Raw genomic sequence first — 72,089 nt, forward strand, 5'->3', positions numbered from 1 at the left:
TCTCATATAATATCATAAACCCTGTAAGAACATCATAAATGTGCAGGTAATAAAAGCATTTTAGTTCGGTATAGGAGGCTCAAGATAAGGAACATTTTAAATTAATAGATAGGAGTCAGTCGCTGCATATGCTCTGTATGCAAGAAATTTATACACACAATATACCTAACCTAAACAGAACTGTGCTGACCGTGGGACTTATCTACATTGTGGTGTCTAATTAAAACTCAAAGACAGACTCCTAGACAAGATTTTTAACTATTGGTACTATACAGATCTATTAACCCCTAGTCCTTGGGTCCAGGCACTGGGTTGCTCTATATTGGGTAGGACAGATTATCAGCCAAGATAGCACAGTATATACACTTATTCCCAATTGGTATGGCATTTCTAGTTTAGTTAGTTAAACTGACATTTATGGCCTTCAACTAGCGCATGCATACTCACTATAATAAACAATTTGTAGGGAAATTAGGGGATTCAGGGCAATATAGTCATATATGATCAGTCACACATATATATCTACTATAGAAAACTAACAGAGAGGAATACAAATTAACAGTGTGGAGTTTAAGTGCCTCCCTAAATCTATTTGAAAAAAAAAAACAGTAGAACAAGGATGGATTAGTAATTCTATGCTTCTGGTGTCAGCAAAAGTCTCTTGTCGTGTAGCCCCATGGATACAGTCATATGGTGATAGCAAAACTAAATCCTTCCAGGTCATCAAATGGGCGTCCTTGTGCATACACAAAAGAGCAGTATAGTCCCTTTTGAAAGGTATCATGGAAAGTCTTATCGAGCATAATGCAATAGCTTTACCCCACTCCAGCTCTCAGGCTCTTGCATAGGTTTAGGAGGTGTGATGTTTGCTTAGATGTTCCATGCTCGGCTGGATTATAGTATGGAGGATAGAGTTCTCTTTTGTTCCAGCGATTCAGGATTGCTAGCGTTAGCTGAGAGACCAGCTGTGGTTGCGCTCGATATTGTTTGGGCACTAGCGTAGTGTGATTAAATTGTTGCGGCTTGAACAGAGACGGCTGGCGTTGAGGTTCTTTGCTATACCTCTGCATTCTCTGGAGATCTCCTACAACGCGGTGACCCTGTTCCACTCCGTGAGTAATAGCAGCGGCGTCCTCATACACAAACCGGGTGGAGGTCTCCTGCAAATCTTTGCTACTGGGTATCTGTAGTATATCGTCTTGTGGTTTTTCTGAACTTCTGGTCACCGCGCTTATCAAGGGAAAGGTAGGATCTTGCGTATCTCCGTCCGATGAGCAATAAGGATTCCCACGTGTGCCGAAACATTCCACAATGTCTCTAGAGAGCTGGGCAAAATTCTTATATAGTAAAACGCTCAGTTCTGAGAGCCATGCGAGCAGGGTGGCTTCCGGGACTTGCATGATGAGATTTTTGCAGGGTTAATTTGACCAATAGAATATATCAGCGCGATGGCCTGTAGTGCTATAAGGAGAGGAAAGATGGTGGATATGCTAGTTAAGCCTCTGCACCATAGTTGGTCCGGTAGAAAGGAAGATATATCACCAGTTTTCTCATGACTCAGTGCCTTTTCCATTAATCTTATTCAGCCAATAGTTCAATTTGCTCCAAAAAAGTTTAATCTTTGGACAAGACCATAGACAATGAGTTAGATCTGCTATTGGGAGACTACATTTAAAACATTTATTTACTGCATTTTTGTCCCATTTTGCCTTTACGGCTGGAGTAATGTATGCCTTATTTATTACTTTCGTATGGGACTCTCTTCATCCCATAGATAGAGTTGCTATGTCTACTAAAGTAAAACTCTTCTGTAATCTCACTATTGGCTGCTGCCAGCTTGCTGCCAGAGCCCCTATTCTTGTTATTTCCTGGAACTTTTTAATTATTTTGTACGAGAAAGAAATAGAGTAATCTCCTTGGCTGTACACATTTATTATCATATTCATTCTTTCACCTAAGTTATCTTGTATAGCTTCTTTATTAAAAGTTTCTAAAAAGTGTCATACTTGTAAGTACGCAAAAAATTCTTTATTTGATATTTCAAATTCTCTTCTTAGGTCTTGAAACGTTCTACAGCCCTTAGTTTCCTTATCCCATAATTGTTGTACAAAAATTAAACCCCTACTTTTCCATCTATGGAATATTTTCGACTCTATTGCTGGAGTAAAATTGGGATTCCCCATAATTGTCAAATATTTAGAATAATCGGGACTGACTCGTAATAATTTCAGGAGTTTATGCCATGCAGTGATTATATTCTTAATGGAGGATAGATATTTGACTTTATCTGGTAATTTCCCTCTACAATGTAATAATGCTTTCAGTCCATATGGAGTCACTAAATGTTTTTCTGTTTCCTTTGTAGTAAAATAATTTGCCTCTGTTAGCCATTCTAGTGCAAATTTACTCATACATATTAGATTATATAGTTCTATATCTGGTAAGGCCATGCCTCCACCTGTTTTAAATAGTGTCAAGTTATGTAGTGCAATTGCCTTGCGTTTCTTACCCCATAAAAACTTTAAACAATCTTGTTTAAATGAAGTCAAATCCTTAGGATTGATGAATATAGGCAAATTTTGAAATAGATGTAAAATTTTGGGAAGTTAAGTTAATTTTACCTGACAAAGTCAATGGAAAATTAGACCAACTGGCCAGCTCATTAGACATTTTTGTCCATATTTGGGGATAATTTAGTGAATAACATTTCTCAGGATCTCTAGCCAATACAATACCTAGATACTTTAACTTTCAGTTAGCATTTTTAAATGGAGAATTTTTATAGCTATCTTTTTTTTCCTTTAGCCACAAGATCTCCGATTTAGTGATATTAACTTTATATCCTGCAAACGTTCCAAACTTTTCCAAAATTTGAATTAATAAAGGAATATTTCTTTGCGTGTCTTTTAAGAAGACCAATAAGTTGTCTGCATATAGTAAAAGTGTCATACTTCTTTTCCCTATCCAAATACCTTCTAGTTCTTTCCTTAGATAGACAGCTAATGGTTCAATAGCTAGATTAAACAGGTAGGGGGAGAGTGGGCACCCTTGTCTGGTTCCCTTCTGGAGAGTAAAATTTTGTGAAATATAACCATTTGTCAGAATATTGGCTTGTGGTTCTTTGTAAATCATTTGGACCAATCTGAGGAAAGAGCCTGTGATTCCAAATTTTATAATTGTTGTGAATAAATGATCCCATGTAATCATATCAAAAGCTTTTTCAGCATCAATAGATTTAACGGCCATATCTGCTTGTTTTCAAAATTCCCTTTTTTTAGCCTGGTTACCATAATATTCTATTATCAATTGCAATTTCCTCAGATTAGTCGTAGAACTTCTATTTGGCATAAAACCAACTTGATGTTTATGTATTAGGGGGGCTATCACTTTCTTTAATCTTTGAGAAATCACGTACATTAATAATTTATAGTCGTTATTTAGTAGTGAGATGGGTCTATATGAACCCATCTCTTCTGGATTCTTATCCTTTTTCAAAACTAACGAAATTGTTGATGTTGTAAAATATTTAGATTGCATTTTATTCTTTATGTATAATGTGTTAAAAAGAGCTTCCAGTGTAGGCGTTAATTCCTCCTTTAGTATTTTATATAATTCTATCGGGATCTGGTCAGGCCCGGGGGCTTTGTTAGCAGCCGTTTTATCGATTGCTTTCTTTATTTCTTCCTGTGTTATGGATTTGTTCAACTCATCCAGATCTTCTCTATCTATCTTTGGTACTCTAATCTTATCCCAAAAATCTGCTTTTGTTTCCCCGTTAATCTTATCTTTTGTATAGAGTTTTTGAAAATATTCATATAGACACTCATTTATTTCTTTAGTATTTGTTAACCTCTCTGTGCCTTTTCTGATAGCCTCTATAGCATGCTTCTTCTTTTTAATCTTAACTAGATTAGCTAAAAATTTACCGGCTCTTCCACTATGCCTATAACAAAAAGCCCTTGTTCTCAGATCTTCCTGTCTTAATTTTTGCATTAGGAAAGTTTCTCTCCCTTGTTTAGCCCTTATGTACTTATCCCAGTGTATCCCTGATCTGTCGCTTAAAAAAGCATTATAACAATTGCGTACTTGCCCCGCTAGTTGCATATCTTTCTGGAGGGGTAATCGTTTATTCCTGACTAAGTAAGCTTTGATTTCCCCTCGAATAAATGCTTTAAAAGCCTCCCAAAAGACTTCATGTTTGTTTTCATATTCCTTATTAAAAAAAGCATAGTCATGCCATTTGTTGTTTAACCCCTCCTTAAATTGCACATTGGAGCAAAGATAAGTAGGGAAAAAGAACTTTGATGGGTCTCTTTTGACCCTTCTAAACTTAAAATTTATAGCGTGATAATTGCATGGTCGGATATAACCACCTCTTTAATATCTGCACCTATTTCTATGCCTAGCAAGTTTTCTGAGATCAGAAAAGCATCTATCCTAGACATTGTTTTATGTCTATGGGATATGCATGAAAAATGCCTTGCATCTGGATTCTGCATTCTCCAGATGTCTTTAAGCCTTAAGTTATTGCAAAAATTCTTAAGTAACTTTGTTTCTGCTTGGCTGTTTCTATTCAAAGAAGGTTTTAGCCTATCCAGTGTAGGATACCTCACCATATTTAGATCGCCTCCCAAAATTATATTTTCCACACCGTAGTTCCATAACCTGACTTGCATATTGTTCCAGAAAACTTTATCTAGGTTATTAGGACCATATATGTTACATAAAATCAAGGGTCTTTCCTGTACTTCTATATGTAAAATTATAAATCTTCCTTCTATATCTAACTCTTTTGCCATAATTCTATAGTCTAGTTTTTTATTAAGCAATATTGCCACCCCTCTTTTCCTTGTTGTGCATGATGTTGCTACCACCTCTCCTACCCACCCTACTTTAAGTTTATCTATCTCCTGCCTTTTCAGATGGGTTTCTTGTAACATTATTATATCTGCGGTATGTTGTTTACACTGCTTCAGTATGTTCTTCCTTTTCCATATAGAGGAAATCCCTCCCACATTCCATGATATAACTTTTAGTCATTCAACCATTGGTCATTATACAATAGCTTATATCGCATTTGTAGAGCCGCCGGGGGGGGGGGGTGAGGGGCAGAAAACAAGGGGAAAAGAGAAGAAAGAGAGAAAAAAGAAGAAAAAGAAAAAAAAAGAAAAAGGGGGGAAAAGAAAGGGAAGGAAAATTAAACAACGTCATTGTGAACAACATAAACAAAATAATATAAAACCCGATACAGAGGAAACATCCTCTGTATCGCCCCAAAATACTGAGTAAGTTGTACTCAGTTAGATCTATACTAACCACACCTCTTGGGGGAGCTAACCTCCTCCCACTAACATATGGCTTATTGGTACTCCATTGAGCCTCTTTATAGCTTGCCATCTTTAAAGTTAACAGTTCTCATCTGTTATTTCTTCATTATTAACCCTAAGTATTCTGTCTTGCTTGCAGAAACTCTTTAGCTTCTTCAAAATTATTCAACAAGATATTTCCTTGGTCATTAAAGATCTTAATTTTAGCTGGGTATATAATTGAGGCTTTCAAACCTGTTTTAATTAGATTTGTACAGATAGGTACCATTTCTTTTCTTTTCTTAGATGTTTCTACTGAAAAGTCTTGAAAAAGTAAAATATTATGTTCCCCAATCTTTACTGGCAATTTTCTCTTATAATAGCTCATAATATTGGCTTTATCCTGGAAATTTAGATACTTAACAATAATTGGCCTAGTCTTAATCTTGCCGTCTGCATAAGTTCTAGTACTGCCTACTCTATGTGCTCTCTCTACCTGTAACCCTTGTGGGGGGATGTGCATACCTAGTCCTAAGGGCAATTGTGATGCCGTAAAATGTATTAAATCCTGGAATTACTCCGTCTCTGGGAGTCCTATGATTCTGACATTATTTCGTCTAGCTCGATCTTCTAATTCTTCCACTTTGTTCTGTAATAACAGTATTTGGCTAGTTTGCTCTTCTATCTTAGTCTCATGTCTAATAGTCATATCCTCCATATCTGATATTCTGTTCTCCGCTTCTAGCAGTCTGTCTGAAAATTGTTTTACTTCAGACCTAAGCTCTGAAATATCTCTCTTAACCTGATCAAATTGTGGCAGCATAATGTCTGATAATTGTTTTACTAGGTCCTGAGGCTCCATTGTATTTAGGTTTATATTTGATGTTTCTACTAGACTTCTGTTCTCTATGTCTAAGCTGTTTCTTTTTGGATTTTTTTTGTCCTTTCCTTTTGGAGGCATTGCCAGTGATTTATTTTCAATAGTGACAAACTTTTCCATGAGTGTATGTATAAGATATGTATAAGATATGTATAAAATAAGGGCCTGCAATGGCCTAGTGCGCAACAGTGAGGCAATGCCCCGAAAAAGGCCCTTTTAAGGGCTATTTGTAATTTAGTTTAGGATAGGGAATTTTATTATTTTGGGGGGCTTTTTTATTTTATTAGGGGGATTAGATTAGGTGTTATTAGATTAAACTTCTTGTAATTTTTTTTTATTTTTTGTAATTTAGTGTTTGTTTGTTTTTTTGTAATATAGTTTAGTTTATTTAATTGTATTTTAGTTTAGATAATCGTAGTTAATTAATGTATTAATGTATTGATAGTGTAGTGTTAGGTGTATTTGTAACTTAGGTTAGGATTTATTTTACAGGTAATTTTGTAATTATTTTAACTAGGTAGCTATTAAATAGTCATTAACTATTTAATAACTATTGTACCTAGTTAAAATAAATACAAAGTTGCCTGTAAAATAAATATAAATCCTAAAATAGCTACAATGTAACTATTAGTTATATTGTAGCTATCTTATGGTTTATTTTATAGGTATTTAGTTTTAAATAGGAATAATTTATTTAAATATAGTAATTTTATTTAGATTTATTAAAAATAGATTTAACTTAGGGGGTGTTAGGGTTAGACGACATTGGGGGCGGCAGATTTTAGGGACGGCAGATTAGGGGTTGATAAAATTTATTATAGAGTTTGCGAGGCGGGAGTGCGGCGGTTTAGGGGTTAATACATTATAGTGGCAGCGATGTCCGGTCGGCAGATTAGGGGTTACTAAATGTAGGTAGGTTGCAGCGACGTTGGGGGCGGCAGATTAGGGTTAATAAATATAATATAGGTGTCGGCGATGTTAGGGGCAGCAGATTAGGGGTTCATAGGGATAATGTAGGTGGCGGCGGTGTCCGGAGCGGCAGATTAGGGGTTAATAGTATAATGCAGGTGGCGACGATGTCGGGGGTGGCAGATTAGGGGTTAATAAGTGTAAGGTTAGGGGTGTTAAGGCTCGGGGTTCATGTTAGGGTGTTAGGTGTAGACTTAGAAAGTATTTTCCCATAGGAAACAATGGGGCTGCGTTAGGAGCTGAACGCTGCTTTTTTGCAGGTGTTAGGTTTTTTTTCAGCCGTCTCAGCCCCATTGTTTCCTATGGGAAATCGTGCACAAGCACGTTTAGCCAGCTTACCGCTACCATAAGCAACGCTGGTATTACAGTGAGAAGTGGAGCTAAATTTTGCTCAACGCTCACTTTTTTGAGGCTAACGCAGCCATTCAGAAAACTTGTAATACCAGCGTTGTTTAAAGGGAGCGCTGGAAAAAAAAGGAGCGTTAGCACCGCAAGTCTTTACCGTCAAAACTCGTAATCTAGCCGAATATTTGTGAAACTTTTAAAGTGACAATATATTAATTATTTAACACACAAAACCTTTTTACAAGCTTTTCTGTTGAAAAGGCATTTGCAGCTGCAGGCTTTTAACAAACAAATCCATTTTGCATTGTGATCACCCGAGAATCTTGACGACCAATTTGGGTGGAAAGCAAAATGCTATTTACGGGGAAAAAATGCTGATAGGTTGTAATTGACCCCATGTCTTTTAATTTCCCTAGATCCCCCAGTTCAGATACATAGGAATATTTCATCACTTCATTCCATGTATCATTTCCCCACCAACCTATCCTTCCTGTGTTTCTGCAGTTTTCAACCCAGTCCAGAGACTGACAGCTCTGTCAGCCAATAGTAAGTTGCCACTGAGCTTGTTCGTTCCTGGCAGACTGCTTCTCTTTCTGTTTATATTTGTAAGATAACTAAAGTGCCAGAGGTGGCTACTTCCAAATGGTTAATTAGTGTAAAATATCATAGTAACATAGTGAATAAGGTTGAAAAAAGACTGAAGTCTATCGATTTCAACCTATACAATCTAATATACTTACAAAAAAGCTCCAGTTGAGCTTAAATTAATCCCATTTTTTTTAAAAAAAAAAGGATTTTTTAGATTGGTCCCCAGAACTGCACTCTATACTCAAGGTGAGGTCTTGCCAGTGATTTATATAGTGACAGAATTATGCTTTCGTCCCTTGTATCAATGCCTCTCTTAAAGGGACAGTAAACCTTAAAAATAATGTTATATAATTCTGCACATAGTGCAGAATTATATAACATTATTTAGGTGCTATAGCCATAAACGCATTTTTTACCTTTTAATTTGCTAAAAATATGGCGCTTTTACAGACCCGCTCTCTGCTCTCTGCTGAGCGGGTCTGTTATTTTTAGTCAGCGCATCGGGCCAGCTGTATAGTCACAGCCCGGCCCGACCGCGCCATAAGACTAAGTGCAGCTCGCTCCTGTGACAGGAGCGAGCTGCACTTAGTGCTATGGCGCGGTCGGGCCGGGCTGTGACTATACAGCTGGCCCGATGCGCTGACTAAAAATAACAGACCTGCTCAGCAGAGAGCAGAGAGCGGGTCTGTAAAAGCGCCATATTTTTAGCAAATTAAAAGGTAAAAAATGCGTTTATGGCTATAGCACCTAAATAATGTTATATAATTCTGCACTATGTGCAGAATTATATAACATTATTTTTAAGGTTTACTGTCCCTTTAATACATGCTAGTATCTTATTAGCCTTAGCAGCCGCTTCCCTGCATTCTGCACCCATCTTTAGCTTGTCATCTATTATTACTCCGAAATCACTTTCCTCCACTGTTTGGCTAATTCTAGTCCCATTTAAATAATAGATAGCCTGCTTATTTTTACTTCCAAAATGTAGAACCTTGCATTTTCCAGTACTAAATCTCATTTTCCATTTACCTGCCCATTTTTCTAATTTTTGCAGACCCCCTTGTAAAGCAAGTTTATCCTGATTATGGTGTTTGTTGTGATATTATAATATATAATGCTTTCTTCCTAGTTTGTGCTCTGACTTGTAAATGTATATAATTGTTGCAAAGATCAGGGGCGGGGACAGTGTTGTTGGAGTGAGGAACCAGGAAATAAAGTGTGTAGTTAGTTGCTGTATAAATTGACTCTGTGTCAGATATATTTCTAAACCACCTGGATTTACAAACACTACATTTTGGCGACGAGGATTATGTTTGAACCCTATTGCTTTGTCTCAGCAAACAGTGAGTAACCTGCTGCAATACACACAAGAATGGCTGCATGTAATGAATACAACTTCCCTGCGTTTGATTCTGATGCAGAACTAAGCTCAGTAGGCCCAAGATGGCTAAAATGGATTCAGAGATTTGAAAATTATCTTATTGCTTTGGATGTTACTGATGCAAACAGAAAAAAGGCTTTACTGCTTCATTTAGCTGGAGAAAAAGTGTATGACATTTATGATAGCTTGTCTGCAACCACTGACTCATACAATGATGTTAAAGATAAACTGACAACATATTTTCTCCCTAAAAAGAACACTCAGTATGAAATATACACATTCAGACAGGCAACACAACAGGGTGATGAACCTTTAGATGCATTTCAAACCAGGTTACGTTTACTAGCAAAGAATTGTGAGTTTTCTAATGTTGAAAATGAGATTAAAGCACAGATAATACAAAGCTGCACTTCTTCAAAACTTAGGAAATATGCACTGAGACAATCTGAACTATCTTTAAAAGATTTGCTTGATTATGGCAGAACATTAGAAATTGCTGACAGGCAAGCTGCAAGCATAGAAAATAGATCTACTGAAGATCAGTTTATTACAAATAGAGTTCAAAAAGACAGTTCAACAGTACAGCCCACAAGAAAGAAAGAGACCTCATGTGTGTTATGCAGGAACTGTGGGGGTTTATATCCACATAATGGGACTTGCCCTGCAAGGAATAAGCAATGCAGGGCATGTGGGAAATTGAATCACTTTGCAAAGCAACGTAGAACAAAACTGTATCAAATACCTCAATCACATACTGAGCCACATACATCAGAACAGTGGAAAGTAAATCTAATCAGATCTCCTGATCAAAAAGGACAATATTCAAACAATGATGACAAATATGTATTTGTAGTAAACAACATGTGTAACCTAACTCAGCCACAAGTTGATGTACTCATTAATGACACTAAAATCACTGCATTGATTGATTCAGGATCTGCTGTCAATTTAGTGGGTGAACAAACATTTCACATGTTAAAACCACAACCACAGTTATTACAGAGTAAAATAAATATATATGCATATGGATCAACTAAACCCCTTAATGTCATTGGTAAATTTACAGCCACATGTGCATTTAAACACAACAAAACAGCAACTATGTTTTATGTTGTAAAGGGTCAAAATTCTTCTCTTCTGAGTTTTGAAACTTCATCCAGTTTGGGACTTATAAAGCTTATGAATGCAATTTCACCTAGAAAGGACACAGGATCTGTAGCAGATCGGTTAGTACAGCAGTATTCCCATTTGTTTAATGGCATTGGTAAATTGAAAGATTTTCAAGTACAGCTGCATATTAATCCACATATAAAACCTGTAATACAACCACATAGAAGAATTCCATTTCATCTAAGGCACAAGGTTGATGCTGAACTCAGGAACCTTGAAACACAAGGAATCATCGAAAGAGTGCAGGGGCCAACTCCATGGGTCTCCCCAATAGTATCAATGCCAAAACCAAAAGACCCAAATAGTGTAAGAATTTGCATAGACATGAGGCAAGCCAACACCGCCATTATCAGGGAGCGCCACGTTACTCCAACATTAGATGATATAATTCATGATCTCAACCAGGCAAAAGTTTTCTCCAAACTTGATTTAAAATCAGGCTATCATCAACTGGAATTGGATCCAACAAGTAGATATATAACTACATTCTCAACACACACAGGATTGTGGAGATACAAGCACCTAAGTTTTGGTGTTTCTTCTGCTGCTGAAGTATTTCAAAATGCAATACAGCAAACATTATCTGGAATTCCAGGAGTTAAAAACTTCAGCGATGATATCATTGTGTTTGGAGCTACTCAAGAGGACCATGATAAAAATCTCACAGCAGTTTTTGAGCGACTTCATGAGAAAGGACTTACCTTAAATTGTAGTAAGTGTGAATTTAACAAAACTAAACTAGAATTTTATGGATTTGTTTTTTCAGCTGAAAGCATATCAGCAGACCCAAAGAAAGTGGAAGCAATTCAGAATGCAAATCTGCAAATCCTCCAATAGACGCCAGTGAAGTCAGAAGTTTCCTAGGGATGGTAAACTACTGTTCTCGATTTATCCCTAATTTCTCTACTATTGCCACACCTTTAAGAGAGTTAACAAAGAAAAGTGTGCCATGGCGTTGGACTGAAACTGAACAACAAGCTTTTCAACAACTGAAACAGAGTTTGACCAGTGACAAGACAATGTCCTATTTTAACCCTCAAAGGCAAACTATTCTTTTAGTAGATGCTAGCCCTGTTGGTTTAGGTGCTATTCTGGCGCAGAGAGACAAAGGCAAATATTATATAATTGCTTATGGTAGCCGTTCTTTAAATGATGTGGAAAAACGTTATTCTCAAACAGAACGTGAAGCTCTGGCAATAGTTTGGAGTTGTGAATACATTCATTTATATTTATATGGTTGTCCATTCACACTGATCACAGATCATAAGCCTTTACAGTTGATCTGGAATAATCCAAAATCCAAACCGCCCGCTAGAATAGAAAGATGGGGTTTAAGACTACAACCATCTAATTTTACTGTGGTTTACAAATCTGGAAAAGAGAACCCAGCAGACTATATGTCTCGACATCCTATATCAACAGATTCATTCACAAGTTCACCAAGTTCCATGGATGCAGAGGAATATATCAATTTTGTTACTAATCATGCTATACCTAAAGCATTGAGTTTAGAAGAAATACAACAAGCAACATTAGCTGATCCTATACTGCAAAAACTCGCTGTATTAGTTCGGAATGGAAAATGGTACACAGCTGATTCTGACAAAATACATGGAAAAGAGTTAAAGTCATTTGCAAGATTTAGCAAAGAACTATCAGTGAATAATAACAACAGTATTATCTTGCGAGGTAATCGACTAGTCATTCCGACATGTTTACAACAGCAAGTATTATCCTTAGCACATGAAGGTCACCAAGGAATAGTTAAAATGAAAAGTTTATTGCGAGAAAAAGTGTGGTTTCCATCAATAGATCAACAAGCAGAAAAGTTGGTGAGAAATTGTATTGTGTGTCAAGCCACAACTCCAGGAGCTCACAAAGAACCTTTAAAAATGTCTGCATTGCCTGAAGCACCATGGTGTAATGTGAGTATAGATTTTTATGGTCCATTACCTACTAGAGATTATTTGATGGTGGTTATAGACGAATATTCAAGATACCCGGTAGTAGAAGTTATCAGCTCAACATCTTCAGTCACTGTTATTCCGGTTTTAGACAAAGTTTTCTCTTTATTGGGAATTCCTAAAATTGTTAAAACAGATAACGGTCCCCCATTTAACAGTACTCAGTTTAATAAATTTGCTTCATATCTTGGATTTAAACATAGGCGCATTACCCCTTTGTGGCCACAAGCTAATGCAGAAGCTGAAAGATTCATGCGTTCTATGGGGAAATTTCTAAGGGCAACTACAGCGCAAGGTAGACCATGGAAACAAAATTTATACTTTATTCTGAGAGACTATCGATCAACTCCCCATTGTACTACTGGCAGATCACCTGCAGAGCTGTTATTCAATCGCAAACTTCGGATCAAAATTCCGGATATAAATGATTCGCTAACAGAGACACTCAACAAGGACTTAATACAAAAAGACAGTCATGCCAAAGCCAAGATGAAAGCTTATGCGGATAAATATTATCATACCAAATCTGCTCCTTTTGCTGTTGGAGACAGAGTCCTGTGTAGGCAAGATAGACGACACAAGTTGGATACTTTATATGATGTCATCCCATATACAGTTACAAGAATTCAAGGATCAATGATCACTGCAGTGAGGGGGAAGAAAACATAGCATATGGTCAGTCCTTAGATACTAATCGAAAATACCCTCTCAGAGAAAACAGAAGACCTCCTGAATACCTTAAAAACTATGAAAAATAATGTGTTTTCATGTAATGTATTATCTCATCATGCAACTCTTTTATGTGAAATATAGTTGGTCTTATTTCTAGATATTAAGCATAGTATATATATAGTTATATTTATGTTTAGTTTAATTGTTATGTTTCTAATCTAAAGTAAGGGAGAGATATGGTGTTTGTTGTGATATTATAATATATAATGCTTTCTTCCTAGTTTGTGCTCTGACTTGTAAATGTATATAATTGTTGCAAAGAAGCAGGGGCGGGGACAGTGTTGTTGGAGTGAGGAACCAGGAAATAAAGTGTGTAGTTAGTTGCTGTATAAATGGACTCTGTGTCAGATATATTTCTAAACCACCTGGATTTACAAACACTACACTGATCTGGCCTAATGATCTTACACAGCTTTGTATCATTTGCAAAAATAGATTTAATCCTTGTTCCAAGTCATGCTCTAAGGAAATACAGCATCTCATTTCTATCAAGACTGTCCCTTTAAATAAGAATGAACAAACAGAATGCAATGAATCTGGACACATAGTACCACCTTTCACTTTGATAGGTTTGTGGCACATTTTGTTAGGATTATTATTATTATTATCATTTATTTGTATAGCGCCGCCAAATTCCGTAGCGCTGGGTACAATGATGGGGGTATACAATGACAAAGATCTGTGATACAATACAAAACATAACAAGACTAAACAAATCTAGCACAGGATGAAGAGGGCCCTGCTCCGGAGAGCTCACAGTCTATAGGATCACAAATATTTATGATAATCACCACTGTGACAAAAAATGCCCTCTGAATACAAAGTGTTATATCCTTTTCTCATGCAACAGTAGAACTAATAAAAGTGTAAAATGTATTTACTAGTTATTTTAAACCTTAAAGGGACAGTCTAGTCCAAAAAAAACTTTCATGATTCAGATAGGACATGTAATTTTAAACAATTTTCCAATTTACTTGTATCACCAATTTTTCTTTGTTCTCTTGGTATTTTTAGTTGAAAGCTTAACCTAGGAGGTTCATATGTTAATTTCTTAGACCTTGAAGGCCGCCTCTTAAGAATGCATTTTAACAGTTTTTCACCACTAGAGGGTGTTAGTTCATGTATTTCATATAGATAACACTGTGCTCGTGCACGTGAAGTTACCTGGGAGCCATCACTGATTGGCTAAACTGCAAGTCTGTCAAAGAACTGAAATAAAGGGGCAGTCTGCAGAGGCTTAGATACAAGATAATCACAGAGGTAAAAAATATATAAATATAACTGTGTTGGTTATGCAAAACTAGGGAATGGGTAAACAAGGGATGATCTATCTTTTAAAACAATAACAATTCTGGTGTAGACTGTCCCTTTAAGATGTTTGAGGTATTTTATATTCCATAAGATTCAAGTTGTGCCTATAGTATCAGAGCGAGACAAGTCTTTTTAGCAGCAGATCTTTCACTCATATACATTTTACTTCATATTATACTTTACCAATGGAATTCTTAAAATATAAAAAGAAATCATAAATAAGTAAGGGATATCATAAAATAGGTTGCAGCCATTGGTACTGCCAAACAACTAGCAATTTATTTCGATATTTAGAAAACCTTGTTTCGTTTGTATGGTGAACATGGTTAATATGAGATTTATATGTGCTCATGCTGTTCAGCTTTTTCTTGCAAATAATTTATACCAACGCAAAAATTCAAAGCGCAATTGAAAACAAACTCTCGACAATAAAACAAAGGCGCTTCAAATGGTTCAGAAATATTTTCAGAGCATGCGCACTACTGTTCGCTACCAGCGGTCCCTACACAGTACATTCTACAGCGATCGGGTCGCACGCATGCTCAGTGTAAATTGTGTACACGCTATGCATTGTGGGAGGAGGAAGTTGCTAGTACCTAGTATTTGGGCTTCAAACGCTGATAGAAAGGTAAACAGAATGGTAGTAGATTAATTGTTTCCTTTTGATATTTAACCCATTAACTGCCAAAAAGGCAGATGACGGTCACTCTGACAGTGCTGTACTTTTAAACAGCTTGGGAGTTTAACTTCAAGGTAAAACATAATCTAGCTCTCACCCCTGATATTAGATGATCCTGCTAGATTTATCTGGGAATATTCCGTATGAGAAAACATACTAGTTTAAAATGTGACTGCAGTTAATAATAAGATAGTTCAGATATTTCCTGTTATAATTCCAACACTATTCTGTGTTTTAACCCCCTTGAATAAAATATATTAAATTATATTCTATTAATATTCTCTGCTTTTGCCTTGAGGTCAGGTCTTCACATTCTCACTCTTTGATAATTATATATTCATTCAGTGGAAACACTATAACTAATTATTCCCAATATTAAATAAAGGTTTTCAGGAATAGTAAAAAATAAAATATAACAGACTATAGAACACACAATAATACATTACAGGGTGGATTTGATTTCCACAATTTAAAGGGACAGTCTAGTTATGATTCAGACAGGGCATGCCATAGTCTTACAGACCTTTGGGAGAGCATGACATTGTGAAAGAATTAATGAAACTAATTTATTGAGAAAAAAAAAACCCATTACAGCCATAAATATATAACCTCAAGCTACATAATTAAAAACTAAACCTTATTTCAGGATGAATAATCTCTGGATTACAATGTATTTTAAAGGGACATTCCAGTCAAAATATAAATGCACATGGATGAATTACATCTTTGAATATAAACATATTTGCAATATACATGTATTGGCAAAAATGCTTCTAGTAAAAGTTATTGCTGTTTTAGTGTTAGCATTTTTCTCTGTAGGTGCATGTGAAGTATAGCTAGATATTCTCATTTTAAAATATTGCAGCTGCTCAGATTGTCTGTAAGGCTTGTAATCATGTCAGCAATTCACAAATTGACTCATTAACAGATGGTACAAGCACCTTAAAGGGACACTGTACCCCAAATTTTTCTTTCGCGATTCAGAATGATCATGAAATTTTAAGCAACTTTCTAATTTACTCCTATTATCAAATTTTCTTCATTCTCTTGGTATCTTTATTTGAAATGCAAGAATGTAATTTTAGATGCTGGCCCATTTTTGGTGAACAACCTGGGTTGTCCTTGCTGATTGGTGGATAAATTCATCCACCAATAAAAAAAGTGCTGTCCAGAGTATTGAAACCAAAAAAAAAGCTTAGATGCCTTCTTTTTCAAATAATGATAGCAAGAGAACGAAGAAAAATTGATAATAGGAGTAAATTAGAAAGTTGCTTAAAATTGCATGCTCTTTCTGAATTACAAAGGAAAAAAATTGGGTTCAGTGTCCCTTTAAGCTCTCTGAGCAAATGCTGTGTTTAAAATGCTGGTGCACGGGGGCATACTTAAATACACTTTTGAAACAGCTATAGTTTTAATAAGAAGCATTTTTGCTAATACATGTATATTACAAAAATGCTTTTATTCAAAACTGAAATGCATCCATGTAGATTTCAATTTTGGCTGGAATGTCCCTATAAATAGAAAACTATCTTTTATATAGATTTTTTCCTCAAAAAGCATTTTATTTAAGAAACAAATCTTATTTAAATAAAAAAAAAAATCTGATTTAAGTTAAAAATAATGCAGATAAATAATGTATATTTACCATCTTTATATTAATATTTAATGCAAAAAAAAAGCTGTCCTTAAAAAAATTTTTCTTAAAGGAACATAATACTCACATGCTAAATCGCTTAAAAATGATGCAGTATAACTGTAAAAAGCTGAGAGGAAAATATCACCTGAGCATCTCTATGTAAAAAAGGAAGATATTTTACCTCACAATTTCCTCAGCTCAGCAGAGTAAGTTCTGTGTTAAAAGTTATACTCAGCTGCTGCCCAGCTGCAGGTAAAAAAAAAGAAATGAACAGCAGCCAATCAGCATCAACAGTGCTGAGGTCATGAACTCTTTTACTGTGATCTCATGAGATTTCACTTAACTCTCATGAGATTTCATTGTAAACTTCCTTACACTGAATAGGGAAATAAGATGAGTGTGCACATAAGCTCACTTCCTTAGCTGTCCCGGGACAGACATACTGATTTGTTGCTAAGAAGTCCTTTACAATGGGATGTGGCTACTGAGGAACTTTTGAGGTAAAATATCTTTCTTTTTAACATAGAGATGTTCAGGTGATATTTTCTAGTCAGCTTTTTACAGCTATGCTGCATCACTTTCAAGTGTTTAAACATTTGGGTATTATGACCCTTTAAGGGACATTTTTCTTAAAGGAGGAGATAAGGAGTCAGATGAGGGGTTTAATGGACAGAAGAGTCAAAATTTGTATTACTGTTTAAAAATTATTACTGTTTATCAGCGGCATACACACATATGTTGTGAGTGCCCCATGCTCCATCAATCAAACACCACACCACATCAGATAGTCTGCAGTGGCTTGTATGATACAAATTAAGTCTTTACCAACAAAGTATGCCTCATGGTCAGCTCTCTAAGCAGGCATGGTGTTTGAATTTTGATGCTCTAGTCACATGTAGCATTTGTGTGTATATGTAATTGAAACAGAAAAAAACCTTTACTAGAAGCATTTTTTTTAATGGAAGTATATTGCAAACATACTTGTATTTAAAATTGAAATGCATTCATAGAAGAGAGAATGAATAGGAAAGTAGTACAAAATTATGTTATCAAGTAAAGGTATAAATAAAGTGTAGCGAATATTGAGGGCTTGAAGTAAAGAGGCAACCTTTAATAAAGGGATAGAAAAGTCAAAATTAACTTGCAAGAATCAGATAGAGCATGTAATCTTAAGATACTTTTAAAATCACTTGTATTTTCAAATGTGCTTTGTTCTCATAGTATCCCTTGTTGAAAATGAATATGCACAGATCCTACACTAGTGGGAGCTAACTACTGATTGGTGCTTGCACACATTTGTCTCTTGCGATTGGCTTCCTAGATGTGTTAAAGGGACAGTCAACACCCATGAAAACTTTATCCCATACCTTAGATCAACAAAAAAAAGTGAGCCTGCACCGCATCCCATCTTCAATAACACTAACGTTAGGTGGCTAATCTTCAATGAACATTTAGTTAACAGCGGCAGATATCGCCGCCAAAATCCTCCCCCTGTTACGTAGGACGCTTCTTCTCTAAGTCTTCAGCCAATGAGAATCAAATCCTTGGCTAGATTCTTTAGCCACGTTCACGGAGACACTGTTCTATTTCTAATAGCGAGCGCACTACAATTATATAGCGCATGCGCATTAGAAATAGAACAGTGTCCCTGTGAACGAGTATTTATTTAAAACAAGAAGGGTACGGAGGAGGAGGGGGCGGAGTTTGGCGGCCATATCTACTGCTGAAAACGAAATGTTCATTGAAGATTAGCCACCTAACGTTAGTGTTATTGAAGATGGGATGCGGTGCAGGTTCATTTTTTTTGTTGATCTAAGGTATGGGATAAAGTTTTCATGGGTGTTGACTGTCCCTTTAAGCTAGCTGCCAGTAGTGCAATGCTGTTCCTTCAGCAAATGATAACAAGAGAATGAAGCATATTTGATAATAAAAGTACATTTGAAAGTTGTTTAAAATTGTATGTTCTATCTGAATCATAAATTACATTTTTTAGGTTTCCTTGTCATGACAAAAAGCGCTTTCGACTGATGTATTGCATGCATATGCACCTTTATAAATAATTGAAATGAATTGCAAAACGGTGTTTAAAACGTTTTTCACAATTATTGTCTAATTTTAGTTATTAGATAAAAAAAATTACTAAATATGTTAGTTATATGTAGTTAAACACAAACACACATTGAAATAACATGAAAAAAATTGCATATGTAATCAGTGCGTGTGTAGACTATATAATATATATATTCTTTTAAAAATGACTTTTTGTCCCACTGTTAATGTTTAGGGGTTCTCCAAACCTACCTCCTTATCACCATAGCTGCATAATAAAAAAAATATATTGTATCAATAAAATTCAGATTTGTTGCTATAGAAGTACCTTATAATTTCCTACCTGGTGTGTTCAGATGACTTTAGAAGGCAGTTTATTAAAATTTCATACAAAGCAGCCATCAAGGTAAAATATTTTGTCCCCTTTATGAATTATCATTTGTAATAGGGTTTTTTTTTGTTTGTTTTTGTTAAAAGTTGTTTGTGTATGAGTTGACAAGTATTTGTTTTCTTTGAAAGCTTGTGCTGGTGAAAAGAGCATGGACGAGCTTGGCTTGGGACAAGAGTTTCTCACGTGGCAACAGTTTAGTACCTTTTTTGATGACTGGTCAGAAAGGCACAAAGTGCTCTTTATTATTGCTAGTCTAAAGCCATTGCTCTCCTTCAGAAAGAATCCTCTCCCTCATGCCAAAAATCTCGCTAAGACGCTGCGGTTCCGTTTTGTGAGACTGATTTGCAAACACAGTGGGACTTACGCCGGACAAAGCATTGTACGTCGGAACCAAAAGTAAGTAAAGGCAAAACCTACAAATATAATAATAAATCAATTATGATATTACTAGTTGCAGAGCAGTCTCTTCAGTATAAATTTTGGAGAAATTCTAGATATTAAAAGGGTATGAAACACAAAAAAATATTTTGTAATTCAGACAGAGCGTACAATTTTAGAAAAGTTTCCAATTGACGTCTATTATCAAATTTGCTTTGTTCCCATGTTATTTTTTGTTATTTTTTCTAGTGAGATTATCAATTAAATTCAGTCAGTATAGCAAGATACTTAAAATTATTTTAAAACGGCACATTTTAGCTTTAGAGCTGTTTATCTCATTATGCATAGTGCTGGGTGTGAAGGAGAGAGACACCTACATTACAATATAATGTTCAAAATAAACGCCAACGTTTTGTGTGATGTCTCTCTATGCTGGTGAATTTTTATTAATCAGGCCCTATGTGTAAAAAAGGTAAATTCCCACTCAGAGCCGCAAGTGTTTGTTTCATGAAGTCATTTTACTTCCTCATTAATCAAAAACTTAATTCCAGAAACGTCCCTGCTACTATGCACTTATTTTATGTGTCCATGTAAGAACTTTAACTGTGGCATTACCATCCTATATTATAAAAGGCCAAGTATGTTTGTTTAATGCAGTCATGCACAGTAGAGACTGCAGCGTGAGACAAACGTACTTGGCTTTAACCCCTTAACGACCAGCGCCGATGCACGAGAACAGCGCTGGTCGTTAAGCCCTGGGTATCTCTCTGCAGCGATCTCGCTAAAAGTAGCGATATTGCGCTATTTCTAAATGCCCTACGAGTAGGGCAGTGCAGAAATAGATGGGCAGAGGTACCGATGCAGAGAGGGACACTGTGTCCCTCTCTGCATCAGGCAGCGGTGGTGCCGATCGTTGGTGGCGTGGGAGCGTTAGGAGGGAGGCGGGTGGGCGACCCATCATCGCTGGAGGGGACAGTATCGCTACGCTACAGAATGTTTAGAGCAGTATTAAGTGGGAAGGAGGGAGGAGGTTCTCTTTTTAGCCCATGTAAACAGGCTTTAAGACTAGTAAGCATAATAAATAAATATAAAATATTAATTTAAAAAAACAAATACCAGCATTTAAATTCTCAAACTAAGGCGCAGAGTAAAAAAATTGGTAACTGGAATTGAGTGTGGTCTGCTCATGTGAGGTTTGGTGTGAGGATTTCTCTCCATCCCTGCACATTTAAAGAGTATCCAGACTTTACTCTCACACAATTTCTGTCAACCTCTTAAAAAAACATGAGGGTCACTTATGTCTTTGCACTTTTCTAATAATTTAAGTACCAATATATAAGTAAACGTTTTATGAAGGCTGTTTTCTTTCTAAGTTAAAGGGCCACTAAACCCAAAATCTTTCTTTCATGATTCAGATAGAACATACAAATTTAAACAACATTACAATTTACTTCTAATATTTATTTTGCTTCATTTTTTAGATATCCTTATTTGAAGAAAAAGCAATGCACATAGGTGAGCCAATCACATGAGGCTTCTACGTGCAGCAACCAATCAGCAGCTACTGAGCATATCTAGATATGCTTTTCAGCAAAGAATATCAAGAGAATAACACAAATTAGATAATAGAAGTAAATTAGAAAGATGTTTAAAAATGCATTCTCTTTTTAAATCATGAAAGAAAAAATGTGGGTGTCATGTCCCTTTAATTGTCTGTTGAGCTTTCAGGGGTTACCTAGGAGTCAGCACTGGTTTAGTAAAATGCAAGTCTGTCAAAAGAACTGAAATAAGGGGGCAGTCTGCAGAAGATTAGATACAAGGTAATAATCACAGAGGTACAAAGTATATATTAATATAATCGTGTTGGTTATGTACAACTGGGGAATGGGTAATTAAGTAGTTATTTATCTTTTAAACAATAAAAAATCTGTAGCAGACTGTCCCTTTAAGCTACAAGTGCAATGGAAGCATCTACTGATCTGCCGCTTATTGCCAAGTATTAGCAAAGATTTAAGTTAGAACTCTCTAAGAGTGGTTATTATTTAATTTTTTCATCTATTGTGAATGGAACTCTTGTTTGTTCCATCCTTTTATTGCCCTCTACAAAACATTAATATGCGTTTTCCTTAGGGCTTTAAAAAGAAAAAATAGTTTCACCCCAAATCTACATGTCCTGGCAACACCCCTGAATGTTGATTATATTTTTTATTTTCAATATGAATACTTAATTTTCAATACATGATATATTCATGTGACCTAAAGTCATAGATTGAAGTGTGTTCCAAATATATAATTGTTTGACTTTTTATTTTATTTTCCATGTTTTTTTCATGTACAGTCAAGAAAAAATTGATTGTCCAGCTTCAATCACATTGCGCCTTCACCCAAAAAGGGATCGTCTTGTTGTCATTGAGGCAAATATTTTTCACAACCATAATTTGTCAGCAGTGGAATTTTCTCATTATTTCAAACGACACCAACTGGAGGCCAGTATGGGATTGCCAATTCGTATAACAAACAATGTCTCAAAGCGTTTCTTGGCACCTGATATTGTGTGGAACCTAGAAGAATACAGCAAGGCTAAAGATCAGGGTATGTGTGATCTACTCAAGGAATTTGACATTCTCTTCAAAAATGATCCTATGGCAAAGGTCAAATTAGTTTTTCAGGAAGATGCTGCAGTTATCAACAGTATTTTTATTTCTACATCCCATATGGGAAATCTAGTGCAATCTTTTCCTAGGATCCTTTATATGGGTAACGTGCTCCATGTAAATGAAGAATTTGAACTGTATACTGTACTGTGTCAAGATGCCAATGGCAGAGGACGAGAGTGTGCCTACTGCATTGCAAGGAAGGGTACACCAGATCTTCTTGTGTTTATAGTTGCTTCTTTGGTTCAGAGTGTTCCCACCATCAAGTTCAAAGTCAAGTGCATCACAGTCGGCGCTAACATACCTGATGGTGTCTCTCTAAATGATGTTTTGCCTTGTACCAAAATACAGATATGTCGATCCCAAGTTCTAGAAAACTTACACAGCAAAGCAAGAGAGTTAGGAACCCCCAAGACAGAAAAAATCCAGACTTTGCTTTATAACATGGCTTATTCTGACTCAGCCAAGACATATGCCCAGTGCTTAAATGAGCTTGAAAACGTTTGTTCTGTGAACTTTTTCCAGTATTATCTGGAGAAGTGGCATCAGAACAAGAGCATGTGGGTGGCGTGTTGGGCTTTTGACAGAAAAAGGAAATGTTGCTTCATGGATCACATGAATTTTCACATCCAGAAACTTAATTCTATATTGCTCCCACCAGTCACGTTATCTGTTTGTATGCGAGAACTTTTACATTTGGAGGTTTTAAAGACTGGAATTACGGACGTGAACCAGGAAAATATTGCAGTGCTTTATCATTCAGTGTGCTCAGCTGAGTCGGCTTCTCAAATAGAAGAGGAGCTTTCACTTGCTAGGCAGAGTACTCTGGACATTAAAGAGACTGACAATGGATTTTTGGTGGGTGGTGGAAGCTGCTCTTTTACAGTTAACAAGGAGATAACATCATGTAGCTGCTGCATTTATACTACAACAGTGTTGCCTTGTCGTCATCTTTTCGCTGTTCGACTTTGGAGTGGAAAATCTTTATTTGATGCTGGTCTCATACAACACCAACCTATAAAAACTCTTGATTGAATCTTCTGTGTTAAACAGAGGATAATTACATAAACTCACTTGTATTTATCGTTAACTTCCATAGGGTTAAACAACTTGGGAGTGTTAGATGGAAATATGTCTTAAACATTCATTTATGAAACATTTCAAGGCAGTTTTTTAATAAATATTTTATAATTGTATTCTCTATAAATGTATTGACTTTTTATTTTATTTATGTCTCTGTTTATGTACAAAATGCAAATATCACTAATACTGTGGGAACAAAGTGGTATTCAACAGTTATTAAAGGCCATTATAGTGGAAAAATTACATGTTTTAAGAGCGGATCATTTTAGTACTAGCAACTTTGCAGTTCCTTGTGTATAACCCCTTCAAAGAAGCAGCTATATGTGCTTAGGACCAGTAGTTCTCTACGACTCTTGAGCAGTACATTAACTATGTGTTTAACCTATATTCAGTGTTAAAACAGCATTTCAAGGTTGCATATACTAAAATGACATGCTATAAACAAATATCTTCCAAGATAACAAGTGAAAACCCCACAATTAAATATTGAATGAATTTTGAAGCTTATTTGTAATCGTGAAACAAAGATAATTTATCCACAGTCTAAATGATGTATAGTACCTTATGCAAAAATCTGTGTAAATGTAATGCAAGCAGCATATTAAAAATCCAAATATGAACAGGACACAGCCCTGGATGAAAATAAAGACAAATATTTATTATGCAGACCCTCCACCGAAGTATAATTTGTTATTGGATTTAATATTTTATTCTTTTCAAAAGACAATATAAGCCTTCTGGCCGTGCAGAAGTAAATCAGTTCGGCAGTTTTATTGGTTGATAGGACAAACATATTTCTATATTGGAGAAAAACATTGCAGTTTTTTAGTTTAAAGGGACAGTCTAGTCAAAATTAAACTTACATGATTCAGATAGGGTATGCAATGTAAAACAACTTTCCAATTTACTTTTATAATCAAATTTGCTTTGTTCCCTTGGCTGTCTTTTTGAAAAGCTAAACCTAGCTAGGCTCAAACTGATTTCTAAACCGTTCAAACCCGCCTCTTAGCTCAGAGCATTTTGAAAGTTTTTCACAGTTAGACAGTACTAGTTCATGTGTGTCATATAAATAACATTGTGCTCACTCCCGTGGAGTTATTTAGGAGTCTGCACTGATTGGCTAAACTGCATGTCTGTCAAAAACACTGAGATAAGGGGGCAGCCTGCAGAGGTTTAGATACAAGGTAATCACATAACAATAACAATTTAAGACAATAGCCACTGGACATGACTTTTATGTGGTTTGTAGTAACTGACAATCGCAATCCATTTCCCTTAATTTGGTTACTAAAATAAGCCTTTGCAGAAATGAAAAAAGATGCTTAGGATTTTTCTCTCATAATTGAGAGAGCATACAATTTTAAACAACTTGCCAATTTCTATTATCAAATTTGCTTCATTCTCACGGTATCCTTTGCTGAAGGAGAAGCAATGTACTACTGGGAGCTAACTGATCACATTAGGTGAGCCAATAACGAGGCATATATGTGCAGCTAGCTCCCAGAAATGCATTGTTGCACTTGGGCCTATTTAGGTATGTTTTTCAACCAAGGATACCAAGAGAATTAAGCTAATTGGTTAACAGAAGTAATTTGGAAAGTTGTTTAAAATTACATGTTCTGATCTGAGTCATGAAATTAAAAAATATTTTTTTATCTCTCTTTAAATTTAAATGGTTACTCTACAATGAAGCTATAATATATAAAGTTGCTATACTGTTTCTGAAGGTTAGAATGTACTGCCATAATTTAGGATTCTTTGCTTATTATGCGGGAATACCACCTATAAAAGGAAAACAAATAGCCAAAAGCTGTGCTAGCATACGGCTAGCACAGCTATTGGCTAAGAGGTGGAAACATCACCTTATTGAAAAATGACTTTTGGCTTGGATGGCGGAGCAAATTTATGTTAGCAGTGAAGCCGCAGCCAAATAAAGGTACCTTCTACACAGTTTTTTTAAAGTCATGAATGAAGGTCACCTTTATTTTTAGTGCTGGTAAATCACTTTAAAAACAAACAATTTGGGGTTTTAAATTGTTGTAATGGCAACATCTGTGACTTACTAAAGCAAATTTTGCAATATGTGAAAGGGACAGCAAATGCCTTTGGATTGCAATATGTTTGCTTATGCTTAGCTTAACAGATTTGCAATGTACTTTTATATACCCCCCTCCCATTTTTTCTGTAATTTGTCTATAAAATCGTAGGATTCCCAGTTCTAAGAACTCAAAAAAGTGCACATGGCAGGTTTCTCATATCTGTCTATAGATGGTTTTAGCAGAAACGTTGTATAAATTTCACATATCTGTAGAAAACAACAAACTGCGTTCAAACTATGTCATAATAATAAAATAGTTATAATACCTCAGGTGTAATTTATGAGGGGTTAAAAGAGTTTATTAAGACTATAAAAAGATTTACAGAGGTTCTTAAAATAAAACAAAAATAAATGATGCACGTAAAATCATTTGCCATAGTTCATCAACATCTAAACATTTGTAAACAGTTTTAAAATGTTAACACTGCTAAATTTTGCCTATTTATGTTGAAATCTCTGTGATGGAATACTCCAAAATACCTTATATAACAAATAACTATTCCATAAAGGGATACTACATTTTTCTTTAATGATTCAGATAGAGCATGCAATTTTAAGCAACTTTCTAATTTACTCTGGTTATCAAGTTTTCTTTGTTCTCTTACTATCTTTATTTGAAAAACAGGGATTTAAAGCTTAGGAGCCGGACCATTTTTGGTTAAGAACCTGGGTTACGCTTGCTTATTGGTAGCCAAATGTAAGCCACCAATAAGCAAGTGCTATCCTGGGTGCTGAACCTAAAATGGGCCGGCTCCTAACCTTTATATTCCTGCTTTTTAAATAAAGATAGCAAGAGAACGAAGAAACATTGATAATAGGAGTAAATTAGAAACTTCCTTAAAATTGCATGCTCTATCTGAATCATGAAAAAAAAAATTGGGTTTAGTGTCCCTTTTAACCCCTTAACGACCACAGCACTTTTCCATTTTCTGTCCGTTTGGGACCAAGGCTATTTTTACATTTCTGCAGTGTTTGCGTTTAGCTGTAATTTTCCTTGTACTCATTTACTGTACCCACACATATTATATACCGTTTTTCTCGCCATTAAATGGACTTTCGAAAGATACCATTATTTTCATCATATCTTATAATTTACTATAAAAAAATGTATAAAATATGAGGAAAAAAACACACTTTTTCTAACTTTGACCCCCAAAATCTGTTACATATCTACAACCACCCAAAACACCCATGCTAAATAGTTTCTAAATTTTGTCCTGAGTTTAGAAATACCCAATGTTTACATGTTCTTTGCTTTTTTTGCAAGTTATAGGGCCATAAATACAAGTAGCACTTTGCTATTTCCAAACCATTTTTTTTTTCAAAATTAGCGCTAGTTACATTAGAACACTAATATCTTTCAGGAATCCCTGAATATCCCTTGACATGTATATATATTTTTTTAGTAGACATCCCAAAGTATTGATCTAGGCCAATTTTGGTATATTTCATACCACCATTTCACCGCCAAATGCGATCAAATACAAAAAATCGTTCACTTTTTCACAAATTTTTTCACAAACTTTCGGTTTCTCACTAAAATTATTTACAAACAACTTGTGCAATTATGGCATAAATGGTTGTAAATTCTTCTCTGGGATCCCCTTTGTTCAGAAATAGCAGACATATATGGCTTTGGCGTTGCTTTTTGGTAATTAGAAGGCCGCTAAATGCCACTGCGCACCACAAGTGTATTATGCCCAGCAGTTAAGGGGTTAATTAGGGAGCTTTTAGGGAGCTTGTAGGGTTAATTTTAGCTTTAGTGTAGTGTAGTAGACAACCCCAAGTATTGATCTAGGCCCATTTTGGTATATTTCATGCCACCATTTCACCGCCAAATGCGATCATATTAAAAAAAAACGTTACATTTTTCACAATTTTAGGTTTCTCACTGAAATCATTTACAAACAGCTTGTGCAATTATGGCACAAATGGTTGTAAATGCTTCTCTGGGATCCCCTTTGTTCAGAAATAGCAGCCATATATGGCTTTGGCATTGCTTTTTGGTAATTAGAAGGCCGCTAAATGTTGCTGCGCACCACACGTGTATTATGCCCAGCAGTGCAGGGGTTAATTAGGTAGCTTGTATGGTTAATTTTAGCTTTAGTGTAGTGTAGTAGACAACCCAAAGTATTGATCTAGGCCCATTTTGGTATATTTCATGCCACCATTTTACCGCCAAATGCGATCAAATAAAAAAAAAAAAAGTTAAATTTTTCACAATTTTAGGTTTCTCACTGAAATCATTTACAAACAGCTTGTGCAATTATGGCACAAATGGTTGTAAATGCTTCTCTGGGATCCCCTTTGTTCAGAAATAGCAGACATATATGACTTTGGCGTTGCTTTCTGGTAATTAGAAGGCCGCTAAATGCTGCTGCGCCTCACACGTGTATTATGGCTAGCAGTGAAGGGGTTAATTAGGGAGTTTGTAGGGAGCTTGCAGGGTTAATTTTAGCTTTAGTGTAGAGATCAGCCTCCCACCTGACACATCCCACCCCCTGATCCCTCCCAAACAGCTCCCTTCCCTCCCCCAACCCACAATTGTCCCCGCCATCTTAAGTACTGGCAGAAAGTCTGCCAGTACTAAAATAAGTTTTTTTTTTAAAAAAAAATAATATTTTTTAGCATATTTACATATGCTACTGTGTAGGATCCCCCCCTTAGCCCCAAATCTCCCTGATCCCCCCCCCCCAAACCGCTCTCTAACCCTCCCCTCTGCCTTATTGGGGGCCATCTTGGGTACTGTCTGCCAGTACCCAGTTTGCAAAAAAATATGTTTTTTTTTATTTTTTGCCCAGTTTTTCTGTAGTGTAGCTTCCCCCTCCCCACAGACCAACCCCCACCACCTAACTGATGTGTTTTGTATCCGATTTGTTTATTTTTTTACTTTTTTTTTTCATTTTCCTACACTTTTTTTTTCTCTAGTGTAGCGGTTCCCATCTGCTCCCTCCCCATGCACGCGCCCGCCCCGCCCTCCTGTGCACGTGCACGCGTCAGTGCGTGCCCCCTGGCATCCCCGCCCACGATCCCGCCCCCCTCCACATCACGAGAGGCCATCGATGGCCGCCACCCGCCTCCCAGTCCGGCTCCCACCCACCAACGCAGTAAGCCACCGATCTCCGGTGCAGAGAGGGCCACAGAGTGGCTCTCTCTGCACCGGATGGCTTAAAAAGGTTATTGCAGGATGCCTCCATATCGAGGCATCACTGCAATAACCGGAAAGCATCTGGAAGCGAGCAGGATCGCTTCCAGCTGCTTTCCACACTGAGGACGTGCAGGGTACGTCCTCAGGCGTTAACTGCCTTTTTTTTGAGGACGTACCCTGCACGTCCTCGGTCGTTAAGGGGTTAAGGACCACAGCACTTTTCCATTTTCTGACTGTTTGGGACCAAGGCTATTTTTACATTTCTGCAGTGTTTGTGCTTAGCTGTAATTTTCCTCTTACTCATTTACTGTACCCACACATATTATTTACAGTTTTTCTTGCCATTAAATGGACTTTCTAAAGATACCATTATTATCATCATATCTTATAATTTTCGATAAAAAATGATAAAATATGAGGAAACAATTGAAAAAAACACACTTTTTCTAACTTTAACCCCCAAAATCTGTTGCACATCTACAACCACCAAAAATCACCCATGCTAAATAGTTTCTAAATTTTGCCCTGAGTTTAGAAATATCCAATGTTTACATGTTCTTTGCTTTTTTTGCAAGTTATAGTGCAATAAATTCAAGTAGCACTTTGCTATTTCCAAACCACTTTTTCCCCAATTAGCGCTAGTTACATTGGAACACTGATATCTGGCAGGAATCCCTAAATATCCCTTGACATGTATATATTTTTTTAGAAGATAACCCAAAGTATTGATCTAGGCCCATTTTGGTATATTTCATGCCACCATTTCACTGCAAAATGCGATCAAATAAAAAAAATCGTTCACTTTTTCACAAACTTTTTCACAATCTTTAGGTTTCTCACTGAAATTATTTACAAACACTTGTGCAATTATGGCACAAATGGTTTCTAAATGCTTCTCTGGGATCCCCTTTGTTCAGAAATAGCAGACTTGTATGGCTTTGGCGTTGCTTTTTGGTAATTAGAAGGCTGCTAAACGCCGCTGCTCACCACACGTGTATTATGCCCAGCAGTGAAGGGGTTAATTAGGGAGCTTGTAGGGTTAATTTTAGCTTTAGTGTAGTGTAGTAGACAACCCAAAGTATTGATATATGCCCATTTTGGTATATTTCATGCCACCATTTCACCGCCAAATGCGATCAGAAAGTCTGCCAGTACTAAAATAAGTTTTTTTTTTTCTAAAAAAAATATCTATTCTGCTGTGTAGGACCCCCCCCCCCCCCAAACAGCTCTCTAACCCTCCCCATCTACCTTATAGTGCGCCATCTTTTTTTTTCTGTAATGTAGCTGCCCCCCTCAATAGCCAACTCCCCACCCCCTCCCCGATCACTTAGATAACCCCCTCCCTCCTCTATCCCACCTTACCCTTAGCTACAAACACATTGTCCCATAGTGTAGCTTCCCATCCGCCCCTGTGCACGTGCGCGTCCCCCATGCATGCATGCGCCCCCGTGAGTCCCTCCGTGCGCGCGCACCCTGCATGTGATCCTGCCCCCCTGCGATGACCTCCGTGCATCGATGGCCGCCCACATCGGCTCCCACCCATCTGCTTTGCAAATCTGATCAATAGAAGCCTCATTTTAAACACCCAGGAAGTGGAAACTGATCTAGTAGTATGAGCTGTAATGTATTTTGGGGCCCTGAATGTAACTATTTCCGGGCGAGCCTTTAGGCTCGCTGGAAACGAGTTAAGAAGCAGCAGTCTTAAGACCGCTGCTCCTTAACTCGTCCGCCTCCTCTAAGGCTGCTTACATCAATCCGTCCGATCGCATATGATCAGGTTGATTGACACCCCCTGCTAGCGGCCGATTGCCCGCAAATCTGCACGGACGGCATTGCACAAGCAATTCACCAGAACTGCTTGTGAAATGATAAATGCTGTCTGCATTTATCGATGTGCGGCGGACTTGATCAGCCCCATTTGCTTAACTAATGTTCCTGTTCTGACTAGAGCTTGAACAAAAGTCTGACTGTCAGGAAATGTAGAAATCTTTTTATGATGTAAAATCAAAAGAGCTGAAATATGACATTTCAAAGACTTTGCTGATAAGCTCTTAACTAAACCATCTTGTAAGAATTTGAAAATTATTGGATTTCTGAAGAAATGCCAGCGAAAACCATGTCTGTCACGCCAAAAAAAAAAAAAAAAAGGAATACTTTTCAAATGTTGTGGTAAATCTTTCTTGTTACAGGCCGAGATACCAGAAAGGTGGGAGGCATTGAAAGCTCTTGAAATGTTGGGTATCTTTGCCTTCTTCTAGTGGCAAGGCTTGAATCCCAGGAGTAAGGGCTTGCTCCTTCGCGGGAGTTTTACCCCCCCCACATTAAAACCCACCACCCACACACCCAACCCTACTCTAAAACCCACCCAATACCCCCTTAATAAAAACCTAACACTACCCCCTTGAAAATCACCCTACCTTGAGACGTCTTCACCCAGGCCCATTCTTGTGATCTAATTTGACAAGGGATCAGGATTTGTAATGCTGGACATGCAGGGGAGAATATTTGAAAGTTAGTTATTATCACCATTGCTAAAAATTAGAAGAAAATGTCAGCTAAGCTTGGAGCAGTTCATACTGAATACTATGTTGAAGGCCAGAGTAAGAAGAAGAATGCTAAATTTGAACAGTCCAATTGCACATGGTAAAGTAAGCTCTTTGGATTAAATGTTACCATGATAGATTCTCCTTTGAATCTAAGAAAGAACCACAAGAAGAAGGTTGAGACATAGCTTGAAAGCTTTTCTATCCCCACCATGTATGTTGTAGTGAAGTTAAATATATCAGGCCGTTCTACTAATTTAGTCCTGGAAATTGGAGATGGAGTTACTTGCCTATATATTTAGCTTACTGCCTACTATATGCAGTGTATAGAACTGAAGTTGCAGTCAAATGCACAACAGAATAGTTAATGATTCATCTTTTTGAATGTGGATTCATTGCCGCAGCTGTTGAGAGACATATAACAGGACACAATGGAGAAGCTATGCTATGTAGTCCTTGATGCCTACCTGGAATCCTGAAAACTTCCTTATGGAACAATCATCACAATAGGCAACATTCAGTTGTGTGCTATAAAGAAAATGTTTGACTCTGCTCATTAACAGCATTATTAAATGTAGCATGAAATAAGTGTAGGATATCTGCCTTAATATATATTTTAAGGGGTTATACTATTTTTAAGGATATTTTCGAGAGACTACTACAGAAGATGCAAATAATGGTATCAAATGACATAAGATAATTAACAAAAAAATACAAACGATAACTACAGAATTAATGTAAATCAACTTTCGTGTATAAGGGTTCAGCTGAGCAGGAGCCTCTCCCAGGATTCGCCACACAACATAGTAGAAAGGATAGGGTGATCAATACCAATGTTTTGTAGTTCACTGTTTTAGGTTGGGGTCAGCTTAAATCCTAGCATTTCTTAGAACATAAGTTAGCATCCCTCATTTATATTCCCATTGGCACCATTTTTATACAGCAAGTCCCACAGTACAGCTTGGGTAATAGGTTTTGTCTAGTGATGTACCGAAATGGACATTCTGTACTGAACATGAAAATACAGGATTCACTTGGCCGAAAACCGAAAATGTCTTTTTTTTTTTTCTTCAAATTATTTTAAAATATTTTTTTTGTTTGTTTATTTATGCATGATTAGACTATTTACTGAATGAATCTGAATTGAAAACCTGCAAGTCAGTAAAATAAAATAACCACACTTTTATTGAAAGTAACACACTAAAATTAAACAAAAATATCTTAAAACAATAATATGCTACGCAATAATTTGACCAAGAAAAAAAAAAACAGACAAAAAAACGATAATGCCATTTTCGGCAAAAATGTTTCTGCCAGCAAAATTTTGGTGCATCCCTTCTTTTACTGAAAATAACAGGCAAAAAAAAACAAAAACGGAAATAACCAAAAATGCCATTTTAGGCTGAAACGTTTCTGCGGCCGAAATTTCAGTGCATCCCTAGTTTTGTCTATTCCTACGTCTGACTTGGTTATTCAAAATTTTAAAGGGACAGTCTACAATAGAATTGTTATTGTTTTAAAAGATAGATAATCCCTTTATTACCCATTCCCCAGTTTTTCATAACCAACACTGTTATATTAAAGGGACAGTCTAGTCCAAAAAAACCTTTCATGATTCAAATAGGGCATGTAATTTTAAACAACTTTCCAATTTACTTTTATCACCAATTTTGCTTTGTTCCTTTAGTATTCTTAGTTGAAAGCTAAACCTAGGAGGTTCATATGAAAATTTCTTAGAACTTGAAGGCCACCTCTAATCTAAATGCATTTTGACAGTTTTTCACCACTAGAGGGTGTTAGTTCATGAGTTTCATATAGATAACATTGAACTCATGCACATGAATTTACCGAGGAGTGAGAACTGATTGGCTAAAGTGCAAGTCTGTCAAAAGAACTGAAATAAGGGGGCAGTCTGCAGAGGCTTAGATACAAGGTAATTACAGAGGTAAAACGTGTATTATTAATTTTAACTGTGTTGGTTATGCAAAACTGGGGAATGGGTAATTAAGGGATTATCTTTTAAAACAACAAAAATTCTGGTATTGACTGTCCCTTTAATATACGTTTTAACATCTGTGATTGCCTTGTATCTCAGCATCTTCTGACAGCTCCTGATCACATTACTTTTTATTTATTATCTATTGACTTGCATTTAGTACTGTGTTGTGCTAAATCTTAAATTGATTTCTATATGGCTCACATGAACTAACAGTCTCCTGTTGTGAAAAGCAAACTAAAAAAAAGCATGTGATAAGAGGCTGTGTATAGTGGCTTAGAAACAGGCAGAAATTTAGAGGTTTAAATGTTATAAAGAATATTAAAATATCAATGTTGGTTGGCAAAGCTGGGGAATGGGTAGTAAAGGCATTATCTATGTTTTTAAAGACTGTCCCTTTAATTAAATAGTTTTCATGACTTATTTGCATTTGTGGAACCAATGGTGTGGGGGTTTTTTGTTGTGTTTTTTTCTTGCACACCATAAGAAACTAGAACTATCAGAGTGAGCTGCAATTATATGAACAACCACAAGATGGCAGCTTTGGTCAGGAAATCAGAATGTTGTCGGTTTTCATTTTTACTGAGGTCCTTTCTAGTTTACATGGACATTAAAGGGACAGTACACTGTAAAATTGTATTTATATGAATGTATTTTTAATGACTTGTTATACCAGCTGCAGTATATAAAATGTATGAGAAATTGCATTTTCAGGTTTATTTGTGTATATGAAGTAGCTGGGTTTGTGCTTTTAAATAACAGTCTATTACAATAGGTTGAACTTCGAGTAATATCATATCTCATTATGTTATCACTTTGTGTACACACACTTGCTTCATTATCTTATATTTATCTGGAAAACTAAAGCTCAATACATAGAGAGAACAATGGAAATTTATCATTTTTTTTTTTTTTTAACTTTTATTACAAACCAATGGGTTTGGTCAGAAAAAAATAGCATTTTATCTGATTACAGTACATTGTAATGTTTTTATTTACTTTTACAAGTATCCGTCAGTTTAAATATACAACTCTTGTACAATTTTGATTATTTACAAATTTACACAAAAATGGTCAGGAATGTCAAAAAATATAAATAAACAAAAAACTACTAAACCAAGTATTAACAGCTTTCAGCAACTAAATTTGGGGCATTTTGGTCCATAAACCATTTCTAAAAATAGAAATCTGTATAGCAGCAATGCTTTTCAAGCATTATAAAACAAACAAATAAAAAGGGTTGTTGCAAGCCTGTGTCATACTTTGTTAGTACTAATTAAACAGATTTTGCATCTACAATAAAAATTTAGCTTCCACATATGGAAGAAAGATGTACAATGCCCCAGTATTAGTAATCACTAAGTGTCACATTTCATGTGTGAAAAACACATTTTTCTTTTTTACTATGAGAACGGTCACACTTCTAACGACTGTTCGCTTGTGCAACCACAAAACAGAACTCCCAAACATATGGAAGCCTCTGTAGACAAGATCTCTCAATAGAGAAAGGCACAATTCCAAGAACCCATACTAAAACTCAGATGCTGTTTCCGGAGATTCACCTCTTCACGTATCCCTATTAGTAGGGCTGTATGCTTGAAAAACAAGCAGGCAGTTCATATTCTAGAAACAACCATCTCTAAATTGTCAGACGTCCAGTCACTTCTCCCTTCAGCTTAGCTACACCAACGTGCTCTTCCACCCAAACAGGCGATGTTGAAATTAAGGCTGTGATGCTATCATGAAGGATGTGCAATTTTGATAACAGATAATAAAGTGACTATCAACTTGAAATAACCACAAGGCAAATAAAATGTATGGTCACTCAAAGGAAGGACTCCATAGGTGGAGCGTATGAAAATCCTAAAAATGCTTCTGCCGCTTCTTTAATGCTGGAAGTTATGAGGATGCTTTCTGGAGATTGTCCTATAGAACTGGGAACAGGTTCTTCTGTGAATTCAGGATCAAAGTGCTGTAGATCACTTGGACCACTCACATTTGGGTTGAAAGGAGGAGTAATCTTCTTATTGATGAGATCATCCCAGTTAATTGGAGTGAAAAAGATGTGGTTCTTAATCTCCGTAAAGTCATTCTTGGCACCAAGTCGTTTTGTCCGGTCCTTCTGTAGTAGACCCTCCAAAAGATTCCTGGAAGAGTTGGTTATATTTGGTTTTAGCTGCAGGGGCTTGTTCAGAATATTATCGTACATTTCAGCTGTGTTTCTGCTGTAGAATGGAGGCAGGCCATATAGCATCTCGTACAACACAGCACCTAGGCACCACCAGTCAACTGTTCTATCATAAGGTTGTTTGTGAAGAACCTCTGGTGCAAGATACTCAGGAGTGCCACAGAAGGTAGATGTTGTGCCATTGGGTTCAATGTTCTCTTTGCAAAGTCCAAAGTCAGTCAAAACAATGTGACCCTGTGAGTCTAATAAAATATTTTCCGGCTTCAAGTCTCTGTAAACAATGTTCAGAGAATGCAAGTATCCCAGGGCACTGGCAATTTCAGCAGCATAAAAACGAGCTCTTGGTTCCAGGAAGCATCGTTCTCTCTGGAGATGGTAAAATAACTCTCCACCGTTGATGTAGTCCAGGATAAAGTATAATCTGCTTGTAGTCTGGAAAGAGAAGTGGAGCCCAACCAGGAAAGGGTGTTTCACATTTTTCAGCAGTACATTGCGTTCTGACATGTGTTTCTCCTCTTTTTTCTTCAGAATTGCTTTCTTCTGCAGGACTTTAACTGCATAGAATTCTTCATCTGCTTTGTGTCTTGCAAGGAGCACTTTTCCAAAACTGCCCTTTCCAATGATCTTCAGAAATTGGAAGTCGGATGGTTTAGCATGTGGGTTGGATGAAGGACCAAGATTGATCTGTTGTGATGGGCTAGGTGGGGGTGAGGAATTGCCATTCAATAGCTCAGGTTCTTGGGGCTGTGAAATATTTAGGATGGACTGGACTTCGGGGTGTTTGCATGCATAGGAGTTAGTGGCAATTTTCTGAATGAAGTCATTCAATCCCATCCTCCGCTGTTTCATGAAATCGATGAGTATGGCTACCATTCCCCTCATTTTGGAGTAAGTTAGTGGAGCAGGAGGTGAAGCGGTATCTTTCACTGTCATGGCTGTGCTTATAGACAGCTTTGTGTGTTGTATTGTATAATCCAATAAAAAGTGCTGTTGCCTGGCAGGTACACACTCGTTCTCAAAATTTATCATTTTATTACGTAACTATCCTGCACCCCACTGTGAGTTTAATTTCTTCTGCTGGCTGTGTTTACTTAGGCTATTCAATAGCTGAGACTCCAGTATCAAAACTTTCAGTATTGGTTGGGAAACCACAACCTAAATAAACTATTTCAAATGCCAAAATAGGGGTAAAAGAGCTACTTGTAAACAATTTAATACACTCCAGCAGGTAAAATGGAACATTGGGAACTATTTAAATTTGAGAAAATGTTGGGGTGAACTGTCCCTTTAAACACTTTGAGATTGTAATATCACATGCCTAATTATGTTACCTTGCAATATACTTTAATTATTTATTTTGTCCCCTTTTACTAAAAGTTTAGTTTGAAATAGTTGGTTTCCCAGTTCTGAAAATTAGAAATGCGCACTACAGACTTCACAAGCCTGACCCTGCTTGAACCCTGCCCTAGATGGTTGCAGTGATAAACAATCTGGGTTAGAATAGGTGAAATGTCTTGGTTAGTTTAGTGTTGTATAATAACCTGTAGGGGGATAGGGATAAGTTAGCTAGAAGCTTGAGATCATTTAACCAACATTTTTCCTATTGTACATCAGGTACCCTATATGAGATTGTTTTCTAAAAGAACCATCCTCTTTCATCAGTTAAAGGGACACTGAACCCAAATTTCTTTCATGTAATTGGCAAGAGTCCATGAGCTAGTGACGTATGGGATATACAATCCTACCAGGAGGGGCAAAGTTTCCCAAACCTCAAATGCCTATAAATACACCCCTCACCACACCCAGAATTCAGTTTTGCAAACTTTGCCTGCTATGGAGGTGGTGAAGTAAGTTTGTGCTAAGATTTCTACGTTGACATGCGCTTCTCAGCATTTTGAAGCCCGATTCCTCTCAGAGTACAGCGAATGTCAGAGGGATGTGAAGAGAGTATCACCTATTGAATGCAATGGTCTTCCTAACGGGGATCTGTTTCATAGGTTCTCTGTTATCGGTCGTAGAGATTCATCTCCTACCTCCCTTTTCAGATCGATGATATACTCTCATATACCATTACCTCTACTGACAACTGTTTCAGTACTGGTTTGGCTATCTGCTTTATGTGGATGGGTGTCTTTTCGGTAAGTATGTTTTTTATTACTTAAGACACCCCAGCTATGGTTTGGCACTTTATGCATTTATATAAAGTTCTAAATATATGTATTGTACTTATATTTGCCATGAGTCAGGTTCATGTATTTCCTTGTGCAGACTGTCAGTTTCTTATTTGGGGAAAATAAACATTTTAAGAAATATTTTTCTTACCTGGGGTTTAGTCTTTTTTTCAAATTGACTACATTTTTCTTGCAGATTGCGGGCAGTATTAGGCCCGCGGGTGCGCCAAATGCTAGACTTTATTGCGTCATTCTTGGCGCAATAATTTTTTGGGCGCGAAAGTACGTCCATTGACGCAAGTTTGTAATTTCCGACGTCGTAGTTGAAGCCAAGTTCCTTACACAGGGTTGCGTCGTTAGTGAAGCAAGTGTGTCATTTCATTAATTTAATACCCCGTTGCTATTTGCCTCTTGCCTTTTTCTATGTCAGAGGGCTATGCTATTTGCATTTTTTTCCCATTCCTGAAACTGTCATATAAGGAAATTGACAAATTTTGCTTTATGTGTTGTTTTTTATTTTACATTTTGCAAGATGTCTCAATCTTATCCTGCCTCAGAAGTATCTGTTGGAACTTTGATGCCTGATGTTGGTTCTACTAAAGCTAAGTGCATTATATTTCCGAATGTCATTTGTACTGGTTATCATGATAAAGTTTTACATGCATATATTGTGTCCATCAGTAAATAGTACATTGCCTGTTGTTGTTGCTTCAACTTTTAATGTACATGTTATACCTATGAAATTTAAAGAATTTGTTACTGATTCTGTTCAGAAGGCTTTGTCTGCTATTCTGCCTTCTAATTTATATAAAGGTCTTTTAAAACTTCTCATAAGGTTGATGAAATTTCAAATGACCGACAACATAATGAATTATCCTCCTCTGATGAGGATCTATCTGATTCAGAAGATCCTTCCTCAGATATTGACACTAACAAATCTACTTATTTATTTAAAATGAAGTATTTTCGTTCTTTGTTTAAGAAGTGTTAAATATTTTGGATATCATGGAAACTAGTCCTCTTGATATTAGAACTAGTAAATTCTGTTTTTAAACCTCCTGTAGTTACTCCAGAGGTTTTTTCCTGTTCCTGGTGCTATTTCTGATATGATTCTAAGGAATGGAATAAGCCGGGTACTTCTTTTATTCCTTCTTCAAGGTTTAAAAATTGTATCCTTTTACCAGCAATTTCTATAGAGTTTTGGGAAAAGATCCTCAAAGTTGATGGGGCTATTTCTACTCTTGCTGAATGTACCTCTATTCCTATAGAAGATAGTAATTAAGTTCGTTTAGATAGGAAACTTGAATCTTATCTAAGGAAAGCTTATTTATTTTCAGGTCGTCTCAGGCCTGCAATTTCTGTGGCTGATGTTGCAGCTGCATCAACATTTTTGTTGGAGAATTAGTGCAACAAGAATTGAATTCTGATTTATCTAGCATTGTTCGCTTACTGCAACATACTAATCAGTTCTGATGCCATTTTTTGATATCATCAAGATTGATGTTAGATCTATGTGTAGCTATTTTTAGCTAGAAGAGTTTTGAGGCTTAAATCTTGGAATGCTGATATGACTTTTTAAGTCCAGATTGCTATCTCTTTCTTTCCAAGGTAATAAGAGACCTACGGGTAAATATTGAGCTTCTAACCGTTTTTTCGTTCTTTTTGTCAAATAAGGAACAAAAAACATAATCCTTCCCTATGGAATCTGTTTCCAATTGGAAACCTTCATTAATTTGAATAAATCCAACCCATTTAAGAAACCAAAAGCCAGCCCCTAAGTCCGCATAAAGGTGCGATTCTCATTCCAGCTCAGCTGGTAGGGGGCAGATTAAGGTTTTTTTCAAGGATGTTTGGATAATTTCTGTCCAAAATCAATCGTTTCAGAGTATTGTTTCTCAGGGGTATCAAATAGGATTCTGAGTAAGTCCTCCTGTGAGAAGATTTTTCTCTCTCACGCATCCCAGCAAATCCAGTTAAAGCTCAGATTTTCCTGAAGTGTGTTTCAGACCTGGAGTTCAGGGGTAGTCATGCCAGTTCCTTTTCAGGAACAAGGTCTGGAGTTTTATTCAAATCTATTCATTGTCCCAAAGAATGAAATTTCATTCAGACCAATTCTGGAACTGAAAATTTTGAATCGTTATGTAAGAGTACCAACTTTCAAATGGTGACTTTAAAGGGACATGAAACCCATTTTTTTTCCTTTCATGATTTAGAAAGATCATGTAATTTTGAACAACTTTCCAATGTACTTCTATTATCTAATTTGCTTCATTCTCTTGATATCCTTTATTGAAAAGCATATCTAGATAGGCTCAGTAGCTGCTGATTGGTGGCTGCACATAGATGCCTCGTGTGATTGGCTCACCCATGTGCATTGCTATTTTTTCAACATCAATATCTAAAGAATGAAGCAAATAAGATAAAAGAAGTAAATTGGAACATTGCTAAAAATGATATGCTCTATATGAATCATGAAAGAAATTTTTTTTATGTTTTATGTCCCTTTAAGGACTGTTCTGCTTTTTATTCAGCAAGCACATTTTAGGTCCACAATGAACTTGCAGGATGTATACCTTCATATTCCGATTCATTCAGATCATTATCAGTTCCTGAGTTTCTCTATTCTAGACAAGCATTACCAATTTGTTGCTCTTCCATTTGGACTAGCAACCGCTCATAGAATCTTTTTTAAAGGTTCTAGGTGCCCTGCTTTATGGAAACCAGAGAGCAGGGTATTGTGGTGCTTCCTTATTTGGACGATATCTTGGTACTAGCTCAGTCTTTACATTCTGCAGAATCTCACACGAATCAACTAGTATTGTTTCTTCGAAAACATAGTTGGAGGATCAATTTACCAAAAAGTTTCTTGATTCTTCAGTCAAGGGTCACTTTTTTAGGTTTCCAGATAGATTCAGTGACCATGACTCTGTCTCTAACAGACAAGAGACGTTTGAAAGTGGTTGCAGCCTGTCGGCACCTTCAGTCTCATTAATTCCCTTCAGTGGTTATGTGCATGGAAAATTTAGGTCTCATGACTGCAGCATCGGACGCGATTCCCTTTGTTCGTTTTCACATGAGACCTCTCCAGCTTTGTTTGCTGAATCCATGGTGCAGGGATTATACAAAGATATCACAATTAATATCCTTAAATCTCAATGTTTGACACTCTCTGACGTGGTGGTTAAATCACCAGCGTTTACTTCAAGGGGCTTCTTAGTTCAGCTAACCTGGACTATGATCACTACAGATGCAAGTTTTTCAGGTTGGGGAGCTGTTTGGGGATCTCTGACAGCACAAGGGGTTTGGAAATCTCAAGAGGCGAGATTACCAATCAATATTTTAGTACTCCGTGCAATTCTCAGAGCTCTTCAGTTTTGGCCTCTGTTGAAGAGAGAACCGTTCATTTGTTTTCAGACAGACAATATCACAACTGTCATATGTCAATCAGCAGGGTGGGACTCACAGTCCACAAGCTATAGAAGAAGTATCTCGATACTTGCTTGGGAGGAATCCAGCTCCTGTCTAAATTCTGTGGTGCATATCCCAGGTAGACATTGGGAGGCGGATTATCTCAGCCGTCAGACTTTACATCCGGGGGAGTGGTCCTTCCATCCAGATGTGTTTTCTCAGATTGTTCAGATATGGGGTCTTCTAGAGATAGATCTGATGACCTCTCATCTAAACAAGAGACTTCCCAGATGCCTGTCCAGGTCCAGGGATTTTCAGGCGGAAGCAGTGGGTGCGCTGACACTTCCTTGGTGTTATCATCCTGCTTATATTTTCCTGCCTCTAGTTCTTCCAAGCGTGATTTCCAAAATCATCATGGAACAATCGTTTGTGTTGCTGGTGGCTCCAGCATGGCCTCACAGGTTTTGTTATGCGGGTCTTGTTCGGATGTCCAGCTGCCAACCTTGGCCACTTCCATTAAGGCCGGACCTACTGTCTCAAGGTCTGTTTTCCATCAGGTTCTCAAATCATTAATTTGAAGGTATGGAAATTGATCGCTTAGTGCTAAGTCATAGAGGTTTCTCTGACTCAGTGATTAATACTATGTTACAAGCTCGTAAATCTGTCTCTAGAAAGATTTATTATCGAGTTTGGAAGACTTACATTTCATAGTGTTCTTCTCATAAATTCTCTTGGCATTCTTTTAGAGTTGCAAGAATTTAACAGTTTCTTCAGGATGGTTTGGATAAGGGTTTGTCTGCAAGTTCCTTGAAGGGACAAATCTCTTCTCTTTCTGTTTTATTCACAGAAAGTTTGCTAAACTTCCTGATATTCACTGTTTTGTACAGGCTTTGGTTCGTATTAAGCCTGTCATTAAATCAATCTCTCCTCCTTGGAGTTTTAATTTGGTTTTGAGGGCTTTACAGGCTCCTCCATTTTGAGCCTATGGATTCTTTGGACATTTACCTTCTTGGAAAGTGTTGTTCCTTTTGGCCATCTCTTCTGCTAAAAGAGTTTCTGAGCTATCTGCTCTTTCTTGTGAATCTCCTTTCCTGATTTTTCATCAGGATAAGGCGGATTTGCGGACTTCATTTAATTTGTTTCCTAAGGTTGTGAATTCTAACAGCATTAGTAGAGAAATTGTTGTCCCTTCCTTGTGTCCTAATCCTAAGAATTCTTTGGAAAGATCCTTACATTCTTTGGATGTGGTGAGAGCTTTGAAATATTATATTGAAGCTACTTAAGATTTCAGGAAGACTTCTAGTCTATTTGTTATATTTTCTGGTCCTAGGAAAGGTCAGAAGGCTTCTGCTATTTCCTTGGCTTCTTGGTTAAAGCTTTTGATTCTTCAGGCTTATTTGGAGTCGGGTCAGGCCCCGCCTCAGAGAATTACAGCTTATTCTACTAGATCAGTCTCCACTTCGTGGGCTTTTAAGAATGAAGCTTCAGTTGATCAAATTTTCAAAGCGACAACTTGGTCTTCTTTTCATACATTTACTAATTCTACCATTTTTATGTATTTGCTTCTTCAGAAGCAGTTTTTGGTAGAAAAGTTCTTCAGGCAGTTGTTTCAGTTTGATTCTTCTGCTGATGTTTTAAGTTTTTCTTGTCATTTAAAGAATAAACTTATATTTTGGGTTGTGGATTATTTTTTCAGTGGAAAATGGCTGTTGTTATTTTTATCCCTCCCTCTCTAGTGACTCTTGCGTGGAGTTCCGCATCTTGGGTATTGATATCCCATACGTCACTAGCTCATGGACTCTTGCCAATTACATGAAAGAAAACATAATTTATGTAAGAATTTACCTGATAAATTCATTTCTTTCATATTGGCAAGAGTCCATGAGTCCCACCCTTTTTATGGTGGTTATGATTTTTTTGTATAAAGCACAATTATTTCCAAATTCCTTTGTTGATGCTTTTTACTCCTTTCTTTATCACCCCACTACTTGGCTATTCGTTAAACTGAATTGTGGATGTGGTGAGGGGTGTATTTATAGGCATTTGAGGTTTAGGAAACTTTGCCCCTCCTGGTAGGATTGTATATCCCATACGTCACTAGCTCATGGACTCTTGCCAATATGAAAGAAATTAATTTATCAGGTAAATTCTTACATAAATTATGGGGGGGGGGGGGTTTCTTTCGTGATTCAGATAGAGCATGACATTTTAAGCAACTTTCTAATTTACTCCTATTATCACATTTTCTTCATTCTCTTGGTATCTTTATTTGAAATGCAAGAATGTAAGTTTAGATGCCAGCCCATTTTCGGGGAACAACCTCGGTTCTCCTTGCTGATTGGTCGATAAATTCATCCACCAATAAAAAAACTGCTGTCCATCGTCTGAGCCAAAAAAAAAGCTTAGATGCCTTCTTTTTTCAAATAAAGATAGCAAGAGAACGAAGAAAAATTGATAATAGGAGTAAATTAGAAAGTTGCTTAAAATTGCATGCTCTATCTGAATAAAGAAAGAAAAAATGTGGGTTCAGTGTCCCTTTAACTTTTATAAAGGAAATAACATTAATTGGAAGTAGAAGGATTAAATCTTGCAGACAGTAAACAATACTTTATATAGGTATTCTGCCAGATTGTAGCTGTAAAATAAATTTTCTGAAGATATCTATATGTGTATTTATTTTAACAGTTAATTAATACCACCTTATGTGTGCCCAGCTATCTCTCTTTAAACTTGTTTTTTCTTCACTGAAGTGGTTGTACTTGCTATTGACTCTCATGGTAACTGTCTTCTCTGCCTCTGCATGACAGTAGCTGCCATAATAGCATGCTACCATTACAGTCAATAGTGAGGGCAGAACATTCGAATCAGTGGATAAATAAAATATACATTTGAAGGGCGGCTAACTACACAGAAGGAGGTAAGTATCAGCTGATAAAAAAAACTCTTATAGTTAGCTTTTTAAAAGAACATATTTTTACAGTTTCTATCTGTGCCTATATAAACTAGTCTTCCTGTCTCTTGAAATCCATTTAAGAAACCTGAAATGATAATCCAGAAGTTAAATCCAGAATTCCTTAAAGAGACAGTATACGCAGACATGCAGCTGATAAGAATGAACTGTAGTCAAAGCTGCTGCAGGACTACTATTTAAAATAGGCTGGGCTCCTACTCACCACCACTATCCACGTGTGGCATTATTAAGGGTTTCTTGGCCGGAAATGTTGCTGTTTTAGTACCTATGTTTAAAAAAAATTAATAATTTACAGATATTAGTGCTGTGTGGAGTGGATTATGAGTTCCACATTCCACTGGGAGGTTGATTTCTGCTGATGTGTCATTTGTATATAGAATATCTATAGCCAGTACTACATAAGTGGCAAACGGCTATTTCATATGACAAATGTAAAAAATAGCTATTAGTGAACAATTTAATATACCCAAATAGTCAATGTAAACACTGACTGAAACAATGCACTTATTTGCACTTCTATCTCCCAATGTTAATCACCTTGGAAGCAAAAACACCAAGGTAACCTTCTAATAAGACATACCCTTTATTAAAACGAAATAATTACAACCAGAAAAGTGTTTATTTTAAAAATGAAAAAAAGTTGGGGGCGGAGCTTAGAGCCGAAGCGACAGGTTGTGTTTTAGAGGAGCTCCTGGCTCCGTTTAGGCCTATATGTGATATTTTACAGATTTTGGAAGAAAAAGCTATAAGTTCAGTCCTATCATACCATCAAGAAGCTACGCAAAGCCCGATACCACTGTTTGTAAATCAACTTCATGCCTATCCACGTTTTCTAAGCTCTGCAGTTAGGCCATGTGGCAATAATCTACCGAAGGACTTATACATCTGCGGAGTGGCTCCATAGCCTCTACAACATCTAACAATGCCTCCTACTCTATGGATTACAGTCGCAATCGATGCATGGGAAGCCAAAATGCACAACATCCTTCATTGTCAATTTCAGGGATAGGCACGGACCAAGGTTGTGGCGTACATTTTCCTAGGTACAGACCTTAGTGAAGGACACCAAGGTACATTTCAATTGAAAAAACATCAAAAAACACTCTCTTTACTGGGAGGGTAGTGGATGCCTGGTGAAATAGCATCCAGCAGAAGTGGCAGCAAAAGTGTCAGGGTTTTTTCCTGACTTGTTTGCCATGTGTTGCTGGCAGCCATTTTACTCACCTCTCTTGCTGACTTTGGTGCATTCTGGGAGATGCTGCTCACTTCCTGTACTTCCTTTTATGGCCAGACTGGTTTACATCATCCATGTGAGACAGGATGCAGTCTCAGAATTGTGATGTCATCACTTATTATTTAAAGGGCCTTTGTTCAGTATGCTTTGCCCTTGCGTTGTCTCAGACCTGTTTGTGAGAGCTCCTATGTATTACCTGGCTGTCTGATGTCCCTCCTGGTTCCTGATCCCTGGCTTGTTCCTGACTCTGCTGTTCTCCTTGTTCTTGATTCCGGCTCGTCTGACTACTCGCTTTGGCTCCTGACTCGGCTTGTCTGACTACCAGCTCTAGTTTTGACTCCTGGCTTGTTATTTGACTTGTGGACTCTTTATTATTTTTGCTATTAATAAAGGTGTGATTATTTTTGCACTTCTCGTCTCAGTCTGATTCCTGGCACCCTGACAGAAAGGCAGTACACGAAAAGTGCTGCCCTGTACTATTTTTTATTACAGACACCAATTAACTAGTCAGGGCAGTTTTTTTATAATCCTTCCCTCTCTGGATATCCCCCCTGCAGCACACCAATAATCCATACAGCATGCGCAGCACTTTTCATGTACTGCCCATCAGGATGCAGAAATAAAAATGTATCTGTGGTGAAGCAGGACTTAATTCCCCGAGTACAAGCAGGACAGATTTGTTACCAGCTCTCCTAGATCTATTCCCTGCAGAGAGCGTTTTAACCCTTCACTCTCCCCTGGGTGGTCTCAGCATGCAGAGCCCCTGGCTGCTAAGACATTAACTAGGAGTCCCAGTACAAACAGAACAGCAGGATCTTTAAACTGGCTTCTCTGACTTCAATCATTCTCAGACAGTATCGGGTGTCCCAGCAGCAGGAGCCTCCAGGATTCTTGGGGAGTCCAAGACTCCACCAATCCTAGGGGCCCCCTAGGAATGGGGGGAGTCTGGGAACCCTTTTTAAATAGAATCCTGGAGGCTCCTGCTGCTGGGACACCTGACACTGTCTAAGAATAATGAGAGTCAGAGCAGTCAGTTTAAAGAGGCTGCTGTGGGACTCTGCAACTCCTGACCAAGCACACCCACCTTGATGTTACTCGCATGATTATCATGGTTGGTTACTTACTTGGTTAGGCAAGATTTGTCAGAGTAGGCTTGTTATTTGACTTGTGGACTCTTTATTAATTTTTGCTATTAATAAAGGTGTGATTATTTTTGCACTTCTCATCTCAGTCTGATTCCTGGCACCCTGACATTACGCAAGGGCCATGAATTCTGATGGTGCTAATAATCCACCTTTACCTGCCATAATTTCCAGGATGGATGAACAGGATCACCGCTTGCATCAATTTGCACTAGCCCTGCAAACCCTGCTGACTCACACTGCACATTTGGACCAAAGTGTCCCGCAAGTTATGGCTGCTCCTGTTTCCACTGATGCACCTAGTCCTACCAGGAGCTTGTCCGGTTCTGCACCTCTACCTCAGTGATATGGAGGCGATCCTAATCAGTGCAGAGGGTTTTTGAACCAGGTGGGCATTTACTTTGAGATGTTACCTCAGGCGTTTCCCTCTGACAGAGCTAAGGTGGGCTTTTCTTATCTCGTTACTCTCTGACACAGCTCTTGCCTGGGCTAATCCCTTGTGGGAGACTAATAAACCTGTGATTTCAAATTACCCTGAATTTGTGGCCTCCTTTCGAAGGGTATTTGATGTTCCAGCTCGCTCCTCCTCTGCTGCTAAACGACTCATGTCCATTCAGCAAGGTACAAGATCTGTTGCTCAGTATGCCATTGAGTTCCGTATGCTTGCAGCAGAGGTAGGCTGGAACAATGAAGCCCTTGTTGCCACCTTCTTTCATGGGCTCTCTGATGCGATTAAAGACGAAGTTGCTGCCAGAGATTTACCAGAAGATATCGAGGCATTGGTGTCTTTTTTGATCCTAATTGACATCAGACTAAGTGAGAGGCCTTCTTTCAAGGAGCGCTTACGGAAGCCTCCTGTACCGTTGTCTCCTACGTGTTCGTTCCCACCCATGACTCCCTTTCCTCCCATGCCTCCTGGTCCTGAGTCACCAGGTACTGCTGAGCCGATGCAGTTGGGATTCACACATCTATCTGCGGCGGAGAGGGTCTTTAGGAGGAGGGAGGGGCTCTGCCTCTATTGTGTGTTACAGGGCCACCTTTTGAAGTCTTGTCCTACATGGCCGGGAAACGCTCACACCTAAGGTCCTGTTGGGGGCAGACCTTAGGTGGTTTATCCTTGTCCCCGGAACCGCTAAAGGAGAAACCTTTGGTCACGGTTGTCCTTTCCTGGATGGACCCCTCCATAGTCACCCAGGCTCTTGTTGACTCCGGTGCTGCAGGCTATTTCATTGACAGTGCTTTTGTATTGAAGCACTCCATTCCTGTTTTGCCTCGGTCCGTTCTGCTTGCTATTGAGGCCATTGATGGCAGGCCCCTTCAGCCCGCACTCGTTACTCACGAAACCGCTCCGTTGTCCATGGCTGTTGGGGCTCTCCATTTTGAAACCCTCCAGTTCCAGGTGATAAACTCTCCGCATTTTCCAGTTGTTCTGGGTTATCCCTGGCTCCAAAAGCACAATCCCAGTCTCGACTGCCGCAGATCAAAAATTTTGTTGTGGTCTCCGCAATGTATTTCCACTTGTCTTCAGAAACCAGTTAAAGTCTTGTGCACTTCTTCAGTATCTCAATTGCCAGAGGAGTACCGAAACTTCCTAGACGTTTTTGACAAGGTGCGTGCCGGTACGTTGCCTCCTCACCGGTCTTACTATTGTGCCATAGACCTGCAACTCTGAGCCATTCCTCCTCGGGGCCGGGTTTACCCTCTGTCTGTGGCAGAGAATTGTGCTATGGAGGAGTATGTTTCCGATGCTCTATCACGGGGGATCATCCGCAAATCCTGCTCTCCTGCAGGGGCTGGCTTCTTCTTTGTGAAGAAAAAGGGTGGCGAGTTAAGACCATGCATCGATTATAGGGGTCTTAATTGTCTGACCATTAAGAATGTTTACCCTATTCCGCTCATTACAGAACTCTTTGACCGCCTCAAGGGAGCTACGGTCTTTACTAAGCTTGATTTGAGAGGAGCGTACAATCTCGTTAGGATCAAGGAGGGCCACGAATGGAAAACAGCATTTAACACCAGGAGTGGGCATTATGAGTATCTTGTAATGCCCTTTGGCCTATGTAATGCTCCTGCTGTTTTCCAGGAATTTATTAATGATGTCCTACGAGATATGTTGCAACAGTGTGTTGTGGTGCACTTAGACGACATCCTCATACACTCACCCACACTTGAGGCTCATCGTTCTGATGTTACACAGGTTCTTCAGAGACTACGTGAGAACGGCCTGTTTTGTAAACTTGAGAAATGTGAGTTCCATCAGACTCAAGTAACCTTCCTAGGTTATGTTATCTCCGTTGCAGGGTTCTCTATGGATCCTGACAAGTTATCTGCAGTTCTGCAGTGGCTTCGCCCAGTTGGTCTTTGGTCTATTCAACGTTTTTTGGGGTTCGCCAATTACTATAGAAAGTTTATTAAAAACTTTTCTTCCTTGGTCAAACCTATCACAGACATGACCCGTAAAGAGAATGATCCACTCCATTGGTCACCTGCTGCCATTAAGGCCTTTGATAGTCTTAAGACTGCCTTTGCTGCTGCTCCAGTTCTGGCTCATCCTAACCCTGTCCTGCCTTTTGTTCTTGAGGTCGATGCGTCTGAGACTGGAGTAGGTGCTCTCTTGTCTCAATGTCCTACACCTGACGGTTCCTTGCATCCGTGTGGTTTCTTCTCTAAGAAATTGTCTACAGCGGAGTGCAATTATGAAATTGGCGACAGGGAATTACTGGCTATAATTTTGGCACTCAAGGAATGGAGGCATCTTCTCGAGGGTACTAGCGTGCCAGTGCTCATTCTTACTGACCACAAGAATTTAACTTATCTATCTGAAGCAAAACGTTTGTCGCCCCGACAGGCCAGATGGGTGCTATTTTTGTCTCAGTTTAATTATGTAGTCTCCTACTTGCCTGGTAGTAAGAATGTTAGGAGGAGTGTTAGGGCTCTCGACAATTTTCACCTCTGTCCAAGGAGGAGTCTGTACCTACTCCAGTTATACCTCCCGACCATATTTTGGCTACCATACATACTAATTTGACTTCTCCCTTGGGGGAGGAGATCCTGGCTGCACAAACCAATGCACCTCCTGAGAAACCTAGTGGTAAGTGTTTTGTTCCTGAGAATCTTCGAACTAAACTTTTGCACACTTACCACTATCCTAAAGCCACAGGTCACCCAGGCAAGAACCAAATGATTTGGTCTGTCACTCGACAATTCTGGTGGCCAGGTCTTCGTTCTGATGTTGCTGCGTATGTTGCCTCCTGCTCAGTTTGTGCACAGAATAAGACTCCTCAACGTCTTCCTGTGGGTCTTCTTCAACCTATTGCTAATTGTGAGCGTCCTTGGACACATCTTTCCATGGACTTCATTGTCGAGCTCCCTGTTTCCAATGGCAATACTGTTATCCTTATGGTGGTTGACCGTTTTTCTAAAATGTCACATTGCATTCCCTTGAAGAAGTTGCCTACCGCTCAGGAGCTTGCTTCAATTTTTGCCCGTGAGGTCTTCCGTTTACATGGATTACCCAAGGAGATAGTGTCGGACCGGGGTAGCCAGTTTGTCTCCAGATTTTGGCGTTCCTTTTGTGCTCAAATGGTGATCCAGCTCTCCTTCTCCTCGGCATATCACCCTCAATCCAATGGGGCTGCGGAACGGTCTAATCAAGCTCTGGAACAGTTCCTCCGTTGCTATGTCTCAGATCACCACAATAATTGGTCTGAACTGTTACCTTGGGCAGAGCTTGCGCGTAATAGTGCTATTAATGCTTCCTCCAAGTTATCCCCGTTCTTGGCGAATTGTGGGTTTCAACCATCCTTGTTGCCCGATTCATTCATGTCTCAGGGTATTCCGGCTTTGGAGGAGCCTCTCCGGCAACTCTGTTCCACATGGGTGCAGATTCAGGATTGCCTTCATCGTTCTATGCAGCGCCAAAAGTTCCAGGCTGATCGTAATCGTCTTCCCGCACCTTCCTACCAGGTTGGTGAGAGAGTTTTTCTGTCCTCCCGCAACTTGAACCTTCGTGTGCCTTCCAATAAACTGGCTCCCCGTTATGTTGGTCCTTTTTGAATACTCCGACGGGTCAATCCTGTGGCCTACGCTCTTGACCTTCCTCCTGCAATGCACATCTCCAATGTTTTTCATGTCTCCCTCTTGAAACCATTGGTTTGTAATCGGTTTACCACTGTGTTGCCTCGTCCCCGTCCTATCATTGTTGACAACCATGAGGAGTATGAGGTCAGCAGCATTATTGACTCTCGTACATCCAGGGGCCGCGTACAGTATTTGGTTCATTGGAGGGGCTACTGTCCAGAGGAGCGTTCATGGGTTCCCTCCTCTGATGTTCATGCTCCCGCCCTCCTCAGTTCCTTCCATGCCCGTTTCCCCAATAAGCCTTTTGTCCTCCCGCGGGGAGGGGTCGTTAAGGGGAGGGTACTGTCAGGGTTTTTTCCTGACTTGTTTGCCATGTGCTGCTGGCAGCCATTTTACTCACCTCTCTTGCTGACTTTGGTGCATTCTGGGAGATGCTGCTCACTTCCTGTACTTCCTTTTATGGCCAGACTGGTTTACATCATCCATGTGAGACAGGATGCAGTCTCAGAATTGTGATGTCATCACTTATTATTTAAAGGGCCTTTGTTCAGTATGCTTTGCCCTTGCGTTGTCTCAGACCTGTTTGTGAGAGCTCCTATGTATTACCTGGCTGTCTGATGTCCCTCCTGGTTCCTGATCCCTGGCTTGTTCCTGACTCTGCTGTTCTCCTTGTTCCTGATTCCGGCTCGTCTGACTACTCGCTTTGGCTCCTGACTCGGCTTGTCTGACTACCAGCTCTAGTTTTGACTCCTGGCTTGTTATTTGACTTGTGGACTCTTTATTATTTTTTGCTATTAATAAAGGTGTGATTATTTTTGCACTTCTCGTCTCAGTCTGATTCCTGGCACCCTGACAGAAAGGCAGTACACGAAAAGTGCTGCCCTGTACTATTTTTTATTACAGACACCAATTAACTAGTCAGGGCAGTTTTTTTATAATCCTTCCCTCTCTGGATATCCCCCCTGCAGCACACCAATAATCCATACAGCATGCGCAGCACTTTTCATGTACTGCCCATCAGGATGCAGAAATAAAAATGTATCTGTGGTGAAGCAGGACTTAATTCCCCGAGTACAAGCAGGACAGATTTGTTACCAGCTCTCCTAGATCTATTCCCTGCAGAGAGCGTTTTAACCCTTCACTCTCCCCTGGGTGGTCTCAGCATGCAGAGCCCCTGGCTGCTAAGACATTAACTAGGAGTCCCAGTACAAACAGAACAGCAGGATCTTTAAACTGGCTTCTCTGACTTCAATCATTCTCAGACAGTATCGGGTGTCCCAGCAGCAGGAGCCTCCAGGATTCTTGGGGAGTCCAAGACTCCACCAATCCTAGGGGCCCCCTAGGAATGGGGGGAGTCTGGGAACCCTTTTTAAATAGAATCCTGGAGGCTCCTGCTGCTGGGACACCTGACACTGTCTAAGAATAATGAGAGTCAGAGCAGTCAGTTTAAAGAGGCTGCTGGGGGACTCTGCAACTCCTGACCAAGCACACCCACCTTGATGTTACTCGCATGATTATCATGGTTGGTTACTTACTTGGTTAGGCAAGATTTGTCAGAGTAGGCAGCAGTCTGCTACTTCTACACACAGACACCAGCACCAGGCTGCCGCATAGATCAAGAAATTGGTACGGGTCACAACTCACGGATGGTTTACACAGGCTGCACTGCAGGCAGCTTGCTTCTTCCCTCTCTCTCACTCACTTTCCCTCTACTGAGCTGTGTCATGCGGGTGGCCCCAGCCCCGCAAAACTTGGTGCCGCGTTAGTTAAGGAGGAGTCAGGACCAGCATTCATATGTCCTACGTTTTGCGGCGGACACTGCAAGGGCCAGTAACGGACACCAGTTTCCGTGTACGGACACCTTGCCTATCCTTGGTCATTTTGTTGAAATTAAGGAACGGGGCCTGGCTTCCACTAAGTTAAGTCCCCCAGATGTCGTGGACAGCGCTGAAGAAGTAGTTGGGGAACCAAATGTTCCGGTGGAGGGAATATCTGTGCCAACCCCAACCTTACCTGATATGACTTGCGAGTACAACTCCCCTCAGATGTGTAGCACTGACGGCAGGTGTCCCTGGAGAGCACGTGTCACTATGGCAGGATCAACAGACCAGGGTGTGGGCCCTCTAGAGCTACCGGGCTCCAATCAGCCGACATTGCCGGATAGCCTTACCAAGTGAGATGGGAGTGGCACACCAACTAATAGAGAGATACCAGAATATATAGAGTTGAGACCAGCTGGTATGGTGCTACTGACGGCTAGGTATACGGGGCAGCTACAGAGAGCTTATGTATGTTGGGAGAAGTCACCCTCCACCAGCATGAAGAGGATAGTTGTGAGGCCATATTCACAGCTTTGCTGGATGGCTTGTTGGCTGTACAATGTTCAGGAGGCGGCTAATATGCAACGCAATATGATCTGTTCCGGAGTTGGTTAGACCCATAATTGAATATTTCTGGACCTTATAACTCCAGGACTTTTACTTTGAGCTAAAATGGTTCATACTCAATTAGGTCTTGTGTATGGAGTTTAGATAGACAGATATGTTTGTTTTAATGTCTCTTTAAGAAGCTAGGCTACATAACCAGGTACCTGGACTAAGTAATATAAAGCGCCTCAAATTGTTCCTTTAAATTTTCGTTAAGCAGGCATTTTTATGTTGCTATATGTTTGTACTTCTCTATGCATAAATCCCTGTTGAAGAATGTATTTGTTTATAAGACTCTAAGAAGTTCCCTGGAGGTGGAAAAAGATTTCTGCCAACCCAATATCATCAACTTCTTGAGATACATGTTGTTATCACGTAACCTATGCCTGGGGACTTTCTCTAATTTAAATATAAAGGATCTCTAGAAAACAATACTGCTTAACCTAGCCTATTAAAGTAGACAGTTAACAATATAACGATACTCTTAAAGATAATTTATATTGATGTAAATTGCTGAAGTCTATTTGCTGACTGGTAAGAAAGTCGGCAGGCTGTATATACTGTTTAGGCCTAAACATATGGTTCGCCTTACTGTGAGGCATAGGGCCCATGCCCACAGGATAGGGGAGCCTAGCATGTTATAGAAGACAGCCTTCTTAACAGAATTGCATAATTGAGTCCTTGACTCCTGTTGTACTTCTAGTTTTAGAGGTAGTTACAGTATGGTACCAAATTACATATTAGACTCCAATTTCAGCACCCAAGATATAATCTAAAGTGTATGTTAGGTTGGGTTTTCATTCATCCCCCTATGCTCTTAGACTCTCAAATGCTTCCCTATTGTAATTGCTAACCCAGAGGTATACGGGTGTATTGACCATATCAATCCACAAGAGTTTAAAGGTATTTCCTACCCCTTATGTTACACTACTGTAAATAATATATTAGCCATCTAACTCATGGTATATAACAAAGTAGCCTATGATAATTTGTGTAAACGTTTTGCCAGATATGCTTATGTAAGAATTACGGTCATCTTTATGTGTGTATTTGATTTATACCAATTTTCACCACTAGAGGGGAGTCAAGGATCAGTGATCCTGCGTATGTAACAGACCTTACTTGGTTACCTGTATTAGCAGGAACATGTCAATACAACAAGGCTACATATGTTATTTACTTAGACTTGTAAAAGCCTGTTAGTGATCTTATTGCTGCAGACTCTAAATACCCCTCCCCAGGCTTATTAGACTACAATATGTCACCCTCTTACTGTTAGTACAGGAAAAATTACAATATCTACAAAACCTGCAGATTAGTAATGGATTACAGCTGTGCTACCTAAAAGGTAGCTTAATGTGTAAAAAAATGGCTTTATAAAAGACCCTATATAGGTAAAAATATAGTATTTTAATTGAAATAGTTAGTTTAAATATATATATATATATATATATATATATATATATATATATATATATATATATAAATCACTGTGCACAGTGGTAATGAACAACAATAGAAATATAAAAAAACATCAAAAATTTAAAAACACAAAATTGCACTTTAGAAAACACAAAATCAATAGGGCATAATTAGCACAAAGCACATATGCAATATTGTCTGGACCCGCCAGACATATAAAACACAGTTTAGAAGTGTAGCAAAAGTTTGCAAAGCAACAAAGTCCGTTTTTTTTGTAACGGTCTTATTAATTAGCAGTCTTATTCAGCTGTTAGAAAGTTTGTTGGTTATTTGTATGTGGATGTCTGGTTAAACGTTTTTGTCTTTAGCCAGTATTAGTTGCATTAGTTTGAAACCATAAATCTGCAGAGGTTGGGCGAGAGAGGACAGGGAAACCCTTTAAAGCATATAAAAATTCACAACGGCAAGGTGTACATTTATACTCTCTGTTACAAAAAACTGACTTTGGTGTTTTGCAAACTTTTGCTACACTTCTAAACTGTGTTTTATATGTGTGGTGGGTCCAGACAATATTGTATATGTGCTAATTATGCCCTATTGATTTTGTGTTTTCTAAAGTGCAATTTTGTGTTTTTAAATTTTTGGTGTTTTTTATATTTCTATTGTTGTTCATTACCACTGTGCACAGTGATCTATGTATATATATATATATATATATATATATATATATATATATGTATGTATATATATATATGTATATATATATATATATATATATATATATATATATATATATATATACATTTTTAAACTATTTCAATTAAAATACTATATTTTTACCTATATAGGGTCTTTTATAAAGCCATTTTTTACACATTAAGCTACCTTTTAGGTAGCACAGCTGTAATCCATTACTAATCTGCAGGTTTTGTAGATATTGTAATTTTTCCTGTACTAATATTGTTAAGGTTTGTGGGGAAACCTTCTCTTTTACAGCAGCTTTGTGTAATAAAATCTCAGCGCTGGGTTGTTTTTTCTAAATAACCCTCTTACTGTTGCCAGAGATATCTATTTTGTGAGCCCCCCCTATAGTTGCTGGATGAAAGGTACAGGTATACCTCACTTTACAGCGATTAGTGGAGCTGAAGTTCAACCACCAAGGATTTTGAAACAGTGCTGTAATCTTAGTGAGATTTCGAGAAAAGTGTCTGGCACCATTTTGTTATGCGCAGTTCACTCTGTTTACAGCATTACAGTGCAATCTGTGTCTCAGTGCTATAGTCTGGCAAATTTTACTACAGTAATTGTCACTATTTACAGGTACAGTATTTATTAAATACTACTTGAATACTGTGCTGTGCTAGTGTTAAACTAAACGTTGCACTATTGCACCCCCTAATATAAGTTAAATAAACATGTTTTCCCGTTTTTAAACACACTTGCAAGTGAAAAGAAAGCTAAAACTGCCTTGTTTCACTTTAAGACGGTTTTCACTTTACAGCGGGGCTCCGGTCCCTAACCCGCTGTATGAGCGGGGTATACCTGTAATTGAATCTAAAATAGGATGATGATACCAGTTCTCATAACTGAAAGGCAACGGAGGACGAACGCTAGTCTTATCTATATAATAACCTCCATTTAGTCATTTATAGGTATATGAAAGATCATAAATGACATGATATCCTCTATAAAGACACATAGTGATTTTCATAGAACATGTTTAGGCTTTTGTTTTACTCAGCATTATCTCCTACATCTTCCATTTAGTTACTTCCACCTTTATAAAGCACCATTAGATCCCTCCCCCCCCCCCCCCATGGGAAAATGCATCCTTTAGAAACCCTGTCTTATTGCTCATGCTACCCTTTTAAATCCCTCCCAGTACACAGTATCATATTAGAGGTCCATGAGAGGCCCGGTTTACTCTTTAGGGATTACACTCTATTTCTCGTTTTACTACAGTTTAAGGAGAAACGCAAATATATAGATTGTTTTACAAACAAATATTATAAAATAAGATACTGTATTATGTTCTTAATTTCTACATACAGACCACTTTATCTTAAGACAGTCCTACATTTATTGATATTATATAAGTCCTCAGGGGTGTGGAAATTTAAAAAAAAACTACTTGTCCAAGGGACTAAAGCAGGAGCCCAATCTACTTGTCCCTTTCGACAATCTACTTGTCCTGATTCGCAAAATAGTTTTAACAAAAACTGTATTATATAAATAAGGTTTTTATTGATAACAAATTAGGAGACAGACCTAACAATACTTTAATGCAATCAACAAATGCAAGTAGTTAGTGTGATTAAACAGGATTTCCAAATGTGAATTGGAGCTTACTTTATATAAAAAAATAAAGTTAAAGTATACTTTAGGCAGAGTCAACCTCGTGAGGCCTCTTATGTCCACCAACATGCTTGGTTCCACCAGATGTAAGCCAATACTGAATAGCTCTGCTGGGGTCATATTCTTCAAATTCAGGCCCTCCATTTTAATGATCATTAAGTCCTGCAGTATGTCTTGCTGAAGTCTTGTTCGAAGTGGAATATTTACTATGTTCATTGCAGAAAACACCCTTTCTGCCTCAGCTGTTGAAACACTTACTGGGAACATCATCTCCACAACCTTCAGTATATTACACAACGTAGAAGGTTTTGATGACAACAATGATAAATATGCAGGCAAAACTTTTATGTTTTTATCTTTGAAATTTTTCATGTGTGCCTTAAGTCCGCAAAACTCATCAAGAATAGCTGACTTTTCCTCAGCCGAGAAAAGAATGCCAAAATAGCCTAACAATTCTTCAAGGTCATCTCTGCCATACGTATATAGTTCCTGTCTGCCTTCAGGCCATGTTGAGTAGTCAAAAACCTGGAATCCACTGGATGACATATAATTAAAAATGGAAAACCTTTCATCAATGTAATCTATAATGTTTTCAATTAGCTGTACATTACGTATGCTAGTAGCTGGTGGGCACTGGCCTGTCAATTGAATCTCCCACCCCTCAGTAGATTGATCTCCAAATTTCCTCTCCTCTGGATGGTACAGTCTGTTGAACAGCTTCATGTTTTCATCCAGATCAAGCCTCAAGCCAGTCAGTCTTAGTGCACATTTCTCAAGAGCAGGCTTAACATCAAGTAACAGAAGGTCATTCGATTGAAAAAATTCTGACAGCTGAGATACAGGCTCAAGAATATCTCTCAAAATGCACAGGGTAGAGAGAAAATTCCCACTGGTGATGCATTTCAGGTATTTTCTTGCTTTAGCGGAAGACTCATCAGTCCCAGCACCAACCTGACCAAGATGCAAAACCACAGTTTGCAAGTTTTTCTGCATTGCTTTTAGGGCCCTACTTTTACTAGATACCCATCTCACTTGTTTAATGTCACTGAAATGAGCCAAACTTTTTTCTATTACTCTTGCAATTTCTTTTGCATCTCTTCTCCTTTTAGGGCTATTCCAGTAGAACTTGAAGACCCATTTCAAAGTTTCTTCAAAACAAAGAAGATAAGGTGTGTTCTTCACTGAATTGCCAGTTGAAGCTTGTGTGCTGCACAATGTATAGGCAGCAGAAATGGGATGTCTTTCTTTATCAGTGCTGCTACACCACCTTTTGAACCCAGCATTACAGCAGCACCATCAAACTTTACAGAGATAAGCATTGGGCCAGGCTGTTCTGGGGACCTCATATGTAGCATATCCAAAGACAGGTTTTTTAGACCTTTAACAATTGCATCCAAAACACCTGTAGCATGTGCGTGCTCCACTGGGACAAGGTCTACAAATGCTGTATAAGGTTTCCCTTCATTGACAACCCTGATCAGTACGGTTTCCTGTTCAATTATGACACTATATGTGCTGCCATCTGCAACAATACAGATAAACCGTGAATTTCTGACAATCTCTTTGATGTCCTGTCGAATTATTTCCGCTTCACATTTAATAAATTCAGCAGCTTTTTCACGATTAGTGTAGTTTTTCCCTAAGTCCACACCAGCCTTTACCATTGCACGGCACAACATATCCATGTCTGAAAGAGGCTTCCACTGTTTTGCAATTAAATATGCATTGTTAAATAAAAGTTAGCCTCTTCCTTTCTTCTTCCTTCAGTTTTTGAAGAGCTTTAACAATAATGGGTTGTGCTGATTTAACTGCAGAACTGGTACTGCTAGTGAACGCTGATGCCTCTGGTGCTTTGTTTTTTTCTTGTTTAAACCACGAACTGCATGCCATGTGAGCTTTGCTTGTTCCATGAGCTTTGATTGGTTCAATGCAAAATTTATCACAGTCACTAACAAAGGCATTCCTACCAGATCCAGAGTGACTCATTGCTATGGTAGGGTATTTCAAGCAAATTTCACAGAACATCTTTTCTTCCCCTTGACTCTCCTTCAAAACAAGCCATGGCCAGGAATCTTCCCAGTGAGGTTGAACCACTCTCTGTCTCTTCTCTGTATCATACCGTTTGTCTTTTGATACAGTAACAGCAGTAGGATTTGGTCTTCTACTCTCGCAGTGGCTATGGCTCTGAGACACATTCCCAGCATCTTGTGTGCCCGTCTCTTCTGTGGGTGCCTCTTGTGTGCCGGTCACATCTTGTGTGCCCGTCTCTTCTGTGGGTGCCTCTTGTGTGCCGGTCACATCTTGTGTGCCCGTCTCTTCTGTGGGTGCCTCTTGTGTGCCGGTGACATCTTGTGTGGCCGCCTCTTGTGTGCCGCCCGCATCTTGTTTGCTGATTTTCGTAAAGCCAAATTTAAGAAGAATTTGAGATGCCATATTGACTGTCCAAAAACTGCTATGAAAACTGATTTCCTAGGCAAACTTCCTTGGCAAACTGGGTTCTATTCTTATTTATTACACCTCAAAACACTTCTAAACTTTGCATACACGAATCTGTAAAAATAAGGATATTGTTGGATTTTACCTTTTTTTTTTAAATAATTTTTTAAATAATTCGTATAGGATCTGCAAGGCCCCAAGAATGAACAAAAACACTAATTTCTAAGAAATTAGCAAATTTATTCAATTTTGAAATTACAGCCCAAGATATCATAAGACAAAGTAAGAATCTCACTTGACAAAAAGACAGAGCTATAGTCGTTAAAGGGACATAAAACATGTTGGGATAGATACAAAATATAATATGTAAAGTAACCCTTAACTTCATTCTAAAATAAAAAATATTTTGAATATCTATATGCAATGGTAAATAACCAGCTATAAGGTTAGGTGAAAATATCTAGTCCGCTCTAAAAATAACAGATATATACTTATAAAGGTTGAATCTGGTACATATCACAATTGATTAAAAATATAAAAAACAAAACAAATCAAAAGCGCTAAGGACTGTATATCAATAACAGGATAAAGCCTTACACATTTATTTATACAGTACATATAATCAGCAATAGCAAGTAATCCGCTAATAATACAGATAATAGTGCACATCAATTTAAATAACTCCCATCAATCTAGGGGCTAGGTGTAAATAACAAGCTCGGCACTATATCATGCAAAGTATAGTTCCAAATCACCTGATTTAATATAAACAATCCAACTGATGACTATTATATCTGGGTTGCACATAAGCCAGGGGTAGTTGTAAACTTATACTGTCCTGAAAAAGTGAAAAGTAGACGTCTGTAGATGTCCTTTAGGCTAAGGACATAACCATAAAACACAATACCATGTGCAGGAGCTCAGTGGAGTGAAGCAGCTGGTGTTGTTCACAGACCATCTAATTGCAAACCAACTAATCGATTATGAGATTCGTTGACAACTATTTTCATAATCGATTATTATCGATTATGATGATTAGTTGTTGCAGTTCTAGACTTCTCCAGACAGCATAGCTATGTAACTAACCAATGTTGCTTATTTTTGAAAATTATTTTAAAATACTTGCCTGCAATTATTTTTAAAAAATGATTGTGCTATTTTTTTTTTACAAAATTAGCCCTATTTCGCTGCCCCAGAAATGCTGGAATGCATAGGCAGATAAACATGAGCAACTGAAGTGATCCAGCAGTCATTATGTAGAATGTTGCATTCCATAATTTCTAGGGAAGTAAAAAAAATTGAGGAAATACATTGTAAAGTTTTTTGGGGTGTTTTTTTTTTGGGGGGGGGGTCAAACCTTGCATTGTATTTTCAGGATTTGATTTGCATTATGTCCCTTCAAATTTCTCTGTGATTTTTCACTGCCCTAGAAATGAATGATGGAATGCAACATTCTACATAGTGATTGCTGCATCACTGCAGGAGCTCATATATATCTGCCAATGCATTCCAGCATTTCTGGGGCAGTGGAAAAAATTCAGAAACATCGGAGGAAAAATAGTGCAAATCAAATAATGAAAGTACATTGCAAAGTTTGTTTGTTTTTAAAAAACCACAATGGTGATTTTTTTTTTTTTTTTTTTTAAACAAACTTTGCAATGTATTGACCTTTTATGTCGTCAAGCTCCGGCCCCTTAAACCCACAAAACACCCCCATACCATCCTTCCAACAACCACCCTCATAAATAACAGACAACAGACTTAGCTTTGGTACAAATTGGCCGCAGCCCTTTATTCAATAAAACTTTGTAAAAACTTTAATAACTCGATAAATAAAAGTGCAAATAACTGTAAACATTTTACACATCAACCAACAGCGGTGCTAGTCCTTCTTGATTTCCATATCTTTTAACTATGGCCGTAATTCCTTTTACTGGACCCAACCGTGCAAGTGGTTGGGCCCGTCAGCGATCATCCATATATGTTTCTAAGGAACCCCGTGCCCTTAGAAACCCCCATCTTGAATTCCCCCATGGGAATGCAAAATACCACCACACTTAACCATTGGCCATAATTGTTCTGTAATTTAAGGGCTAGCACCCCCGCCTTCCAACTGCGACAAAAACCTAAAATGACAAATAAAAACACGCCTCTCACACAAATATCAGGGACGGGTGGGAGGGAGATGTTTTCTCTACTCCTACAAATAACAATCTGCTGGTTTTCCCGCTCAGCCCACATCTTTAACACTTTGCCTACAGCTCCTCCTATAGCACCTCCTACCCCATATAGGGCCTCTTCCTCCCAGGTCAAAGCTCCCTCCATCTACGCTTTGCTGCCTACAGGAGCCACTTGACCTTTTATGTCGTCAAGCTCCGGCCCCTTAAACCCACAAAACACCCCCATACCATCCTTCCAACAACCACCCTCATAAATAACAGACAACAGACTTAGCTTTGGTACAAATTGGCCGCAGCCCTTTATTCAATAAAACTTTGTAAAAACTTTAATAACTCGATAAATAAAAGTGCAAATAACTGTAAACATTTTACACATCAACCAACAGCGGTGCTAGTCCTTCTTGATTTCCATATCTTTTAACTATGGCCGTAATTCCTTTTACTGGACCCAACCGTGCAAGTGGTTGGGCCCGTCAGCGATCATCCATATAAGTTTCTAAGGAACCCCGTGCCCTTAGAAACCCCCATCTTGAATTCCCCCATGGGAATGCAAAATACCACCACACTTAACCATTGGCCATAATTGTTCTGTAATTTAAGGGCTAGCACCCCCGCCACCGACTGGCCTGACGTCTCAGCCCAGTCCCGCCAACCCTCCAACCGCACACAGTGCCTCCTTAAAATTAAAGATAAACAGCTGCAGACCAAAGTCATTCAAATGCCCCCCATCGGGCAGATAGAACTCACCCACTCCAACCTCAGCTAAGTCTGAGTAGTCCACCACCACACCAAGTTTCTGCACAAATGTCCCCATGATCCTATTTACTAGACCCCATGAGCCGTCGATTAACATCCCCTTGACAAATTTTCAAGCATTCAACACTTAAAGAATACACAGACACCTTATGTTTGAAAAATACTGGCCACAGCCCGTTTAGTAAATAACAAGTTTAAAAGACACCAAATACATAACTCCTTAACCATGTAAACTCAGCCAACTATGAAGATGCTAGCTCCCAAACTTAATTCACTAACCTCCATTTACTTGTTGACCGGGCCGTATATAAATTCACCTGGACTTAAATAAGCCCGTTATTTTTTTTACAAACCCCAAGCTCCAAGGAACACCGTGTCCAAGAAGCTACTTAACCTGCTCGCCCACCCCATGGGGAGGCTAACCCACCACACATTGCACTCCACGCATAAGGCTGCAACCAGCTTGTTCAGCTCCTGCCTCCTGGTAAGGCCATAATGGAGCCATTCCATCCTCCAACCAATCTCGTAACCATGGTAGACCATACAACGGTTAAACCCTGGAAAAGCTCCCAAAAACTTCCCCAAACCACCTTAATTTTACTCACCAGGCTTCCCTGAGTCAACCAAAATCATTACCCTGGCCTGGACCACTAGTACCCCCCTATACTGGAACAATTCAGCGTAAACCACCACCGGCGGCAACATGCAAGCCAATATGGGGGCCCCGTACTCCAAACCCTCCAATAGTATTGCTGCTTATCAAAAACCCAGGCTGGAGGCCCTCCTTCTCAACCAGAGCCGCACACCAGGGACAAATAATTTTAAATCGGCCCACTACCCACATGTTTACCAGACCTACGACAATCTGAACGGAACAACCATAAACAAATGAAACACCCAAATACTAGACACCCTCCAACAAAAGAGCCTAGAATAACCTCCGCTTACCCACACCTTTTGCCACCAAACTCCCTACAGCAGCTTCAGTGGCTGCCCAAATTCTCAAGGAAAATGGACACTTCGAAACCGTGGTAGCCACGTGCCACATAACCCAGCAATATATCCCAGGTGACAAATCAGCAGGAGTCCCATCCTCCACAACCCTTGTAGCAAAAAAAACCCCCAACACCTGAATTGACACCATCTCCAATGCCCCTAACTTAAATCAATTCATTCCATTCCGCTCAAAATTTTATCATAGGTGAACCCCGTTTTCGTGCTATTGAAGCCACACCGGGAATACTCTCCCCCACTCCGTTCGCCCATGGCGAGAACTCCAAGGAGCGATGCCACCAGAAATTCGAAAATGCAATGGCCAGTGAGTTATAAAACCAGGGATGTGTATCGCTCCCATCAACCCATGGAAACACAGCCATTGCAACCCAACTGCCCTAACCATTCAATGACCGTGTGATTAGGGGTGGGGGGGAGCAGATACTATGTCCCTGCTGACACCACCCCCCAGCTGTCAGTGTGGACAACACTGACCCATACTCAAACATGGCCACCAGCACTGGAATAACTCAAGAAAACTAAATCATCACCCATTCTACCCTTTCCATTTTGCTGGACATTTAGGCGTGCACTAAAAGAACCTCATCTCCGTCTGTAATCAAACCTTTGACCCCCAGTGCTCTGCACTCCATTATAACAAACATAACAGTAAAACTAAGAACATAATCACTGATGGCAGGCCTTCCAACTTATCAATGCTAGGTATCCCCACAATCTTCAGCCATTCTACAACATCATCCCTGATGCATGACAGGCAAGGGTATTGGCAGGCCAGGCAAATAGAAACCCATACAGGATAACAAGTCTCACCTTTGCTCCTTTATGGCTCATTTACGTACATGAACCAGCTGATTCCATGTATTAAAGTGGACATATACAGGTGTCTTTATCTTATCTGTAGGTATAAACAGATCTCATTACTGTATCACATTGTGTACATATACATGTGTCTTTACCTTATATCTGTAGGTATAATCAGATCTCATTACTTTATCACATTGTGTACATATACATGTGTCTTTACCCTATATCTGTAGGTATAATCAGACCTCATTACGTTATCAAACTGTGTACATATACATGTCTTTATCTTATATCTGTAGGTATATTCAGATCTCATTACTGTATCACATAGTGTACATATACATGTGTCTGTATCTTATATCTGTAGGTATAATCAGATCTCATTACTTTATCACACTGTGTACATATACATGTGTCTTTATATGATATCTGTAGGTATAATCAGATCTCATTACTTTATCACATTGTGTACATATACCTGCGCCTGTATCCCATATCTGTAGGTATAATCAGATCTCATTACTGTATCACATTGTGTACCTATTGGCCACAAACTGATCCCCATACTTGTATAGAACAATGTGAAATTAACACTTTATTACCCCATCTCCTCCTTACCCCACTGGGAGTGCAATGTCCACTACAAGCTATGTCAACACATTTTGGCCTTGATGCCAAATCTAAGGATGGTTGGGTATACTATAGTGGAATTACCCTTTTACATCAACCTATATAAGGGTAATTGAAATACGTGTGACAATTCAATACATCCCACCAGGCAGAGTGGACCCCTGGTAAAAACCACAGGTGAAAAAACACCCTGAGTAAAATGTAAAAACAGAATTTATGTTTACCTGATAAATTTCTTTCTCCAACGGTGTGTCCGGTCCACGGCGTCATCCTTACTTGTGGGATATTCTCCTCCCCAACAGGAAATGGCAAAGAGCCCAGCAAAGCTGGTCACATGATCCCTCCTAGGCTCCGCCTACCCCAGTCATTCGACCGACGTTAAGGAGGAATATTTGCATAGGAGAAACCATATGGTACCGTGGTGACTGTAGTTAAAGAAAATAAAATATCAGACCTGATTAAAAAAACCAGGGCGGGCCGTGGACCGGACACACCGTTGGAGAAAGAAATTTATCAGGTAAACATAAATTCTGTTTTCTCCAACATAGGTGTGTCCGGTCCACGGCGTCATCCTTACTTGTGGGAACCAATACCAAAGCTTTAGGACACGGATGAAGGGAGGGAGCAAATCAGGTCACCTAAATGGAAGGCACCACGGCTTGCAAAACCTTTCTCCCAAAAATAGCCTCAGAAGAAGCAAAAGTATCAAACTTGTAAAATTTGGTAAAAGTGTGCAGTGAAGACCAAGTCGCTGCCCTACATATCTGATCAACAGAAGCCTCGTTCTTGAAGGCCCATGTGGAAGCCACAGCCCTAGTGGAATGAGCTGTGATTCTTTCGGGAGGCTGCCGTCCGGCAGTCTCGTAAGCCAATCTGATGATGCTTTTAATCCAAAAAGAGAGAGAGGTAGAAGTTGCTTTTTGACCTCTCCTTTTACCTGAATAAACAACAAACAAGGAAGATGTTTGTCTAAAATCCTTTGTAGCATTTGAATAGAATTTTAGAGCGCGAACAACATCCAAATTGTGCAACAAACGTTCCTTCTTTGAAACTGGTTTTGGACACAGAGAAGGTACGATAATCTCCTGGTTAATGTTTTTGTTAGAAACAACTTTTGGAAGAAAACCAGGTTTAGTACGTAAAACCACCTTATCTGCATGGAACACCAGATAAGGAGGAGAACACTGCAGAGCAGATAATTCTGAGACTCTTCTAGCAGAAGAAATCGCAACTAAAAACAAAACTTTCCAAGATAATAACTTAATATCAACGGAATGTAAGGGTTCAAATGGAACCCCCTGAAGAACTGAAAGAACTAAATTGAGACTCCAAGGAGGAGTCAAAGGTTTGTAAACAGGCTTGATTCTAACCAGAGCCTGAACAAAGGCTTGAACATCTGGCACAGCTGCCAGCTTTTTGTGAAGTAATACCGACAAGGCAGAAATCTGTCCCTTCAGGGAACTTGCAGATAATCCTTTTTCCAATCCTTCTTGAAGGAAGGATAGAATCCTAGGAATCTTAACCTTGTCCCAAGGGAATCCTTTAGATTCACACCAACAGATATATTTTTTCCAAATTTTGTGGTAAATCTTTCTAGTCACAGGCTTTCTGGCCTGAACAAGAGTATCGATAACAGAATCTGAGAATCCTCGCTTCGATAAAATCAAGCGTTCAATCTCCAAGCAGTCAGCTGGAGTGAAACCAGATTCGGATGTTCGAACGGACCCTGAACAAGAAGGTCTCGTCTCAAAGGTAGCTTCCAAGGTGGAGCCGATGACATATTCACCAGATCTGCATACCAAGTCCTGCGTGGCCACGCAGGAGCTATCAAGATCACCGACGCCCTCTCCTGCTTGATCCTGGCTATCAGCCTGGGGATGAGAGGAAATGGCGGGAACACATAAGCTAGTTTGAAGGTCCAAGGTGCTACTAGTGCATCCACTAGAGCCGCCTTGGGATCCCTGGATCTGGCCCCGTAGCAAGGAACTTTGAAGTTCTGACGAGAGGCCATCAGATCCATGTCTGGAATGCCCCACAGGTGAGTGACTTGGGCAAAGATTTCCGGATGGAGTTCCCACTCCCCCGGATGCAATGTCTGCCGACTCAGAAAATCCGCTTCCCAATTTTCCACTCCTGGGATGTGGATAGCAGACAGGTGGCAGGAGTGAGACTCCGCCCAAAGAATAATTTTGGTTACTTCTTCCATCGCTAGGGAACTCCTTGTTCCCCCCTGATGGTTGATGTACGCAACAGTCGTCATGTTGTCTGATTGAAACCGTATGAACCTGGTCCTCGCAAGCTGGGGCCAGGCCTGGAGAGCATTGAATATCGCTCTCAGTTCCAGAATATTTATCGGTAGAAGAGATTCTTCCCGAGACCAAAGACCCTGAGCTTTCAGGGATCCCCAGACCGCGCCCCAGCCTATCAGACTGGCGTCGGTCGTGACAATGATCCACTCTGGTCTGTGGAACATCATCCCTTGAGACAGATTGTCCAGGGACAGCCACCAACGGAGTGAGTCTCTGGTCTTCTGATTTACTTGTATCTTCGGAGACAAGTCTGTATAGTCCCCATTCCACTGACTGAGCATGCACAGTTGTAATGGTCTTAGATGAATGCGCGCAAAAGGAACTATGTCCATCGCCGCCACCATCAACCCGATCACTTCCATGCACTGAGCTATGGAAGGAAGAGGAACGGAATGAAGTATCCGACAAGAGTCCAGAAGCTTTGTTTTTCTGGCCTCTGTTAGAAAGATCCTCATTTCTAAGGAGTCTATAATTGTTCCCAAGAAGGGAACCCTTGTTGACGGGGATAGAGAACTCTTTTCCACGTTCACTTTCCAGCCGTGAGATCTGAGAAAGGCCAGGACAATGTCCGTGTGAGCCTTTGCTTGAGGAAGGGACGACGCTTGAATCAGAATGTCGTCCAGGTAAGGTACTACTGCAATGCCCCTTGGTCTTAGCACCGCTAGAAGGGACCCTAGTACCTTTGTGAAAATCCTTGGAGCAGTGGCTAATCCGAAAGGAAGCGCCACGAACTGGTAATGTTTGTCCGGGAATGCAAACCTTAGGAACCGATGATGTTCCTTGTGGATAGGAATATGTAGATACGCATCCTTTAAATCCACCGTGGTCATGAATTGACCTTCCTGGATGGAAGGAAGGATAGTTCGAATGGTTTCCATCTTGAACGATGGGACCTTGAGAAATTTGTTTAAGATCTTGAGATCTAGGATTGGTCTGAACGTTCCCTCTTTTTTGGGAACTATGAACAGATTGGAGTAGAACCCCATCCCCTGTTCTCTTAATGGAACAGGATGAATCACTCCCATTTTTAACAGGTCTTCTACACAATGTAAGAACGCCTGTCTTTTTATGTGGTCTGAAGACAACTGCGACCTGTGGAACCTCCCCCTTGGGGGAAGTCCCTTGAATTCCAGAAGATAACCCTGGGAGACTATTTCTAGCGCCCAAGGATCCAGAACATCTCTTGCCCAAGCCTGAGCGAAGAGAGAGAGTCTGCCCCCCACCAGATCCGGTCCCGGATCGGGGGCCAATATTTCATGCTGTCTTGGTAGCAGTGGCAGGTTTCTTGGCCTGCTTTCCCTTGTTCCAGCCTTGCATTGGTCTCCAAGCTGGCTTGGCCTGAGAAGTATTACCCTCTTGCTTAGAGGACGTAGCACCTTGGGCTGGTCCGTTTTTACGAAAGGGACGAAAATTAGGTCTATTTTTTGCCTTGAAAGGCCGATCCTGAGGAAGGGCGTGGCCCTTACCCCCAGTGATATCAGAGATAATCTCTTTCAAGTCAGGACCAAACAACGTTTTCCCCTTGAAAGGAATGTTTAGTAGCTTGTTCTTGGAAGACGCATCAGCCGACCAAGATTTCAACCAAAGCGCTCTGCGCGCCACAATAGCAAACCCAGAGTTCTTAGCCGCTAACTTAGCCAATTGCAAAGAGGCGTCTAGAGTGAAAGAATTAGCCAATTTGAGAGCATTGATTCTGTCCATAATCTCCTCATAAGGAGGAGAGTCACTATCGAGCACCTTAAGCAGTTCATCAAACCAGAAATATGCGGCAGTAGTGACAGGGACAATGCATGAAATGGGTTGTAGAAGGTAACCCTGCTGAACAAACATCTTTTTAAGCAAACCTTCTAATTTTTTATCCATAGGATCTTTGAAAGCACAACTATCCTCTATGGGAATAGTGGTGCGTATGTTTAAAGTAGAAACCGCTCCCTCGACCTTGGGGACTGACTGCCATAAGTCCTTTCTGGGGTCGACCATAGGAAACAATTTTTTAAATATGGGGGGAGGGACGAAAGGAATACCGGGCCTTTCCCATTCTTTATTAACAATGTCCGCCACCCGCTTGGGTATAGGAAAAGCTTCTGGGAGCCCCGGCACCTCTAGGAACTTGTCCATTTTACATAGTTTCTCTGGGATGACTAAATTTTCACAATCATCCAGAGTGGATAATACCTCCTTAAGCAAAATGCGGAGATGTTCCAATTTAAATTTAAATGTAATCACATCAGATTCAGCCTGCTGAGAAATGTTCCCTAAATCAGTAATTTCTCCCTCAGACAAAACCTCCCTGGCCCCCTCAGATTGGGTTAGGGGCCCTTCAGAGATATTAATATCAGCGTCGTCATGCTCTTCAGTAACTAAAACAGAGCAGCCACGCTTACGCTGACAAGGGTTCATTTTGGCTAAAATGTTTTTGACAGAATTATCCATTACAGCCGTTAATTGTTGCATAGTAAGGAGTATTGGCGCGCTAGATGTACTAGGGGCCTCCTGAGTGGGCAAGACTCGTGTAGACGAAGGAGGGAATGATGCAGTACCATGCTTACTCCCCTCACTTGAGGAATCATCTTGGGCATCATTGTCATTATCACATAAATCACATTTATTTAAATGAATAGGAATTCTGGCTTCCCCACATTCAGAACACAGTCTATCTGGTAGTTCAGACATGTTAAACAGGCATAAACTTGAACAGAAAGTACAAAAAACGTTTTAAAATAAAACCGTTACTGTCACTTTAAATTTTAAACTGAACACACTTTATTACTGCAATTGCGAAAAAACATGAAGGAATTGTTCAAAATTCACCAAATTTTCACCACAGCGTCTTAAAGCTTTGAAAATATTGCACACCAATTTTGGAAGCTTTAACCCTTAAAATAACGGAACCGGAGCCGTTTTAAGCTTTAAACCCCTTTACAGTCCCTGGTATCTGCTTTGCTGAGACCCAACCAAACCCAAAGGGGAATACGATACCAAATGACGCCTTCAGAAGTCTTTTATAAGTATCAGAGCTCCTCTCACATGCGACTGCATGCCATGCCTCTCAAAAACAAGTGCGCAACACCGGCGCGAAAATGAGACTCTGCCTATGCTTTGGGAAAGCCCCTAAAGAATAAGGTGTCTAAAACAGTGCCTGCCGATATTATTATATCAAAATACCCATATAAAATGATTCCTCAAGGCTAAATATGTGTTAATAATCAATCGATTTAGCCCAGAAAAAGTCTACAGTTTAAATAAGCCCTTGTGAAGCCCTTATTTACAATCGTAATAAACATGGCTTACCGGATCCCATAGGGAAAATGACAGCTTCCAGCATTACATCGTCTTGTTAGAATGTGTCATACCTCAAGCAGTAAGAGACTGCACACTGTTCCCCCAACTGAAGTTAATTGCTCTCAACAGTCCTGTGTGGAACAGCCATGGATTTTAGTTACGGTTGCTAAAATCATTTTCCTCATACAAACAGAATTCTTCATCTCTTTTCTGTTTCTGAGTAAATAGTACGTACCAGCACTATTTGAAAATAACAAACTCTTGATTGAATAATGAAAAACTACAGTTAAACACTAAAAAACTCTAAGCCATCTCCGTGGAGATGTTGCCTGTACAACGGCAAAGAGAATGACTGGGGTAGGCGGAGCCTAGGAGGGATCATGTGACCAGCTTTGCTGGGCTCTTTGCCATTTCCTGTTGGGGAGGAGAATATCCCACAAGTAAGGATGACGCCGTGGACCGGACACACCTATGTTGGAGAAAGTATGTTAAATACTACCAATAGGATCCGACGCCGACCCGGAAATCCCCTCACCAGAGGAAATACCACAATCATATTAGTGATCTCAAAGCAGTAAATTCATAGTTGCAATGCAAGATCCGAGTATCCTCCGAAAGAGGGCGATATCCAATCGCCATACACATATATATATCATATTATCCACATCATCAGGTATATGCAAAGCACCAACAGAGCTTGCAATGCTATAAAGTTAGTCTGAACCCAAGGTAATTTTTTTTAGAGATCAAACTTTTAGAGGGTCTGCACAAAGTTTTACTGCTGCAGTCTACCCTTAGGAAGATGATCTACAACCCTCTTGGCTTATGCTAAAACTGTACCCTATTATTGTCACATTATACTACCTAACATAAGTAATGGTGCCACCGACAGTGCTGTGACCCCTTTTGTAATGAAAGAGATTGTAACATATGAACTCCCATACACCGTACAATGAAAGAATACCCACCATATCATGACACACATCCTTCAGAGGAATAAATTGGAAAAAACCTTAAAGAATAATTCTCAAATGAGAAATGATTGCATGGACCATTTGTCTAATGTACATATTAAATCCTATAAATTATAGAAATACATTTATATGACAACACATACACATGATTATATCCACCAAAGGAAAGAAAACATAAAATTATTTTAAAGGCACAGACTACATCATAATTTCCATTTTTAAAAAACAAACAAACTAGATAATCCCTTACTTGTTCCCAAGTTTTGCAAAAAGCCAACTGGAATAAAATGTGTTACCTTTGTGATTATCTTATATCTAAACCTCTGCAGGCAGCTCCCTTATCTCAGTGCTTTGCCAGACATGCAGATTGGCCCTCATTGCCAACTCCTAAATACCTCCACGGGAGTAAGCGCAATGTTATCTAAATGAAACCCAGTATGTAGTTCTGTCTAACTGTGTCAAACTTTCAAATTGCTCTGAGCCAAGAGGTGGTTCCAATATTTCAGAAAATTAGTTTGAGCCCACTTAGGTTTAGATTTTCAACATTACCAACAAGGGAAAAAGGCAAATCCAATGATAAACTTCCACTAGAAAGTTGTTTAGAATTTCAAGTCACATCCAAATCAAGAAATGTAATTATTTTGGCAAAACTGACCCTTAATGAGATTATAAGCAACATACAGTTAACCACCACTAGATGGCAGACAAAACAAATGAAATCTTAGAAAATAAGCAAAACTGTCCTAAGCCCTGAATGCAGAGCAGAGTGAAACCAGCACACCATGACAATAAGTAATAAAGTTAAACTGACACTGTATATAATATGTATATCCCCTTATTGGTCCAAACCAACATGGAGATAAAAAACAACAAAAACGAAAAACTTCCCATCTGAAAGAGAAAACCTCCTGGTAGCATAGGGTAGCATACCCCATAAGGAATATCATCTACCTCCCCTTAATCAGCCACTGTTTTTATTTTACTAACTAAATGCAACAAATATATA

The 72,089-nt window shown here is 38.9% G+C and overlaps 2 protein-coding genes across 2 annotated transcripts; one reads left to right on the top strand and one right to left on the bottom strand.

The window, feature by feature from the left end:
- The first annotated feature begins 15,227 nt into the window (after nucleotides 1–15,227).
- Nucleotides 15,228–23,509, top strand: LOC128638042 (uncharacterized protein ZSWIM9). Its single transcript, XM_053689913.1, has 3 exons — nucleotides 15,228–15,274; nucleotides 19,530–19,797; nucleotides 22,118–23,509. Exons 2-3 carry the CDS (start codon nucleotides 19,550–19,552, stop codon nucleotides 23,466–23,468), a joined length of 1,599 nt encoding a protein of 532 aa, XP_053545888.1. The 5' UTR covers nucleotides 15,228–15,274; nucleotides 19,530–19,549; the 3' UTR covers nucleotides 23,469–23,509.
- A 10,693-nt stretch (nucleotides 23,510–34,202) lies between these two features.
- On the bottom strand, nucleotides 34,203–36,489 carry LOC128638043 (serine/threonine-protein kinase Sgk1-A-like). Its single transcript, XM_053689914.1, has one exon. It carries the CDS (start codon nucleotides 36,420–36,422, stop codon nucleotides 35,127–35,129), a length of 1,296 nt encoding a protein of 431 aa, XP_053545889.1. The 5' UTR covers nucleotides 36,423–36,489; the 3' UTR covers nucleotides 34,203–35,126.
- Nucleotides 36,490–72,089: the final 35,600 nt, after the last annotated feature.

The sequence above is a fragment of the Bombina bombina genome, chromosome 8 (genome assembly GCF_027579735.1).
Source record: "Bombina bombina isolate aBomBom1 chromosome 8, aBomBom1.pri, whole genome shotgun sequence".
Taxonomy (NCBI): domain Eukaryota; kingdom Metazoa; phylum Chordata; class Amphibia; order Anura; family Bombinatoridae; genus Bombina; species Bombina bombina.

Bases quoted from the DNA above. Each gene is read 5' to 3' on its own strand.
- LOC128638042 (XM_053689913.1), top strand. From the start codon at position 19,550: ATGGACGAGCTTGGCTTGGGACAAGAGTTTCTCACGTGGCAACAGTTT. The intron at 19,798-22,117 runs GTAAGTAAAGGC...TTTCATGTACAG, and splicing joins ATTGTACGTCGGAACCAAAA to TCAAGAAAAAATTGATTGTC.
- LOC128638043 (XM_053689914.1), bottom strand. From the start codon at position 36,422: ATGACAGTGAAAGATACCGCTTCACCTCCTGCTCCACTAACTTACTCC.